Raw genomic sequence first — 71,063 nt, forward strand, 5'->3', positions numbered from 1 at the left:
GAGGCCAATTCCAAGGAGCTTTTCTCAGTCTTCATTTTGATTCCTTCAGGAAGCAGATTATATTATTGTTCATGAATGTTCACTGCTCCTCCTATCGGGGCCCTCCCAGTGAGAGAAATATATCCCAGTCTCCTTGGCTGCTGTATGGCCGGGAGACTTGCTTTTGCAAATAAAATGTGAGTGCATGTGACCTGTGGCATTTCCATAGCCTGTGCCATTTCTGGGCAGAAGCTTTAAGAACCAACATCACTGTCCTTTTTTATTGCTGTGCTTCAGTTCAGTTCAGTCGCTCAGTTGTGTCCGACTTTTTGCGATCCCATGGACTGCAGCATGCCAGGCTCCCCTGTCCATCACCAACTCCGGGAGCTTACTCAGACTCATGTCCATTCAGTCGGTGATGCCATACAACCATCTCATCCTCTGTCGTCCCCTTCTCCTCCTGCCTTCAATCTTTCCCACCATCAGGGTCTTTTCAAATGAGTCATTTCTTCACGTTAGGTGGCCAAAGTATTGGGGTTTCAGCTTCAATATCTGTCCTTCCAATGAATATTCAGGACTGATTTCCTTTAGGATGGACTGGTTTGATCTCCTAGCAGTCCAAAGGACTCTCAAGAGTCTTCTCCAACACCACAGTTCAAAAGCATCAATTCTTCAGCACTTCTTTATAGTCCAACTCTCACATCCATACATGACCACTGGAAAAACCATAGCCTTGACTAGACGGACCTTTGTTGGCAAAATAATGTCTCTGCTTTTTAATATGCTGTCTAGGTTGCTCATAACTTTTCTCCCAAGGAGTAAGCATCTCTTAATTTCATGGCTGCAGTCACCATCTGCAGTGATTTTGGAGCCAAAAAAAAATAAATAAATAAAGTCTCTCACTGTTTCCACTGTTTCCCCATCTATTTGCCATGAAGTGATGGGACCAGATGCCATGATTTTCGTTTTCTGAATGTTGAGCTTTAAGCCAACTTTTTCACTCTCCTCTTTCACTTGCATCAAGAGGCTTTTTAGTTCCTCTTCACTTTCTGCCATAAGGGTGGTGTCATCTGCATATCTGAGATTATTGATATTTCTCCCAGCAATCTTGATTCCAGCTTGTGCTTCTTCCAGCCCAGCATTTCTCATGATGTACTCTGCATGTAAGTTAAATAAGCAGGGTGACAGTATACAGCCTTGACGTACTCCTTTTCCTATTTGGAACCAGTCTATTGTCCCATGTCCAGTTCTAACTGTTGCTTCCTGACCTGCATACAGATTTCTCAGGAGGAAGGTCAGGTGGTCTGGTGTTCCCATCTCTTGAAGAATTTTCCAGTTTGTTGTGATCCACACAGTCAAAGGCTTTAGTGTAGTCAATAAAGCAGAAGTAGATGTTATTCTGGAACTCTCTCACTTTTTCAATGATCCAACGGATGTTGGCAATTTGATATCTGGTTCCTCTGCCTTTTCTAAATCCAGCCTGAATATCTGGAAGTTCATGGTTCACATACTGTTGAGGCCTGGCTTGGATAATTTTGAGCATTACTTCACTAGCATGTGAGATGAGTACAATTGTGCGGTAGTTTGAGCACTCTTTGGCATTGCCTTTCTTAGGGATTGGAATGAAAACTGACATTTTCCAGTCCTGTGGCCACTGCTGAGTTTTCCAAATTTGCTGGCATATTGAGTGCAGCACTTTCACAGCATCATCTTTTAGTATTTGAAATAGCTCAGCTGGAATTCCATCACCTCCCCTAGCTTTGTCTGTAGTGATGCTTTCTAAGGCCCACTTGATTTTGCATTCCAGGATGTCTGGCTCTAGGTAAGTGGTCACACCATTGTGGCTATCTGGGTCATGAAGATCTTTTTTGTATAGTCCTTCTGTGTATTCTTGCTGCCTCTTTGTATCTTCTCCTTCTGTTGGGTCCATACCATTTCGGCTGTCAGTAGTACAAGCCATCTCTAACAAACACATGTACCACTTCCCCCTCACCTGAGATCAGCTTTGTCTGGATAGGGGCTGCCCTGATATACAACAGAACCAAAGCTGACCTGCAGCTGCCATGCACCCTTTTCTGTAAGTTAATATTTTGGGGTTATTTGTCATTGCAGCATGACTGAGCTGAAGCTGACTAATGCACTCACTGAACTCTTTCTTTGGCTTCAGTAATACTCTTCATCATTTCAATTAACAAACATTTATCACTGTCCATATGAGAGACACTGTAGCATATGGTTAACAGCACAGGCTAGAGAGCCAGGCCACCAAAATTCACAGTTCAGCTTAGCTGTGCCATTGACTAGCTATGACCTTCGGTAAACTACTTAACCTCTCAGTTCTTCCTTTTCTTCATCTGCAAAATGGAACTAATAATAGCATCTACCTTATAAAAGTTGTCATAAGCATTAAATGATTTAATAAATACAAAGCACTTAGCATGCCTGGCACAGGGTAATCAATCATCAAGTATTAGCTTGTATTACATATTATTTCCCCTAGCCACCAGGCCCCACACTAGGGGCAAAAGATGCAGCCAGGGCAGTCTTGCTGTCAGGGAATTCATTCACAGTCTGAGGCAGCAATCACAATAAAAGCAGAAAATCACAATAAATCATGACAGGTGCAAGAAAAGAGGAATACCAGCTGTTGCATTGGTAAAGAATATGACTGCCAATGAAGGAGGTGCAGGAGATGAGGTTTCAATCCCTGGGTCAGGAAGATCCCCTGGAGAAGGAAATGGCAACCCACTCCAGTATTCCTGCCTGAAAAATCCCACGGACAGAGGAGCCTGGCTGGCTACAGTCCATGGGGTTGCAAAGAGTCAGACACAACAGAGCACATACAAATTCAGCACACATGGACATGCAGCACGCTGTGGGAGCCAGAGCATCAGGACAACTAACTCAGAGTGTGAGGCTGTGGTCAAGTGCCCAGGAAGACTTCACAGAAAGGGAATAAGTAAACTGGGCTTTAAAGGATAAGTAGGAGTTTTCCGGATAAAAAAGGGTAAGTTTTCCTCTCTTTTTTTTAAATTTTGATTGCGCTGGGTCTTCATTGCAGGGCATGGACACGGGCTTCTCTCTAGTTGTGGCACACTGACCTGGTTGTCCCATGAAGTGTGGGATCTTAGTTCCCCGACTGGGGATGGAAGGTGATTCTTAACCACTGGACCACCAGGTAAGTCCCTCAAGTTTTCCTCTTAACTCTCTAATCATTCCCTTAATCGTTTGCAGGCTACCTTTTTCTCCTTAAAGTTTGGTTTCCCCGATTTAGTTTTCATTCCCCTTCTCTTCTCTCTACCCTCTCCCAAGACAAACTCATCTGCTCCCTGGTTTTGATGCAGGTAGTAATAGTTAAGGCACCGTGATAAATACATAACATCCATTATCTAATTCCACTTTCATGGATCACAGCTTCGTTGTGGTGAATAATTTGCAGGCTTGCATAACTCAATGAAGCTATGAGCCATGCTATGCCGGACCACCCAAGTTGGATGGGTCTCAGTGAAGAGTTCTGACAAGACATGGCCCACTGGAGAAGGAAATGGCAACCAACTCCAGTATTCTTACCTGGAGAACCCCATGGACAGTATGAAAAGGCAAAAAAGATATGACACCAGAAGATAAGCCCCCCAGGTCAGAAGGTGTCCAATATGCCCCTGGGGAAGAGTGAAGGGCAATTACTAATAGCTCCAGTAAGAATGAAGCAACTGGGCTGAAGCAGAAATGATGCTCAGTCATGTATGGGTGTGAGAGTTGGACCATAAAGAAGGCTGAGCACTGGAGAACTGATGGTTTCAAATTGTGGTGCTGCAGAAGACTCTTGAAAGTCCTTTTGACTATAAGGAGATCAAATCAGTTAATCCTAAAGGAAATAAACCCTGAATATTCATCAGAAGGATTGCTGCTGAAGCTCAAGCTCCAATACTTTGCCCACTTGATTCGAAGAACTGACTCATTGGAAAAGACCCTGATGCTGGGAAAGACTGAAGACAAAGGAGAAGGGGGCATCAGAGGATGACAGCATCACCGACGCAACGGACATGAGTTTGAGCAAACTCTGGGAGATAGTGGAGGACAGATGAGCCTGGCATGCTGCAGTCCATGGGGTTACAAAGCGTGGACTTAGTGACTGAACAACAGCAACAAATTATCTAGTTCAATGTTTACTATGCTCCTGTGAGGCAGGTATGATCATCCTCACTCTGCAAAGAGAAACTGAGGCCCAGAGAGGTTAGGTATCTTGCCCAATAAGTCCCAAAAGTCCCATAGGGTGCCTTTAGCAGCAGACGTCAGAGCACCCAAATAAATGTGGCTTGAACATGAGTTTATCTCTCATCACAAGGGACCTAGAGGAAGGCAGTGGTAGGTATCAGGTTGTTTAACCGAGCAGCTCAGTGATGTCCAACTCTGGGTCAGCTTCTCTGAGAGTTTTGGTTCCTACCTAATGCTCCCAGGATGGCTATTAAGCTAAGCATTGCATGCTTCCCAAACATACAGAGGCAAGCAGGAAGGGGCATTTTCCTCCTGGACATCTTTCTTTTTACTGTAAAAGAAAGTCTTCCATAAAAGCTCCCAGCAAATTCTGAGTCCCTGCCTCTTCACACTCTCTCTGTTTTTTTCTCTTCCCTCTTGTGGTAGCTGCAACCAGACTGACTCTCTCTCAGCTCAGTAGGATCAGGGTTTTGGTGCCTAACCTAAACAGTGAAGGAGTTTATTGAATAATGTGGGGGATTTACAAATTCCAAATGTAGACAGGAACCAAAAGCAGTTAGGCTAAGGACACAGGCAAAGCCGTAACACAGGAAAAGCCTGGTTGGACAGCCACTACTGGCCATTGGCTACACACTGCGGCGGGACTCTCCTCTCCAAGAACAGGCAGTGACACTTCACTTCTCTCTCTCTCTCAAGGGTCGAAGTCCTGGGCAGAAATATCCCACTAGTCAGGCCTGGTCATGTGCTCATTTCCCAGTTGCCAGGAAGGCAATCAAGATGCCACCCTTTCAGCTTTGTAGGTGAGAGCTGGCTCCTTCTTCCCCAAGCCCTTTGCAGGACAGAATTTCCATGGCATAAAAGAGACATTCTTCTTCAGAGTACCAAGGTTCCCCTCAACTTTCCACAGTCTCTCTTGCCTCCAGGGCTTTACATACACTCTCCCCCTTTTCCCCTCCCTCTTCTCCAGGCAAATCCTCCTCATTCTTTTTTTTTTTTCTGGCTTCACCAGGTATTAGTTGTGTCACACAGGATCTTTCGTTGCGGCATGCAAACTCTTTGTTGCAGCCTGTGGGATCTAGTTCCCTGATCAGGGATCGAAGTTAGGCCCCCTGCGTTGGGAGCGTAAAGTCTTAGCCACTGGGCCACCAGGGATGTCCTCCTCCACATTCTTGAGAGTTCACGTCTTAGATGTCACGTCCCTTCAAATCTGGGCTAGGTGCTCCCACCCATTGTGTTTCTGCTGCAGGCTGTACTTTCCCCAGCATAACCTCCATCACCGTGCTGAAATCACCATCTTGTCTTTTTTCCCCACTAGACTGCAACTTTTATGACTGATCTCTTCGTCCCAAGATGCAGGAACCGATCCCTAGCACCCAGCACAATACTGGGCACATAACATATGCTCAATAAATGTATATTGAATGAGTCAATTAAGGAATGAATGAGATGAGTTAATGGCACCACCATCCCCCTAATCACCTGGGACGCTGTCATCCCCATCTGGTCTGGTGCCAAGTCCCATTAATTCTACCTTCACACTCCAGTCCCGTGTTCTCTCTCTCCTGGGCCTTTACCATAGCTACTTCTGACTTGACATCTGTCACTTCTGCATGCCGAACAGCTTTTCCCTCTTGTTTTGGAAACTGTCATCATTTGTTTTTGAAAAACTACTTCTCCCTCCTTTCAGTCTTGAGGGAACTGTCAGTCAAGGTACTCTCCACCTTTGGCAAGGGGTGAACATGAGATCCAAACCAAGCCAGGACTTTAAATATTGAGTGGAATGACACAGGTATAGAAGACAGTTGAACTGAGTCATTCCAATCATAGCATCCATGAGAAACTGTTGAGTTTGGGGATAGTACTTGAGGGGTAGAACTTGGTTCTCATCCAAGTTTAGAAACAAAAGAGAGATAGCTACAGAAGCTGGGAGAGCTTCAGCAGAGGGAGATCAGAATATCAGCTTTGCTACTGACAAAGTTGCTGGGAACCTACCTTTAGGTCCGATTGACATGTGGGTTTACTAATACTGAACCCCCAAAATAATCTCCTCTACCCAATCTCAGGCAGTGCTGGAATATCATAGCCCTTTCTATAAGGATCAGACCCTGAGAAATTTAGAACTTTGAGGAAGGGCATAAAAAACCAAGGTTCCTGTGGGCAGGTAGGTCCGAAAGAAGGAAGAAAAGCTGAGTTGAGCTCCATTCATTCTCCCTAAACTCACCAATCAGATAATTCACTCCTCCTCCTCCCTCTCTGGGGAAGATAGATGGATGAAGTAGGGAGGCAATAGACAAGAGTGTTATCTGAAAGAGGTCTCTCCACATGGAAAAAGCTGGAGAAGGAAATAAACATTCCCCTCTGCACTGTCCCCTTGTTCCTGACACGTAGATTACCCAAAGCACCTCCGGCTCCTCTCATCCCTAAGGCTCAAAGTTGTACAACTGTATCCTCTGAATTAATTCCTTTTTTTTTTTTTTTTTTTTGCTTAGTGTAGTCAAAGCCTGTTTCTGTTGCTTGCACCCAAAGAACATGTTTTAGTTTCCTATTGCTGCTGTTAACAAATTTGGTGGCTCAGAAGAACACAAATGAAAAAAAAAAAGAAGAAGAACACAAATGTATTATCTTCCGATGCTGGAGGTCAGAAGTCTGAAACGGGTCTTCTGGGGCTAACATCAAGGTGTGACCAGAAACTGTGTTCCTTCTGGAGGCTCTAGGGGAGAATCTGTCTCCCTGCCTTTCTAGCTTCAGAAGCTGCCATCATTCCCTGACTTGTGGTCTGCAGCCAACAATCACACTACTCTGACCTCTGCTAATGTCATCACATCTTCTCTGGCTCTCTTCCTCCCTTTTACCCTTAGAAGGACCTTTGTGACTATATTGGGCCCATCCAGATAATCCAGGATAATCTTTCCATCTCAAAATCCTTAACTTAATCACATCTACAAAGTCTGCTTCGCCAAGCATGGTAACATGATCACAAATTCCCAGGATTAGGACCTGGATATCTTTGGGGGGTATTATTTTGTCTACCACAGAACACTAACAGAAAGATTTCTTAGCTTCTCTTGCATTCATCTCTTTCATCTCCAGTCTTCCAGATCTTTATAAAATGTGAATCTGATCATGACTATCCTACCTAAGAAAATTCCTGATTCCCCAAAACCCATTGAATGAACCCCACGGCACCCCTGACTCTCTCTCACTTCTGGTGGTTTGCTCCAAATGTTCTCTCAGCCTGAAAAGTACCCCCACCCCAAAGCCAAGTCCTCAGTAATCTTCAGACCTCTCACAGAAACCTCCATGATTCCTCTGACTGGAACCCAGCTGCGCTGTGTGTCTCACATCTACAGAAACTGTCTTTTCACCTGGCAGTGCTGGGTACTAGCCAGTCAGATCTAACCTCTCTGTGCCTTTGTTTCCTCTATTTAAATAATGCAGATAATAAAGCAGTGACCCCATATATAGTCTGTTGTGAGAATTAAATGAGACAATGGATATAAAGTTTTGAGCACAGTTGCTGCTGCTGCTGCTAAGTCGCTTCAGTTGTGTCTAACCCTGTGCGATCCCATAGACGGCAGCCCACCAGGCTCCCCCATCCCTGGGATTCTCTAGGCAAGAATACTGGAGTGGGTCGCCATTTCCTTCTCCAATGCATGAAAGTGAAAAGTGAAAGTGAAGTCGCTCAGTCGTGCCGACTCTTAGCGACCCCATGGACTTCAGCCTACCAGGCTCCTCTGTCCATGGGATTTTCCAGGCAAGAGTACTGGAGTGGGGTGCCATTGCCTTCTCCTTTGAGCATAGTGCTGGCATGCAATTTGGCACACAGTACTCAATAATAGGTAGATGACAGCAGTTATTATTAAAATTTAATAGTTGAGTGAAAAAAGAATGAAGTACTCTCTCCTTCCCCTGAGCTGTCAATATTCCCTTTATGATCCTTAGTATGCCTAAAGACTAGGACATTTTAAAAACTTGAATGAATACCTCTGATATTTTGTGTGTTTCTGTGTAATCTTAGCTGTTTTCCCTTTTGGGAGCTCCATCTCTGGCTAGAATCATTGTAGGGATTGATGGTAGAAGGGAAAGGAATAAGAATTCCTTCTTGTTCTAGTGTCCTGAACACATCAGACTTCAATCAATTCTGACCTTCTTGAAGTGAATTTCAGGCACACAGAGGTTTCCACTCTCACCTGCGTGAATCTTGTGCTCCCTGGGGCACCAGCTTGCCGTTCTCAGTGTCAACTGTGACTCCTCTACTGTATGGCTTTGGGCTGGTCACTGCATATCTTCCTGAAAAAATGGGCATAATGGGACTTTCCTGGTGGTCCAGTGGCTAAAACACTGTGCTCCCAAAGCAGGGGGCCCAGGGGGCCCAGGTTCAATCCCTGGTCAAGCAACTAGATCCCACATGCTGCAACCAAGAGTTTGCGCGCTGAAACAAAAGGTCCCACATGCTGAAACGCCTCAACTAATACCTGTGTGGCCAAATAAATCATTTTTTTAAATAAAATGGCATAACCGTCACTGCATTCTCTAAGGTCAGGAACCTTGTAGAAGACGAGTATGGGCATGAGGAATGAATGTCAACTTCTTTTGTGAGGTAAAATAGAAGAAACCAAGCGGAAAAGTTAGCAAATTCATTTCCAGGATGTAGAAAATGCGCTGTGGGACTTTCCTGGCAGTCCAGTGGTTAAAACTCTGTCCTTTCACTGCAGGGGCCATGGGTTCTATTACAAGTTGAGGAACTAAGATCCTGCATGCCACTTGGCACAGCTAGGGGGAAAAAAAGAAAAAAAAAAAGGAAGTGAGTTGCCATAAGTCTGTGGAGAAAGAAAACTGTTTCATAATCACACTCTGGTCTAAAGGTCCAAAGGGGCCCTTGGGGCTGATCTTGAGAGGACCTTAGGATTTAAACTGTCCAAGAAAAGGACATTTCTTTTGAGGAAAAACTCCCTTTTCCTGCTTATTACAGAATTCATTACAGAATTTTTTGAAAATATAAAAATGCACAGAAAAGGGAAGAAGCTCTGGTAATCACACTCGGTAGAGATCATCACCTGTAACTATCAAACAAAACTGTGATTTTGTTGTAACTGCAATTTTGTATCCATTTTCCCATGTGATTAAATATACAACGAGGAGAGCGGGTTTCAGTATACAAACCTGTTGCTACTTATTTAACTCAGCTTATTGTTGAAACATTTAGGATATTGCCTTTGTTGTTGTTGTTATGTGTTTTAGGTTTGGGGACCGTTTTAAGTGCTACAACTAATATTTTTGTTTAACAAGTCTTTGCTGCTGCTAAGTCGCTTCAGTTGTGTCCGACTCTGTGCGACCCCATAGACGGCAGCCCACTAGGCTCCTCTGTCCCTGGGATTCTCCAGGCAAGAATAGTGGAGTGGGTTGCCATTTCCTTCTCCAATGCACCAAAGTGAAAAGGGAAAGTGAAGTCGCTCAGTCGTGTCCGACTCCTAGCGACCCCATGGACTGCAGCCCACCAGGCTCCTCCGTCCATGGGATTTTCCAGGCAAGAGTACTGGGGTGGGTTGCCATTGCCTTCTCCAAACAAGTCTTTACATATATCCTAGATTATGTCCTTGGATTTCCTGGAAGTAGAATTGCTAGACCAAAGGATATTTGATACATATTAGCCAATTTGTCTTCTAAAACTGATTGCACTCATTTGTACTCCCACGGGCAATTTTATAGGACTTCACTCGGGTTGCCCGTGCCATTAACTGTCAAAAGCCTACCTAGAACCCGGAGGCAGGCCTCTAGGCTTGCTTCACGTTTTCCCGCCCACTCCGCACACCGGGCGCGAGCCCCGCCCCTTCGTACATAGTGGCCCGCCCCTTCCTACTCACTCACCGATTCTGTCCAATCAAAAGCAGCTTTCCCCACTCTGGCTGCGTGGTTGGTAAGCTGAAGTTTCCGTCGCGCTCAGGGGCGGGCGGAGCGGACTGACAGACATGGCAACGGACCAGTGTGAGCGGCGAGCGAGGCGTGCGTGGCGTGCGTGGCGCGCTGGCCTGGAAGCGCTGGATCTGAGAGGTGTGCGGGCGGGTTGAGCAGTGCGAGGTTTTGGCGGCCATGGCTCCCAACGTGCCTGCGGCCGAACCGGTCCCGGAGTCTCCTAAAGGCGTCCGGGCCGTGCTCTTAGGGCCGCCCGGAGCCGGCAAGGGTACCCAGGTGAGCTGCTGAGCCGGGCTTGTCGGTGGAGCTCGTGAAACTTCAAGGTCAGGGCGGCCGAAGGTCCGGTTCGCCCCAGACTCAGGCCGCGCGGGCTGAGGCCTGGACGGGGGGTTCCCTGGCTGGCGTTTGGGGTTCTGGCAGGTGTTTTGGGGAGGGTCCAAGTTGGAGGTCGAGGGAGTCTGAGTTAGAGTTCTTGAGTGCCCCAGGCCTGAGGTGCTGGGTTAGGGGATCAAAGGACTGAGTAGATTCCTTTAGGGTTTAGAAGCTGAGAAGATTTGAAGGGTAAGTGTGAGCCCTGGACTGAGACATGTAGATCGGAACCCGAGTTGGAGACAGGGACCCTAGATTCAGTGCGATTTGACAGTAGATTACGTTCTAGGGTTACGTTCCAGGCACTCGCGGTAGGGGCACGTTTCTGGTATTGACTAATGTCTGAAGGCGGAGGAGCATCTCCCGGACGTGGGGGAAAGCGCCAGCTGTAGTATGCTGCTGATAAGGAGAACTGCTCAGAGAAGTGATATGACCTGTCTGAGCCAAGTTAGGTGGATAGGAGAGGGTACCTCAATGTACAGGTAAGAAAAGCGGCCTGGAGAGGTCAGATGACTTTCCCAAGTTAGTAAAATTGACCTCAAGGAGCCTGGAACCTCAAGGTTCTGCGTGATTGGAGTGAGGTCACCTTCTGCTGACTGTGAGGCCTCTCTTGGCACCTGGGACATAATGGGCCCATAGATCAGGGATGAGATTTATGATCTCAGAATTTGGAAGCCCATGCTGCTGCTGCTAAGTCACTTAAGTCGTGTCCGACTCTGTGAGACCCCACAGACGGCAGCCCACCAGGCTCCGCGGTCCCTGGGATCCTCCAGGCAAGAACACTGGAGTGGGTTGCCATTTCCTTCTCCAATGCACGAAAGTGAAAAGGGAAAGTGAAGTCGCTCAGTCGTGTCAGACCCTTAGCGACCCCATGGACTGCAGCCTCCCAGGCTCCTCCGTCCATGGGATTTTCCAAGCAAGAGTACTGGAGTGGGGTGCCACTGCCTTCTCCTGGAAGCCCATAGATTGGGTTATTATCCTCCTGGAATTGCCCCCGCCCCTCCCAGACCTCAGGATTTTGCTGGTTGTTAGGGTCTAAAGAGAGAATTCCTGAAAATCTGAGCTCTTAAGGAAATGAGGTTCTGGATGCTGCTCTGTGCCCCCTCTTCTAGTCCTAGTCCTTGCAAAGATTACAGACAATTTGTCTTACTCTTTCTTGGAACTCTTGTGACACCCAGCACATTACTTGGCACTTGATGAGTTTACTAGATATGGATGATGCTGAGAAGGGGAGTCTGGGAGGATTCAGTTCATTCCTGTGACTTTGCTTTTTGGCTCTGGCTACTAGGTCAAGAAAAGCTTCCGAAATGGCTCAATGGTAGAGAATCTGCCTGCCAGTGATCCTTGGGTGGGAATGATCCTGCGGAGAAGGGAATGGCAACCCACTGCAGTATTCTTGCCTGAAAATCCCCATGGACAGGACCTGGTGGGCTGCAGACCATGGAATTGCAAAGAGTTGAACATAACTGAGCACGCATGCACTCAGTCAAGAAAGACCACTTTCCCTTTTCTCTCTGTAGGCAGAGCCGATTTGCCCTTGAGGCTCACAGTTAGCCTAATCCCCTTGTCCTTTCATACGGAAGGTTCCTCTCCTGTTTCTGCCACCCTCAGTTATTAGGTAACCTGTGGCTAGGTATATTTAATCCCAAACTCTATGGACTTCTGCTGTGAGTGACCAAGATAAACAAGGTAACTCAAATGCATTGATTTTTTTTTCCCCTTGGTCCATATTGAGGTTAATAATTTCAGTGGTTGTGAAATGGGCAGCCAATCTCAGTGCTGAGGCAAGGGCTTGACAGTTTAACAGACTTGTAACTTCTAGGCCTCACTGCTGTCAGCTGAAAAATGGGGATAATGCTTATGCGGTCAGCATTTCTTGAGCACCAGACATTGGAGATAGAACAGTAAACAAGACGGAGAAGGTCCTTGTCCCTCTAGACCAAAAGTTAACAAGGATACTGGAAAATTGTGTGTGTAAAGCACACCTAGATGACAACCAGGCGCATAGTAGGTGTTCACTAATTGTTGACTCACTCATCTTAATTGATAATACATTCCCTCAACCCCCAACTCAGTTGTAGCTCAGTGTAAAGGGTGATGTACTCAGGAAGTTTTGAGGGAAATTCTACTTGTGAGCTGACTTACAAGGGTGTATATATGATGAGAGTTGGTCAGAGAAGGCCTTATGGAAGTCAGGGAGATGTGACTTTAGCTGGGACTTGAAAGGGTAAAATTTACACAAGTTGCTTAACCTCTGTACACCTTTCTTAAGGTATTGGGAACCATAGGGATACTGGCAGTTGTAGTTTTAAGGAATTAAAACTGTTCATAAATCAGAGGTTGCAGAGTGGCAGCCTGCAGCAGCTTGTAGCCTGCAGACACACCCCAGCTTTTAATTATGAAGAGTTTGAATACACAAAAGATGACAGGATGGTGTAATGAGCCCCCAGGTACACGTCCAGGCCCAGCTACCATCAGCTGGTGGCCATTCCTTCCCCATCTGGTCTCCCTTCACAAATGATTTTAAAGAAGCTCCCAGATACTGTAACATTTCATTTGTAAATATTTCAGTGTGTATCTAAAAGACATTCTTTTTTGTAGAAAAACATAATATTCCATAAAAAATAAATAGTAGGAGTAAATGTTTATGTTTCTATTCATTTGCATTTCAAGTCTCATTTTTTATTAGTTTTTTTTTTAAGTGTTTATGTATTTATTTGACTGCACTGGATCTTAGTGGCCACTCGCAGCATCTTCGATCTTTAGTTGCAGCATGTGGGATCTCATTCCCTGACTGAGGGTTGAACACCGAGCCCCCTGCATAGGGAGCTTGGAGTCAGCTGCTGGACCACTGGGGAAGTCCCTCAAGTCTCTTTCAATTTACAGGTTGTCCTGTACCTTGGGTTAGTGCCTAGTACCTACTCAGTAATTTTTTTCTTCCCACTGGTGCTTCCTTTTACACCTGTATAAACTCAGTATCTTAGGTATTTAATGTTGGCATGGCTGAAATAATTGTTTCCTTTTAAAAGTTAGTTTTAACTGAAATAGGTAAACATTTTTAAGCTGCCTGCTTTTGCATCAGCATGCTGCTGCTGCTGCTAAGTCACTTCAGTCGTGTCCGACTCTGTGAGACCCCACAGACGGCAGCCCACCAGGCTCCGAGGTCCCTGGGATCCTCCAGGCAAGAACACTGGAGTGGGTTGCCATTTCCTTCTCCAATGCACGAAAGTGAAAAGGGAAAGTGAAGTCGCTCAGTCGTGTCAGACCCTTAGCGACCCCATGGACTGCAGCCTCCCAGGCTCCTCCGTCCATGGGATTTTCCAAGCAAGAGTACTGGAGTGGGGTGCCACTGCCTTCTCCTGGAAGCCCATAGATTGGGTTATTATCCTCCTGGAATTGCCCCCGCCCCTCCCAGACCTCAGGATTTTGCTGGTTGTTAGGGTCTAAAGAGAGAATTCCTGAAAATCTGAGCTCCTAAGGAAATGAGGTTCTGGATGCTGCTCTGTGCCCCCTCTTCTATTCCTAGTCCTTGCAAAGATTACAAAGTCTGGGCAGACAATTTGTCTTACTCTTTCTTGGAACTCTTGTGACACCCAGCACATTACTTGGCACTTGATGAGGTTACTAGATATGGATGATGCCGAGAAGGGGAGTCTGGGAGGATTCAGTTCATTCCTGTGACTTTGCTTTTTGGCTCTGGCTACTAGGTCAAGAAAAGCTTCCGAAATGGCTCAATGGTAGAGAATCTGCCTGCCAGTGATCCTTGGGTGGGAATGATCCTGCGGAGAAGGGAATGGCAACCCACTGCAGTATTCTTGCCTGAAAATCCCCATGGACAGAGGACCTGGTGGGCTGCAGACCATGGAATTGCAAAGAGTTGAACATAACTGAGCACGCATGCACTCAGTCAAGAAAGACCACTTTCCCTTTTCTCTCTGTAGGCAGAGCCGATTTGCCCTTGAGGCTCACAGTTAGCCTAATCCCCTTGTCCTTTCATACAGAAGGTTCCTCTTTCCTGTTTCTGCCACCCTCAGTTATTAGGTAACCTGTGGCTAGGTATATTTAATCCCAAACTCTATGGACTTCTGCTGTGAGTGACCAAGATAAACAAGGTAACTCAAATGCATTGATTTTTTTTTCCCCTTGGTTCATATTGAAGTTAATAATTTCAGTGGTTGTGAAATGGGCAGCCAATCTCAGTGCTGAGGCAAGGGCTTGACAGTTTAACAGACTTGTAACTTCTAGGCCTCACTGCTGTCAGCTGAAAAATGGGGATAATGCTTATGCGGTCAGCATTTCTTGAGCACCAGACATTGGAGATAGAACAGTAAACAAGACGGAGAAGGTCCTTGTCCCTCTAGACCAAAAGTTAACAAGGATACTGGAAAATTATGTGTGTGTAAAGCACACCTAGATGACAACCAGGCGCATAGTAGGTGTTCACTAATTGTTGACTCACTCATCTTAATTGATAATACATTCCCTCAACCCCCAACTCAGTTGTAGCTCAGTGTAAAGGGTGATGTACTCAGGAAGTTTTGAGGGAAATTCTACTTGTGAGCTGACTTACAGGGGTGTATATATGATGAGAGTTGGTCAGAGAAGGCCTTATGGAAGTCAGGGAGATGTGACTTTAGCTGGGACTTGAAAGGGTAAAATTTACACAAGTTGCTTAACCTCTGTACACCTTTCTTAAGGTATTGGGAACCATAGGGATACTGGCAGTTGTAGTTTTAAGGAATTAAAACTTCATAAATCAGAGGTTGCAGAGTGGCAGCCTGCAGCAGCTTGTAGCCTGCAGACACACCCCAGCTTTTAATTATGAAGAGTTTGAATGCGCAAAAGATGACAGGATGGTGTAATGAGCCCCCAGGTACACGTCCAGGCCCAGCTACCATCAGCTGGTGGCCATTCCTTCCCCATCTGGTCTCCCTTCACAAATGATTTTAAAGAAGCTCCCAGATACTGTAACATTTCATTTGTAAATATTTCAGTGTGTATCTAAAAGACATTCTTTTTTGTAGAAAAACATAATATTCCATAAAAAATAAATAGTAGGAGTAAATGTTTATGTTTCTATTCATTTGCATTTCAAGTCTCATTTTTTATTAGTTTTTTTTTTAAGTGTTTATGTATTTATTTGACTGCACTGGATCTTAGTGGCCACTCGCAGCATCTTCGATCTTTAGTTGCAGCATGTGGGATCTCATTCCCTGACTGAGGGTTGAACACCGAGCCCCCTGCATAGGGAGCTTGGAGTCAGCTGCTGGACCACTGGGGAAGTCCCTCAAGTCTCTTTCAATTTACAGGTTGTCCTGTACCTTGGGTTAGTGCCTAGTACCTACTCAGTAATTTTTTTCTTCCCACTGGTGCTTCCTTTTACACCTGTATAAACTCAGTATCTTAGGTATTTAATGTTGGCATGGCTGAAATAATTGTTTCCTTTTAAAAGTTAGTTTTAACTGAAATAGGTAAACATTTTTAAGCTGCCTGCTTTTGCATCAGCATGCTGCTGCTGCTGCTAAGTCACTTCAGTCGTGTCCGACTCTGTGAGACCCCACAGACGGCAGCCCACCAGGCTCCGAGGTCCCTGGGATCCTCCAGGCAAGAACACTGGAGTGGGTTGCCATTTCCTTCTCCAATGCATGAAAGTGAAAGTGAAGTCACTCAGTCGTGTCTGACTCTTCGTGATCCCATGGACTGCAGCCTCCCAGGCTCCTCCGTCCATGGGATTTTCCAGGCAAGAGTACTGGAGTGGGTTGCCATTGCTTTCTCCATAATAATGTCTAAAATATCTGGACCTCGTGGGTTTGTTGTTTTGTTTAAATAACCTTATTTCCCTGTCTCCCTTTTGGGGTTGGATGTTCTTAGGGTGCGGCCAAAACCACAGTGTGTTTCCTGTTTTCCTCTGCTAACCCCTCTCATAGTTTCTTCCATGTGTCCAGCTGACACCGGCTCTTCACGGCCAGCACGTGTAGGCTGTCAGCTGCTGTCTTGCAGATCAGGCTTGGTCAGTTATGTCTGTGCACTAACCCAGTGCAGAAGCAAACTCAGTGAGACCCACGTTCCTATTCCCCCTTTTACAGATAGAGAAACTAAAGCCCAAATAGCTTGTTCTCTAGGTTACGGGGCAAGTAACTGGCTGCTCTTGCATCTGAATGACTCTGGAGCTCCTGCTCTTTCTGCTGCCCTGGGTTAGATTTGTCTCCTACCCTGTGCATGTTTTCTTAGGTAAGTTCCTTGCTAGAGCTGCAGGGTAGCCCTCAAGAGGGTGTAGTATCGCAAAATAGTCACCCTTTCCTGGGTTCTGTGACAGACTCCCCGTATTCCCCCCCATCTCCACCACCCCCCCCCCCCAGCCAGAGATTTAATCCTTTTAATCCAGATTTAATGTCATCTGATTTAATCTTTCAGCCCTTGGAGGAAGGTCCTGTTGTTATCTTTGCCTTTTTACTGATAAACTGAGGCCCAGTCTGTATCTTGCCCTAGGACATAGGTAAAGTAGCGAAGATAGGATTTGAACGTGTGACTGATTTCTTGAACAGCATTAGCATCCTGTTGCTTGCAGTCTTAAATGTAGGAGCAGAAACCAACATACATGTAGGCAGTACTTACTAGTGCAGAGTACCACAGGGGAAGTACTGATGAGTGACTGACAACTGCTCAGATAGTTCAGGGTTAGAACAAGGACTGTGATTTGTTGAGGGCTTCCCTGATAGCTCAGTTGGTAAAGAATCTGCCTGTAATGCAGGAGACCCCAGTTCAATTCCTGGTTTCGGGAAGATCTGCTGGAGAAGGGATAGGTGACCCACTCCAGTATTCTTGGGCTTCCCTTGTGGCTCAGCTGGTAAAGAATCTGCTTGTAATGTGAGAGACCTGGGTTCAATCCCTGGGTTGGGAAGATACCCTGGAGAAGGGAAAGGCTACCCACTCCAGTATTCTGGCCTGGACAATTCCATGGACTGTATAGTCCATGGGGTCGCAAAGAGTCGGACATGACTGAGCCACTTTCACTTATGATTTGTTGAGAATCTTCTATTCTTCCTCCTAACCTCCCAGTGAAGAATGTTCCATTCTTTCTCCTACTTACCCACTGATACACCCAATTTATAGATGAAGAAATAGTCTCAAAGAATCACTAACCTGAGGTTACATGGTCAGTTAAAAGGTACAGCTGAAATTCAAACGCAGGTTTCTGTGCTCTTAAATGACTTTAAGTATAATACACACAGAGAAAGGTGCAGACATCTTAAGAGGGCGGCTTGATGAATTTTCACATGTGAACACACTTGTGTAGCTTGTACCCATATCAAGAAACAGAACATTGCCAGCACTGTGAAGGCTTCTTGCACTCCCTTCCACACACACACACATACACACCTTCCCCAAGGACAGCCACTAAGGCTTTGGGGGTGGTGGTGGCATGTTTTGTTAGGTAAGTTCCTTGCTAGAGCTGCAGGGTAAAGAAGCCTATTTAGTGTCATGGATAAGAGCTAGGGCTTGACAGTCTTGAGACCAGTTACCAGATCTGCTGTTACTAACTTTGCAATTTGGGTCAACTTAGCCTCTGAATTTCATTTGTAAAACACAGATAAAACTAGTTACTACCTCCTGTATTTGTTATGTATTAATGTGGTTTAGTTGCTAAGTCATGTCTAAGTCTTTGCAACCCCATGGACGGTAGCCCGCCAGGCTCCTCTGTCCATGGGATTTCCCAGGCAAGAATACTGGAGTGGGGTGCCATTTCCTTCTCCAGTTACGTATTATACATACTGTAAAACAGTGCATGGGAAAATTGCTTGGCATCTTGCAAACACCGAGTTAGCTGATGATTCCTTCTCAGAGGAAGAAAGGACAGTTGGGGAGGTTTTTGGTGGGGGAGAGATGCTCAGAAGTTGACTCTAGAAGGGAGAGGGTAGAACTTGGACCAGTAAGGGGAAGGGAGAGGGTATTCCTGCATAGAGAGGAGCTTGAGTTGAGGTCCTTGGAGAGGCTTATGTATTTGGAAATCAAACATAGAGCAGCTGTCAGCAGTGGTGCAGGGCATCCAGGTAGGGGGCTTGTGGGGACAAATTTGAGTAGCTTGGGAGGTAAAGGAAGTTGGTTGGGGAGGGCATGGAGCACACTACTAAGCTATTAGAACTTCTCCCTCGTTGCTTAGGGGAACGTTGAGGCTTCTGAATGTGTGTGTGGTTTGCGGGGTGGGTGGCGCGTCCAACAGTATTTTAGATGATTGCAACTGTATGTGCAGAGGCACTGGAGGTGAAAGTGGGAAAGACTGCACGGATGACGATTGTGAGGTGAGAAAACAAGTGTGTGTGCTCAGTCACTCAGGCCGACTCTTTGCAACACTGTGGAGTGTAGCCCACCAGACTCCTCTGTCCATGGAATTTTCCAGGCAGGAGTACTGGAGGAGTTGCCATTTCCTCCTCCATGGGATCTTCCCAACGCAGGGATCAAACCCGTGTCTCTTACGTCTCCTGCATTAGCAGGTGGATTCTTTACCACTGAGCCACCTGGGAAGCCCCCTAGAAGACAAGTGATCTTGATTAAATCAAATCTTGACTATCTTGACTATCAGTTTCCCTTTATTTCCCTAGTTGTCGGGCACTGTGCTGAATTATTTTGTGGATATATAATCTTATCAAGTCCCCATAACAGGTCTGAAAGTCGCTCAATCATACACTTTAAAGAGGGGCCAGACTTTGTATTTTTAGCACGTGCCCTAGATGATTGTGGTAACACACTGAAGTTGAAGAGTGGGGACGGGGGAGCCTGGTGGGCTGCCGTCTATGGGGTCGAACAGAGTCGGACACAACTGAAGCGACTTAGCAGCAGCAGCAGCCCCACCGTGCAGCCTCCCATCCTAACAGTTTGAGCCTTTCTGACCTACACCTTCCCCAACCACAGGTTTCTCACACAGGTGGGGTGCCTATTTCTTGGGCTCAAAAGTGGCCCTTGGCTAGTGAGACATGTGGCTCAGGGCCTCAGCCACAGCAGAATATGGCCCAGGGGTCAGCAGCATAGCCAGTCCTGTGGCGTGTTTAAAATCGGATGCTCAGGCCCCACCCTACTAAATTAGAATCTGTATTTTAGCAGCACCCTTAGGTGGTTTGGAGTAGGAAAAGCGTTGCTTTAAAGTATAAGCGTGAAGTCAGGGGAATATAATACAGCCATTTCATTAGGGTTCTTCTATAGTTTGCAATTAAAGAATAGTGTAAGAAATGAAGACCATGAAGGAGGCCTTCTAATTACTGAATGCCTACAGTGTCTGGGGCTTCCCAGGTGGCGCACTGGTAAAGAATCCGCCTGGGGGTCGCATAGAGTCAGACACAACTGAGTGAGTGCACACACACGCACAGAGTGTGTCTGATGTTTTGGGTACTTTATTTCATTTTATCCTCACAACAGCCCTGTGAAGTAGACATCATCCCCCATTTAACTGGTGAGGAAACAGATTCTGAGACGTTAAGTAACTAGCCAAAGGTCATCCAGCTTTTGGGGGCCGCCAGGTTCATATGCAGATCTGTCTGACTCCTCGGTTCATGCTCTTTGCAGCCCACCACAATGATTCCTGTGCAGCCAGCAAAAAATGAAGGAGTTAGTCTTCCTCCGTGTCACCCCTTCCCTCTGAGAGTGTTGTTCCACAGAGCTGCAGAGTCCAGTCGCCTGGAACAGGACAAAAGTGTCCTGTGGTTTGGGGTGATAAAAATAGGATGGTTAGGTTCTGTGCTGACAGCGCTTCGCTGGTGTTTTGGTTAGTCTCTCCCTTGGAAGAGGCGTGACCTCCAAATTTTCCACCCAAGTTAATTTCAACAACCAAGAAGAAAGATCGCCAGAAAAGCACAGCTTTCTGGTTTTGTGGCCGCTGTGCCAGCCCAAAAGACCAGAGACTTTCCATTGCCAGAGGGGCCTGACTTTCATTGCTTTTCTAAAGTGCTGTTTTTAACACCTCACCTGGATTCTGTTTTGCTCGGAAATCAGTTCTTTGCTTGAGCTGAATCAGTCCGTGACTCACAAATCAGCACTTGTTACACTGAACCCTATTTGGCTTTTATCATGTGCATCTGAGAAAACTCCCAACCAACTAGTTTGAACAAGGTCCCCACCCTACTTATTTTCTATAACAGTTGAACCAGAAAGGTAAGTGTTAGGCTTTTGAACTGATTCTATTCCTTTTGAATTCTACATTCTTTTTTGCCTCTGCGAAACCAACGTAGAACTGTCCAGGGTCTCTTCCTCTTTTGGTATTCATTCAGTTGTGTAGTCTACTGAACTGTGAGCTCATACAGGACAGAGTCTGTGTCTCCTATTCATCTGTTTCGCTGGCTCCCAGCGAGGTTCTAGGAAGAGGCGTATGAGTGAACATGGAATTAAGGCAAGGGTCACAGTAACAGTTGATGCTTCCTGAACGCTTACAGTGATCCTTCATAATCTCTCATCAATCCAGTGATACAGGAGATGATAGTACCATCTCCATTTTACCTAGAGGAAATTTAAAATTTACAGAAGTGATACAGTTTTTCTCAAGTCACATATCCAGGCTTGGTGGACCTGGTGTCTGAAACCCAGGCAGTTTGACTCTGCAGCCCATGCTGTTAACCAAAAGGCTGTCCTGCCTACTAGAACTACCAAGAGCTTACTTTGCCAGGTGCTGTGCTGTTCTAAGTCGCTTCAGTCGTGTCTGACTCCACAATCCTATGGAATGTAGTCTGCCAGGGTCCTCTGCCCATGGGATTCTCCAGGCAAAAATACTGGAGTGGGTTGCCGTTTCCTCTTCAGGGGATCTTCCCGACCCAGGGATCAAACTCACATCTCTTATGTCTCCTGCACTGGCAGGCGGGTTCTTTACCACAGCACCACTTGGGAAGCCCCACTGCTTGTCAGGTGGTCTTCATACATAGCTCATCTGATGCTCACTGCTACCTTTTGAGATGGAGCCTTTGTACTTTCATTTTATTTTATTTTTTATTTTTTTTGTACTTTCATTTTAAACAGATTAGAAAACTGTGCCTCTTGAGAGGTTAAGTGATTTGGCGCAGGTAATGCAGCTACCTGGTGACAGGGAAGGGGAAGGCCAAGTCTGCCCGGGGAAGACTTCTGCATCTGGCCCCAGCCGCCTCCCACACTAGTGACCACAGTACTTGACATCCACACATCCATTCCTTTGGCAAATATTCATTCAGCATGTTACATGCCAGGCATTGTGCCAAGTGCTTTATATACGTGAACTCATTTAAACTTCAGAGCAACTGTCTGTTTCTATTCCCATTCATAATGGGGAAGCTGAGGCTTAAGTGTCACTAGTGTGTCTAGTGAAAGCAGCGATAATAGCTGATATTTATGACAGTTTCCTGTGTTAGGTGCACTGTTGCAAGTGCTTCCATGTATTATCTCATGTAATTCTTCCTGCAACCCTATAATCATGGGTTAGAATATAACATAAGGTAGTTTTATCCCTGTTACAGGTGAGGAAATTGGCATTTCTGCACACACCCAGAAAGTGGCAGAGTCAGCTTCACACCCCGGCAGTCAAACTCCAAGGCCTGCACTGTTAACCGTATCCCGTGTTTTGTCCTGCCCTCCACAGGCACCCAAATTGGCTAAAAACTTCTGTGTCTGCCATTTGGCTACCGGAGACATGCTGAGGGCCATGGTGGCTTCCGGCTCAGAGCTGGGAAAGAAGCTGAAGGCGACTATGGATGCCGGGAAGCTGGTAGGTTCGGTGGGACCAATGAATGTTGATCTTCCTCAGTCCAGGTCTGCCCCGCCAGGGTGACCACCAGCCACGTGCAGCTATTGAAATTCATTTTAATTTAAAATTAACTTTCTCAGCTTCACTTGCCACATTTCAGGGTTTTGCTATCCAATACAGATATAGAACTTTTTAATATTTATAATTGTATTTCTGTATTTTCGGGTGTGCTGCATCGTCATTGCTGCACAGGCTTTCCTCTAGTTGTGGCGAGTGGGAGCTACTCTCGTTGCGGTGTGCAGGCTCCTTGTTTCGGTGGCTTCTCTTGTGGTTGAGCATGAGCGCCACAGTATTTGCGGCACGTGGGCTCAGTAGTTGTGGCTCCTGGGCTCTAGAGCACAGGCTCAGTAGTTGTGGCACATGGGCTTAGTTGACCTGCAGCATGTGGGATCCTCCCGGATCAGGGATCGAACCTGTCTTCTACATTGTCAGGCAGATTCGTTCAGGCAGATCACTGAGCCACCAGGGAAGCCCCGAGATAGAACATTTTAATCATTGTAGAAAGTTCTGTCAGACAGCCCTGTGCTGTGGGGTGTTTTAACAAACTGGAAGATTATATGAACTTTTACATTAGCAAGTCTGCTTGGTTCATTCTGAATTTATGGCACTGATTTTATTCACAGTATTCTTGAAGTTCCTTTGTGCTGGCGTATTTTGTAATACAACCCTAGTTTTTAGAGCCAGAAACAAAATTGACATCCCTAGACCAGAACTCAAGGGTCCTTCAAGAGAGGACTCAAGAAGGCACAGGGTGCTTTTACTTACTTTTGTGACTCTCTTCTGTGTCTCTTAACAGAGGGGTTGCTTGGCAGTTAACAAAAGTATCCTTCTTATTTGGAGAATATAATAGCATTTTCTCTTGTTTTTAGCCCAGTTGATCTGATAGGAGAAGTACAGTTTGTTATCCACTAGATCGTTTTGGTTGGTGTGTGTGCTAAGTTGCTTCAGCAGTATCTGACTCTGTGCGACCATATGGACTGTAGCCTGCCAGACTCCTCTGTCCATGGAGTTCTCCAGGCAAGAATACTGGAATCAATTGCCATCCCCTCCTCCAGGGAATCTTCGCATCCCCGGGATCGAACCCCCATCTCTTATGTCTCCTGCATTGGCAGGCGGATTCTTTACCACCAGCACCACCTAGGTGCCAGAGCTTAATTGTAACTGAGTTTTTCTGGGATTTGGTCTTGGGAAGAATCGTTTTGTGCTTGGGCCTCTGGTCTTCATATCTCAGTATGTTGGTTAGGGCAGGTGCTGGGCTGAGTTAACCTCCTGTCAGGCTTTGAGATTGTGGATCTGGGCTAGCTCTGCTGACGCGCCCACTGCCCCTTTACTTCTGGCCTGCCCTTCATGTGAGTGAGGCCGTCAGTCACTCCTGAGAGCTGGGTATTTTGGACTTTGGACCTTGATAGAAGATCCTGTACTGAGAACAAAATGGGATGTGGCAATGAGATTACTTACCTCCAGCCTTCACTTAGTCGTAGAGCTTATACTTTGTCCCCAAGTTCACAGCTGGTCCCAGGAGATAAGAGCGTTAGCTACCAAAATGGGCAGCCTTCACTTTAACACTGGCAGGGAGCTTTTCTTCCAGCTTTTGAAAGCCAAAGAGGGTCCTCACTAGAGTTTTCAGAGAGGCTCAGAGGCCGTTGGGCTGGCTCCTTGGTTCTGACCCAGTCTTGTCAGGTCAGTAAACTTCTCTGTTGCTTCCTGTCCAAGGTGGCCTGGGTCCCTTTACTGTTAGCCTAATCAAAATTGTGAAACAGGTTAAGTTGGTGCCTTTTGACATTTTGGTCAACGCTCATTCTCTCCTGGAGCCTCCCTCAAGTGGTCTCTCAGCTGTGTACCCTCACTTTCTTGTGTCTGGAGGACAGCTAATTGCCGAGAAGCTGTTATTTGATGGTTAGGACTCTGACTAATAGCCAGAGAGGCCTTCGGGACCTAAGACTTGGAGGTCTCTAGATGGAATCCTGGAATCCTCTTTCCTCTCCCTGATTACTGGGACACAGGAGAGTCTCAAGGGAAGAGAATGTGTGTGTGGCAAGCACAGAAATAATCATGAAACTGAATCTTCCAAAGGGAGCCACTCCATAGTTGCTCTGATTTTTGCTTCTTTGGGGTCAAGAACCTGTTTAGTAATCAGGCTATACAGACACAGACTTAAATAACCCTGGAGTTGGGCTATTGCCACCTAGTTAATGGATATAACCCCAACAACTGTTTTGTTCTTGACTTCCAGGTGAGTGATGAAATGGTCTTGGAGCTCATTGAAAAGAATTTGGAGACCCCTCCATGCAAAAATGGTTTTCTTCTGGATGGCTTCCCTCGGACCGTGAGGCAGGCAGAAATGGTGAGTGACTTGGTTTTGTAACACCAAGCCAGGAAAGCAAATCCTGGTCCTTTATCTCTTTATTCCTTTGAGGGAAATGGGTCTTATCAAGCTCTGGTAGCTTAGGTGGGCCACATGCTCTTTTTACAGCTTGATGACCTCATGGAGAAGAGGAAAGAGAAGCTTGATTCTGTGATTGAATTCAGCATCCCAGACTCTCTGCTCATCCGGAGAATCACAGGAAGGTATTTGTCTCCTGAAGGTCCCTTCTTTTCATGCTTCATCAGAGCTTTGGCAGACCACAGGAACTGCTCTGGCCTAATCCCAGCCATGAAGCTTAGTGCCGTTTCCAGGGGGATTGATCTTATTTGGTGACATGGGATGGGGATGTGGAAAGAAGAGCAAGGGATCCAAAGTCCAGCAGCAGCTCAGTCCTGTCACCTTTTAACTCTGACCCTAGGCAAGTTTCTTAACCTCTCTAAGGCTGTATCCTTATGTTGCATGGGGGTAATAGTACCTGCTTCAAGGAACGGTTGTGCATGATAGATAGCTTGTTGTGCATAGTTCAGAACCTTGCTGACATGGGTGCTTAAGAAATACTAAATTCCTTACATGTGTATCTCCATTTCAGTGCTTTTTAAGTTTGATTTCAGTTGGAGTTGCCATACCTTGCTGTAGGCTTTTTATTTCTTATAAAAATAGTAGGACCATCTTCACAGAGTTTAGAAAATTGAAGAAATTTTGTTCACGGTACAGCCAGCTTAGCAAAAAACACTAATTTATTTGTGTGTTTTGTTTTAAAGTGCTGACTTCTCTATAGGGGTTAACATTGAACACAGAAACGCTTCAGCTTCTGACGAGTGGCTCTTAAAGAGTGCCTCTTAAAGAGTGCGAGTGGCTCTTAAAGAGTGCCGTTGCTCCAGGCTACAGTTTACTTAACCCTTTCACCGACACTCTACATCTGCTTTGTGCTGCCTTCCAGAGATACTCGGGAAGCTTCCAACTACTAATAGACCCTCCCATTCTTATCTTTATTATAGACCATATCTTATTTTTATCCCTTAGTCATTTTATTTTTTTTTTAAAAATTCATCTGTCTATTACTGTACCAATAGTACACTTTATTTTTAAACCTGGGTTTTTTTTTTTTTTAATGTGGACCATTTTTAAAGTCTTTTATTGAATTTGTTACAATATTGTTTCTGTTTTATATTTTGGTTTTTGGCCACAAGGCATGTGGAATCTTAGCTCCCCTGCCAGGGATGGAAACCAAGCCCCCTCTTTGGAAGGCAAAGTCTTAACCACTGGACCGCCAGGGAAGTCCCCCTTTAGTCATTTTAATGGAATCTCAGGAAGGTGGTCAGCTTTCCATCTTGAACCAGCCTCCTGTGACCATTATTCTTCATTGCTGCATGTTGTTTCACAGTAGATGAACCATCATTTACTTCATTATTCCCTAGTTGTTGTATATTTGTGTTTCTACTAGTTGTCTACTGGCAAACTGATGCTCTGACCATTGTAGTACATGTAAGTTAGTAATTAAGGGGGACATGATTTTTTTTATTATAAATGTACTACTTTGATTTCCTAATGAGGTTGAGCATTTTCCCCCGTGTGTCTGCAGTTCGTGTCTTTAAGGAGAGCCTCAGGCAGCAGAATAAGTGTTAGATGTGTTCTGGAAGGTGGTGTTGGATACAGGGGAATGCACCTTGTATTAATTTCCTTTTCAAATGTCCAGGTTTCATATTTCCAGCTATTGCATAGGCTCCTTCAGTGCAGATTTTTTGTTTCTTTGCACTGGCACAGAGTAGGCAAAGTTGATACAGTCCAAGAAGCAGTAGGGTTGTTAGGAAGGGACATCACCAGGGCTGGGGTCCCAGACATTGCAAAGTAAATGTTAACAGAACTAGATGACACAAGGGACCTTTGATCTGATTGGCCCAGCTTCCTAAGTGCCTGCTTTGTGCACAGCACAGCTCTGGGAGCAAGGGACCAAGAGAGGATATACCAGTGCCCATCTCTGACCTCAGAGTGTCCACAAACCCTACATGAAACGTGGGCTGTTTAGTGCAATAGGAGTCCAGTAAGAGAGCCTGTGGGCAGAGAGGGAAGGCTGGCTAGGAGAGAGGCATAAAGTGAGACTTGACCTTCCTGGGTAGAGAGGATTTTATTGAGGTTTTCCCAGAAGGAAGTAGAGGCAAGAATGTCCAGAGCTGGAGAAATGGCCTGGGAGGCTGGATGGTAGAATGAGAGAGGTTGGGAAGCTGCAAGGTCTGCCAAGGAGCAGAGAGGGTAGACCTGCCTGAGTCAGGAGTCATGGGATGTTCTTAAGCCACTAGGTGCTGTGGCCGATACAGCATTGTAATAATATTGGCTTGGTCCTGGGATACAGGCTCAGTTGAGGGAAAGAAGAAACAGACAAGGACCCCACCAAGGAGCCTCGTGTGATCCACCTGTGGAGTGACGAGGCTGAAGTTGGCTGGTGGGGAACCGAGAGATTCTGAAAACAAACTACACAATTGTAGAGGGCGAAAGAGGGAAGGCTCAGTCTCTCGGTTTGGAAGTGAGTGCTCTCCTCACAGAGGAGGAAACAGAACAGGTCAGACTGTGTGAAAGTGCTTTTCCAAGTCCATTTGTACGTATGTCAGTGGCAGAACAGGCACCAAAAGCCTGCTTTCTGCCTCATCGTCCACTGTGCTGATGGTTGCCAGAAAAAGAGTCAGGAACTAACCAGTTTAATATGGATCTTATCTGACATGATAAGATTGAATTGGCTCAGGCCTCACTTCTAATAATTTTATGGGTGATTATTTTATTCCTTGCCATAAGTATGGCTGGTGGGTTTTGTTTAACCTGTTCAGTGTTGGCTCTCTGGTTTCATTGGTTTCTTATGTCTTGTGCCGTTGCCATTCTGTGGATGAGAACGCAGGTGTCTGAAGTATCTCAGCCAAGGCAGCAGTGGCTGTAGCATCCCAGCCTGGTCCCCCCACATCTTCACCTCCAGGCCAGGCTCAGTGGGTCTAAGAGCTGTTTTGGTACTTTGGTCCTTGAGACCAGTCCCATTTTAAGAACTTGGAGATTGATTTCTTTTCCCTTCTAAAAAATGAGTCTTGCATTCTTCTTAAAATGATATTTGAGGGTGGAGAAGGAGCAGTGTATTTATATGTAACTGGAGGGCTGAGGGAATCTGAGAGTGAGCGAGAGCTGATGTAGAGACATGGAGAGGAGAGAGTTGTGTTTGTTGCTGCCTGGCTGCTGTATGCCCTGTGCTATTCAGAAGGTGATGAAACATGGTCCAGGGACTTCCCTGGTGGTCCAGTGGTTAAGACTTCATGCTTGGGGGCATGGGTTCAGATCCCGGTTGAGGAACTAAGATCCCACATCCTTCGAGGTTCAGCCAGAAAAAAAAAAAAAAACATGGTCCCCATCTCATGCCCCCAGCCCTTCCCAAAGAGAAAGCTGTAGTCGAGCCCCAGCTCCTGCTCTTCCTCTCTCTGGGTCTCCCAGTGGGCATCATTTCCAGTGAATGCACCAGAGGAACCCCTCCAGCAACTCAAAGAAAGGCTCAACCTTGGGCTGTGTGATTGCAGTCACTTGTCCCCTGACCACCTTATTCTATAAATGGACCCCTTGGCCCCCCAAAATTATGCTGTCATGGAAACACAGTGCCACATTTTGCAAATTTGTGTGGCTTCAGAAGTCTGACTCAGACTTTCCCAACTGATGTGTTGAAATACTGACCCCCTCTGCCACCAGACCAAGCACGCTGAGTACTTTCTGTGCCTGCCAAGAGGTAGAAAATGTTGGGAAGCTCTGGTCTAACAGACTTCATGAAGAGAGCAGCATCGGTTAAATAAGCAGATCTTGGTTGGCATAGAATTGGGAGACCACGGGAATTTGAGAGGGCCCCAGCCGCGGAGCAGCATTTGGCCTGCCTCCTTCCCTTCTTAGGTTTCGGGGCTCCTGTGGTGTGGCCACTGCCAGTCAGGGGCGTGGGCTTATTGCTTAAGGGGACATGGCAGAGATGCAGCTGCCAGCTACATATCCCGTGCCAGATAAAAGCTGCTTCTTGAGCTCTTTGTTCTGTGACTTAATGTGTCAGTTTTCTTGACACCTTGAGCATTGCCCTCTGATGGCTGGGCTGTCTGTGTCTCTGTGGTCAGAGGTGTGCGGCGTTGTCTGGTGACATCTGCGTCCATAGCACGTGTTTTTTCCTATAGCGCCTTTCTTGTTTTTTACCCAAAGTAGGTTAGAAAATAAGGGTAGTCTCTCTGTCCTCTGTCCCCCATGCCCCATGGCACGTTGTCCAAGTCTCTGTTAAAGGATTACCACATCTACTGTAGTTACTTATTTCCACATTTGTCTCCCTCTCTACATTAAGCACTCTTTGTGACCAGGGATCTTGACTCACTTCTCTGTAGCCCCTGGATTCAGCTCAAGACCTGAACTGGACTAGGCAGTTAGTCAGCACTTGTTGAATGAACAGGTGAATACATGGGTGGCTGTGTGAGACCTATGGGACACACAGCCCACAGGCTGTCATGCCAGCCTCCAGCCAGACAGACACTTATTTTAATGTTGGGTCAAAAGAGAAAAGATACTCGCTCTGGTATATGCCCAGTTACTTTCCTAAGCAAGGGATGCCTGTAACTGGTTTCTCTGCTGGATTAAAGTCGTTGCATCCAGCTTCTCTGTGCCTGTGGTCTTGGAGACCCCTGGAGTTCCAGCGGCCTGATTGACGTTCATTTGCTGTCTTGCAGACTGATTCACCCCCAGAGTGGCCGCTCCTACCACGAGGAGTTCAATCCCCCAAAGGAACCCATGAAAGATGATGTATGTAAATTGAGGACGGGAAACGTCCTTTTCTTTCTTTACTCTTTCTTTCTTCACTTTTTCTTCCTTTTGTTCTTCTCATCTTCCCTCTGTTCCTCCCACCATCATTAAACTATGAGAAGTATCACTGTCACGTAAATCACATGGACTGTGGCTCGTCTTTAGAGTGTCCCTCCAGGTGACTTACTGTTTGACCTTGAGGTAGCCACCAGTGCCAGCTACTTGATGGTGCCCAGTTTGTACCTGTTTTGTCCAGAGCAGCCCCTTCCTGGCATCATGGGAACCTCAGTGGTGACCTAATCAGGAGGAGAAGGCTGCTTGGAAGCCTGAATTAAAGCCAGGGTTGGGAGGACAGGACTGAAGAGAGGTTTGTTGACCAGCCCCACTTCAGAAGAATATCCTCTCTCTAATGACTCTACTGTGCCCTGCAGATTCCAGAAGGGCTTGGCCAGGTTAACACTGCCAAGTTCCTATGACAGTCTTCAGTTGTTTGCAGATGTAAAAGGGAGGGTCTCATACATAGTCACTGAAATATTTGCATAAATAGTTCATTTAGTCTGTTTTAGAACATGCAGGCCACAACAGAATGAATTTCCTGGACTTAACCTTATCAAATGAGACAAGTTCATCAGGTCACACAGGTTGCAAAGCCATCTGTCAGCTCTGTCGCATTTCAGATCTGCAGTGCTATCACTCAGCACCCCCCACCCCACTTGCCACGTTTAGAACGTTGATGGCCTGGTAAAAAACTGAAGCAGTTAAGATCGTAATTTCTACTGCAGCTCTGATTTTGATGTATTCTCCTGGTCTCAGGGGCCTCTCTTTCTTGTTTCTCACCCTCCAAGTGTTTGTCGTGGAAGCTGAACAGCCTGAGCACCAGCTATGAGATAAAGACATTGCCCATCGCCTCCCTCAGCCCTGTTCTTGCAGTTGCTATTTCAGGCTCCCCGATTTCTCTGGACCAGGTGGTCTGCTCCTGGGACCAGCTTGCTGGGAATAGTGAAGGTCTTCATAGTTCTCTATTGAAGGAGGTCTAGATTGTCTGTCTCTCCCTGTGATGGACTTTGGGATCAGACAGCATCTCAGATCTGCATCTGGCCTTGGATTAGGAGACCTTGCTGAGTCCCAGCCTTTCATTGCCCTCTTCTTCTTCTCAGATCACTGGGGAACCGTTGATCCGCCGATCAGATGATAATAAGAAGGCCTTGAAAATCCGCCTGGAAGCCTACCACACTCAAACCACCCCGCTGGTGGAGTACTACAGTAAACGGGGGATCCACTCCGCCATCGATGCGTCCCAGACCCCTGACGTCGTGTTTGCAAGCATCCTAGCAGCATTCTCCAAAGCCACATGTAAAGACTTGGTTATGTTTATTTAATGTTGGGTCCAAAAAGGAACTTCTTTCTTCTTCCTTTCCCTGTTGAACGAGTGGGTGGGAATGGCAGAGTAGGCAGAGGGAAGCTTCCTCAGGCCAGCAAGAATATCATTTGATGTATTGATTAAAAAAGCACTTGCTTCATGTACCTTTGGTGTGTGCGCAAGTCTCATCTCATCTGTGTGTGTGTGTGGTGTGTATGTGCGTGCACGTGCACACACGTGTGTAAGTATAAGTATGTGTACACTCTTATACTTCTTAAATTGTAGGCGAGACTGTTTACTTCTTTAGCCGTACTCTTTATTTTCGACTTCCCTGGTGGCTCAGACGGTAAAGCATCTGTCTACAATGCAGGAGACCCGGGTTCGATCCCTGGGTTGGGAATATCCCCTGGAGAAGGAAATGGCAATCCACTCTAGGACTGTTGCCTGGAAAATCCCATGGACAGAGGAGCCTGGTAGGCTACAGTCCATGGGGTTGCAAAGAGTCAGACACAACTGAGCGACTTCACTTCACTTCACTTTATTTTCAACCAAAATAAACTAACTCAAGTATCCGCCAGGCAGACAAGTTCCTGGGTATTTTTCCATCTCCAGCAGCTAATTAGAAGTCCTGGGTCACATGCAGTCAGGCAGGGCTACAGTTCCTGATGGCAGCCTGTTGGCCAGAAATTCCACTTGTTTTCTCACCCATAATGAAAAGTCAATGAGTCATTGTGGAAAGGGATCATTAATTTTTTCCCCCTAAACAGGAATGAAAAGGCACTTACTTTATAGATTCCAGAAATTACTGGGAGAGGGTATCACCATAGAAAGAGCCTGGCCAAGTTGAATTATTTTTGTGATCTGCCCCATGGTTCTATAAAGTAGGAATCATTCGGCACCTGTGTTGAATACTAAATTGATGCCAAAGAATTAAACCAGGTGAAAGGTCCTCTTGAATTCAGACTGTCTTCTGAACATCCAGGCTAGGCATCTGAGAGCAGCCAGTCCACTTCCCCAAAGACAGCAGGATAGATTTGTCTTTATTTTCAATGTTTGCTCTGTTTGCAAGTGTGAACAAACGGTGATTTGAGGATCATTTGGGGATCATGTTGATTAGCATTTATTCAAGCCCAGTCTCTACAGGATATGAAGTCACATATATCCCTTTTGAACTCAGCCCTCTCCCTTCCATATCTAGTCCTTCACCCCTTATGTCATGACGGTGGTGGCCACAGTCTCCCCAAGAAAGGACCACCCCCAAAATAAGATCACCTATGGCCGTAACCAGCTTTTCTTCCTAACCTCGGCTCCCGGCTCTTAGGCATCTCTTGAGATCCACACTGTGCCTTTTGGTCTCTGGTTTGATCTGTGGCAAACGGAGGAATTAATAGACTGCTATGAGGGACCACAAAAACAGCAGGCTCTGGAAAAACCATTAAAAAGTCAGTGACAGGTCCAGTAAATAATGCCACCTGCCCAGGGTACTCTGCTGACTCAGTGCAGTGGCCTCGGAAGTGCCCAGCCCCCACCTGACCTGAGCTCTCCTGCTGTCTGTGAGACCACCAGAGGGCTTGTCCTCTGTCCGCCTGGAAACTGGCTGCGGTACGTGGCCACCTGTGTCCCTCTCTGTCTGCTTCAAGTGAGTGTCTGCTGGCTCTGCTCTGCCTTGTTTCCCTGGTTGGAGACTAACTCCACCCATTCTTAACGGAAACCCAGCCTGGCATGGGATGTTTCTGGGAAGCACATGATTTCTGAGAATGGACAAGGAAAGGGAGTGAAACCAAAACTGTCTGCTGTGTCTGCAGGGATCTGGGCTGCTTCTCTGGGTGAGGTGGCCTCATGAATCTTAGAGTTGACTCCCCTTTGACGGGGGACAGTTGCAGGCACTTGGCCTCAAAGTTGAGGTCCTTGAATGATTGCTGATAGCGTGTGCATGATCTGTGCTCAAATATTTGTCTGTGTGCATTCACACGTGCACACATATACATGTGATATTTGGGCTGCCAATGGGAAAGGGAAGGTCGTCGGGGGTGCATATGTCCTCTTGGGGGTGGGTAGAATTCAATTTTTGCTTTGCTTAATTCCAGAGCCTTAACCTCAGCAGGCATGAGAGCTTTCACCTGGCAGAGAAATGTCCAGTGTTTAATGCATTTGGTTACTGGGGTGTGCATGCCAACCTTCTCTGATGGTTACTTGGTTTTTAAAAATGCATTTTGTTTTCTCTTGTCTCCTCTTTATTTCAGCCTAGTAACAGAAGGCCAGGCGGGACTGCACCACTACTCATCACCCCACGGCATGATCCCTGCTCTTAGGTGCTGGGCAGAGGGAGGGGCGGTCAGGGTAAGGATGGGGACAGAGGAGCGGTGAGGGCCCAAGCGGGGGAGAGGAGCTGTGTTGCCATGAAGCAGTTTCATTTACGTGGAGTAGAACTCTTAAAAGCATAAGCAAAGGGGAAAATTAATTTTTTAAAACACTTGATTGGAGGGTATAAATAGAAACAAGGAGATGCAATATTATTTCTAAGGAATCATGCTTTCATTTACTTTGGACTGGTGACAACTGGACAGGTCTCAGTGCCCTGAGACCTCAGCTTTGATCAGAACCTCATGCCAGCCCAGGAATGCGGGAAATCACACTGTTGTCCTGTCTGACCCATAGCTTGGAACAGGGCAGGAGTTGATTACTAATCCTGGTTACCCATACCATGAAATCAGAACGTCATCTCCCCACGTGCAATAGACATGGAATGTGTTCCTGGGGGCGGCGTCTCAACAAATCCGGCTTACTGGAGTCATGGGGCAGGCTGGTGTCCCTCCCTTCCATACTCACCACTGATTTACCAGCCCACCTGCCCTCACGGGTGAGCCCTCGGCAGCCACCCAGCATACGCCACAGTCCTGTGCTCTTGCCTTCCTCCATCCACATCATGTGAAAGGACTCTTTTTAATCAATGAGCAAGTGTCCTAAGCAACATTATCCAAAGACTGTCCTTTCCATCCTCAAATCCTATGACTGGGATCAGTCTACAACACTGTGATGTATTATTTTCAATGAGGTGCCTTTCTTAACTGTCCAAATGCTGCCTTGTTTGGCCCTTAAATAAAGTGTGTTAAAAGTTTGTATCCCCTGTTGTGGCATTTTTTAAGGAGCTGTGGGCTAGTAAAATGACGCTGAATTCTGGATCTGACTTAGAAGCCCTTTTCTGGGTCATTAGAAGTCATAAGAAGGCAGAAAGGTCCAAGAGTGTGTTCATAAGAAGAGTCTGCTCCCTCTTGGCCTTCAGCTCATCTGCAGGATTTTCTTGAGCCCAAGGACAAGGCAGCTTGGGCCAATGGAGACAGTGCTGTGCTTTGGGTTCAGGGATGTACAACAAATCCCAGCCAATCATTTGCTCCTGCTTCCTTGTGTGAGAAAGAGACTAGTGGTGGTCCAGTGGTTAAGACTCTTACCTGCCACTGCAGAGGACACTGGTTCGATCCCGGGTCTGGGAAGATCCCACATGCCGTGGGGCACCTGGACCCATGTACCACAGCTACTGAGCCTGTGCTCTGAAGCCTGCAAGGTGCAACTGTTGAGCCCACATGCAGCAACTGCTGAAGGCCACGTGCCCTAGAACCTGTGCTCCTTGACAAGAGAAGCCACCACAGTGAGAAGCTAGCGCAACACAACTAGAGAGTGGCCTGTGCTCTCCGCAACTGAAGAAAGCCTACGGGCAGCAACCAAGACCCAGCGCAGCCAAAAGTTGATAAATAATTTTTAATAAGAGGCTGGTGATGCTACCTTCTCAGACTCATTTGGCAGTTAATGAAGTTTATAAGGAGAAGGTTTCTACTTGGTACCTGGCACACAACAGACTGGATAAATGCTAGCTGAATCCGAGGATACATAGAAAAATAACCTGTTTCCTGCCAGGGTGGATGATTGTTAAGCAAACAGTTGTCCACAGCCTAGAAAGCCAGTGCTTCTAATCCCTAAGCCAGATTTTTGGCTGCCTTTTCAGCTGCCTCTTTAATACCCTTGGTTGCTTCTTTGTAAATCCATCTCTTCCCCTGCAAAAACGAGCTTAAATCATTTGTCCAAACTGAAGCTCTCGTGCTCTTTGAATGGGCTGCCTTTGCACTGGGGTTTCTGAGAGTGACTGCTATTGCTGAAAGCAGATGGAGCTGAGCTGGAAGCACCTTCCTGCTCCAGGCAGGTGTTCTTACTCTGGAGAGAGGCAGGCCTGTTTCTGGTGTCTGAATTCCTGCTCCCTCTTCCAACTCCTCCCTCTCCTGCTCTACCACGTCCCGCACCTCTGCAGGGTCATTCTCACGTGATTTATCTGCCTTGATCTTTTCATCCCCCAAAGTATTTAAATACCCCATGAAAATTTTTCTTCTGTTCCTTGATCGTCATGCAACAAACTGAGGGAAATCTTTGTCAGAGCAGCCTGGGAGGATACGTGGTATGAGTGGAAAGAATAAACTGGAAGAAGACCAGGTGAGCTCTTGCTCGCTCCTTTGGGCTTGGCCTCCTCTCTGGAAACCGAGATTGGATGAGGAAGACTGACACGTCAGGTGCTGTGCAGCAGCCCCACACCCACGACCTTGCTTGACCTCTCCCCGGCCCCTGCAAAGCCCCGGAGGTGGTCAGTGCTGTCTTCTGTCTCAGGGAAGGAGACCAGGCCTCAGCAGTGGTCACATTCCTGAGGGCACCGTAAGCAGAGTCAGGACTCACACAGTCTCTGACACCTTGCTGCTGAAGTGATCCAGTGATGCAGTGCCACTGTAGCAGAAAGGGCCCTTCCAGATGGATTCTTCTTCGTGGACGCCCCACACCGCCAGAGCCAGTTTGGGGTAAATCATTGACAGTCTGAGGACCCAAGGTATGTGTTTAGGATCTCATGTGCACGAAATGTCACAGACAGGACGGAGCGGGGTGAAGAGCAGGCTCGGTCCTCTGGAAGCCTAACCAGCCTTTTCTCAGGAAGAAGCTACATGAGTCAGAAATGACAGGTTTCAGCAGCAGCTCCTCCACCATCAGCCTTCCAGCAAATCATTGCACCTTAGCCGTTGAATGGGAATGATCTCCACCCCTCAGATGTGCTGACGACACTGGTGAGCAAGACTTTGTGTGGGCATGCAGCAGGCGCTCAGTGTGTGCTGATGGAGCTCAGTGAAAATGTGGGTGTGGGCAAGAGCTGTTTTCCTGAGTCAGTAGCCAGGCTAGGCTAAAGATTCTTCTGTTTTTTTCTTTTTTAAAACAAGTGTAGTTGACTTACAATGTGCCAATCTCTGCTATACAACAAAATGGCTGTTTATATATATATTTATATATATATATATATACACACACACACACATATATACACATTCTCTTTTTAATATTCTTTTCTGTTATGGTTTATCCCAGGAGATTGGATAATTCCCTGTACTATCGAGTAACACCTTGTTGTTTATCCATCCTATATATGATAGTTTACATCTGCTAATCCCAAACTCCCCGGCCTTCCTTCCCCACCCTCTCCCCATCTTGGCAACCACAAGTCTGATCTCTGTGTTTGTGTGTCTGTTTCTGTTCTGTAGATAGCTTCGTTTGTGCCATGTTTTAGATTCCACACATAAATGATTTCATAAGGTATTTGTCTTTCTCTTTCCTGCTTTACTTATTATGATAATCTAGTGGCATCCATGTTGCTGCAAATGGCGTTATTTCATTCTTTTTATGTCTGAGTCGTATTCCATTATGTATGTGTACCACATCCTTTTTATCTAGTCATCCATTGATGGACATTTAATTTGCAAGAATTCTTAACCTGAAGATCTCCTAGAAGTCTATGGATGCCTGAAATTGTATGCAGAATTCTGTATTTTTGTATATTCATAATTAATAGTAGATTAACATTTCATGCTTATTGTTTGGTAGGTTCTGCATATATTATCTCATTTATTCTCAATGACCATGTGGAAGTAAGTACTATCATTATCTCATATGTATGCATTTTGAGGCTCATATACCTATGAATGGCTAAGCCTGGTCTGTGACTCCATGCAACACCATTGTGCCAATTGCTTTGACATTTTTCTGGAAGACAGATTCTGAAGGCACCTGTGATACAGAGAAGCCTGGATGAACAGAGAAGAAAGCTAAGTAGGTTTGCTCTGTCCCAGCGAAGGGCCTGGGTCAGGAGTGCCACCTCAGGGTAAAGTTGTTTTCTGTGTTGTTTTTCTTGCTTGCTTCCTTGTTATGGGCATGAAGGTGCTAATGTGTTGGATTTGCAAAGCTCTTGGAATAACCCCTGCTTCTGGGAAGGGTGGCAACAGGAGGTTCTGCCTCGCAGTCTTTCCTCTCTGGCTGCAGCTTCGCACGTCTCATGGCTCTCACACCCCAGAGGGAGCATTGCCCTGCTGATGTCTTGGGAATGTGGTGGCTCTGTGTTTGGAATCATCCAGGGCACTGCGATGGTGAGCTGCCTTACAGAAGGCCCCTTCCAAGTACCCAGTCTGGATGAGGTGCCCCCAAGCAAAGAGCAGAAGGGAGGAGAAAGACAGGTGTCAGAGAGCAAAGGCAAGACAAGACTTAGGCCCCCCACCCTATGCTGGTAACTTAGGCTAAATAGAGCTGCACTTTGAGGGTAACATTGCTGCATAGCAAATGACTACTCTGTATGGGGTCCCTTAGATAAAGACTTTGGGGGCAAACCTCTCTGAGCTTGGAGCTAGGAGATCCTTTTGCTTCCTACTTAGCTGGTCTGCACTCTTCAGTTAGATAAAGGAATGCTTCATTTTCTACTGTTTCCTTTTTGCCCGATGTAAGAAAGCTCCCCTAATGTTCACTTGCTATGCTTTCCTCTGCCACTGTTTCTTAATGAGATTCTTACTCCACCTCACCCAAACTCTGCTTTTGTAATTTTAGTGTTCTGTGCCCCCATGTGTGTTGTAAACTGCCTTGAGTCTGTTTTGGAAAAGAAATGGGATGTGGAAGAAGTGCTAATTATGTGGTGCAGGAAGTCAGACTGCAGAGAAGCGGGTAGCTTCATGGAGGAGGTGGGTCGGGGTGGGTCTGTGGAGGGAGGATGGGCACTGCAGACAGGGGTCATGGCCCAAGGGGAGGTACAGAGGCCGCTGGCACTTACTGGCAGCTTTTACCTAGTGAGCCTCTAGAATTCTTGGGAAATCTGCAACTGGTTAGAAATATGCTTGAAACCACGCACAGGGAAGAGAAGGTTTTCAGCTCAAGAGTAATGTCGAGGGATTTCCCTGGTGGTCCAGTGGCTAAGACACTGCACTCCCAGTGCAGGGGACCCAGGTTCCATCCCTGGTCAGGGAGCTAGATCCCACATGCTGCAACTAAGAGTTTGTATGCCACAGCTCAAGATCCCACATGCCGAGATGTATATCAAAGATTCTGCATGCTGCAACTAAGACCCAGCACAGCCAAATAAATAATAAATATTGTTTTTTGTAAAAGTAATGTCAGGAACACAGAAGAGCACAGGGGCATGTACATGTAGGCTTGAGGGCCCACTGAAGCTCAACCACAGGCCACCCTTCTTTCTGCTTCCCCCAAACTCTCCGCATGGGTGCTTTGACCGTGAATTGTGTGATTCTTTGCTGTGGGACACAGCAGTCCCTCAGAAGAGGGAGAAACCCCTGTCTTACTGTAGCTCAGTGTTCATTCATGTGCCTAGTGGTTGTGGGCCTGGGTTGGGGGTGACGAAGATGACCTGTTGTTAGATCTTGGCACTGACTGTAGCTCCCCTGTGTGCCTTGGGGAGACACTTCGTTGTGAAGCCTCAACAAACTTACTGTAAAATGAGGATCATAGCACTTGTCTATGGGTGGGCAGAGTCAATGTGAAATATAGCAGCTGCCCAATAAATGACCCTTTTTTTCTCCTTTCCCGTGGCCACTTGCTGAGGATAAAAGGACGTTACCATAGCCACCAGGTATATTTCAGAATGTCTGTCTTAACCCTTTCCTACTCCCCAGTGCTACCTCCACCCCCCATGGCTACCACACCAAACCAGGAAAGGCTGCTTGACACTGGAGTGTTTGCCGAAACCACCTCTGGTACCTGCCTTTATTCCACGGACCACCTGTTGGCTGCCTGCAGGAACTGCCCTCCTGGAAGCCAGAATGAGAAGGAGTGCAAAAGAGCAAGAGAGGTCTGTGTGCGTCCACGGCAGGGGCACCAGGGAGGTGCTGGACTGGGCTGAAAGAGTGCTGAGAATTTGTTGGCTCATCCTTTGAAAACCTTTGAAAATTGCCCTAAAGGAATGAGAGCGGTGCCTCCCCCTTGTGGTTGGCCGATCAAGTTTATGTATATCAGACCCTTGTGAATAGTGTTAGAGCCCGTGGTGCTCGGCATGTGTTCCCTAGCTGGCAGCTCCACCTCAGCAATTCCACTTTGTTAAATATCCGAAGGAAATGACTAAGTGTTCACAGCATTTGTATGACAGGGTAAGAATTGGAAACAACCTAAATTTCCAACAATAGGGGGGATAGGCTATGATTCATTCAAGGGATGAAATAGAATGCTATCATATCATTCCAAGACAAAAAAATTTCATGATAAACTATTGAGTGAATAAACAAAATCTATTAAACAATAGAGAATGGGTCCATTTTTTAAAGTAAACGTTTGATTTGTAATAATTTTAAGTTTACAGGAAGATTCCAAAGATAGTACAGAGAGTTTCTGCATACACTTCACCTAGCTTCTCCAAATGTTAACATCTTACATAACCGTGTAACAAACGTGGGTACATTATTAGACTCTGACTTTATTTGGTTTTCACCAGTTTTTCCACTAATGTCCTTTCTTTCTGTTCCAGGATCCAACCCAATATATTACATTGCATTTAGGGTTGTTTTTTGTTTTGTTTTGTTTTGTTTTTAAGTTTATACACACAGAAAAAGCATGGGAGGTTACAGATGAAAGTATTTTAACTGTGATCATAGCTGAGTGTTGAAACTATGGAGTTTTTAAAAAGCTTTCTTGGGTCTTCTAATTTTTCTGTGTATAATTATCGCATACTTAAAAACAGAAAACTAATACCTTCAGGCTGAGGTGGTGTCTCTCTGGTGACTCCTAGTATGGCTAGGCTGTGTTGTGATTATTTATTCATTTGTCCTCTTTAGACTGACCTCAAAAGGAGGGGCCGTGTCTTCTTCATCTCCTTTTCCCCAGTCTTGCAGCTTGGGTGGGGGCACTGAATTCTGGTTGAATGAATGAGTAAAATCAAAGAATTTTATTGCTACCAACTTTCACAACTAGTCTTAGCATTCTCTCAACTCAAGGAAACCCCAGGCTTATGTTTCTCTAGTTGGGTGACCCCTGCAGAAGTACTGGAACTGTTTTTAAAGTCTGCAGCCCCAGAGTTGACCCTAATGCCCATTACTGATTGAGTCACTGTGGGCAGAGTCATGGACTATGCCAGATAGCCAGACCTAGGTCAGCTGACCAGGCGTTTATATGGTGTCCAAAGAAAAGACAGAGTTCTATTGTCCAAGGGAGTGGGGTTGGATGTTAAGCAGGTTAAAAATAAATACAACATCAGAGTCAGGTCCCAAAGCAGTTGCTTAAATTCCTGATTCTTTCCACTAAACTATAAACTTGAGGAGGATAGGTCCACATCAGTACTGTTTATTGTTAAATCCCCAACACCTAGCACAGAACTTGATATGTGCTGCTGAGTCACTTCAGTCGTGTCCAACTCTGTGCGAACCCACAGACGGCAGCCCACCAGGCTCCCCCGTCCCTGGGATTCTCCAGGCAAGAACACTGGAGTGGGTTGCCATTTCCTTCTCCAATGCATGAAAGTGAAAAGTGAAAGTGAAGTCACTCAGTCATGTCCAACCCTCAGCGACCCCATGGACTGCAGCCTTCCAGGCTCCTCTGTCCATGGGATTTTCCAGGCAAGAGTACTGCAGTGGGGTGCCATTGCCTTCTCCAAACTTGATATGTAGCAGGGGCCTAATCAATATGTAGTGAAGAAAATACATCTCTTTGTAAAAGTAGTTTATTAATAGATAGTGTTTGAATCAGAATGATTTTAGTTGCAAATAACAGCAAACTGGCTTTGAAAAGGAAATTTGTTGGCTCATGCAGCTGAAAAGTCTTGTGGAGGCTGGGAGGCATGATTTGATCTATTTCTCTGCTAATCCCCTAGCTCTGTACTCTCAGGATCATCCTCAGGTTGGCTACTCTCATGACAGCAAAAGGACTGCAGCAGTTCCAGACCTCACATCTACACTCTGTACCATCTGGAGCCAGAGAGAGACTCTGTATCCAAGAGTTCCCAGCAGGATTCACTGTGGACTAAGATCATCTGTTGTTCAGTTGCTAAGTCATGTCCGACTCTGTGACCCCATGGGCTGCAGCACACCAGGCTTCCCTGTCCTTCACTGTCTCCTGGAGTTTGCTCAAATTCATGTCCATTGAGTCAGTGATGCTATCTAACCATCTCATCCTCTGCCACCCTCTTCTTTTGCCTTTAATCTTTGCCAGCATCAGGGTCTTTTCCAATGAGTCAGCTCTTCGCGTTTGATTAGCTTCTTCACAAAGATCATCTGATCACTTGTGACCTGGCCATTAGTGGGAGGGGTTATTTATTGGCTTAGCTTAGATCATGTGCCCTACCATTAGAACAAGTGCAGGAGGGAGTAGAATCAGCTTTCCTGAAATCATGTGGAACCCCAATGGAAACTGAGATTTTTGAGAAGGCAAAAGCAGTCTAGGTCCTGGAGAGGTAACAAGCAGTCATCTGACTCAGTTGCTGAGTTGTGTGGAATAGACATAGGCTGCAAGAGTTAAGGGAAGGCAGTGAGTGAGGGCTGCAGCAGCCGGAGAAGGGAAGCTTCACGGAGGAGGAGAAGAGCCTGAACTAAGACCTGAGATGAACGATTTAGGCAATGGAGAGTTGTGGGCTGGGGGGCAGTGAAGAGGAGGGAAGGACCTCTTGTGAAGATGTCATGAGCGTTTCCATGTGCCAGACGGCATGCTAACCCCTCTTTAGGCATTTTCTCCATTAATCACCACAACAACCTGCAAATTTAGTATCTTCATCGTCTCCATTTTACAGGTGACAATCTGAAACCCAGGGGACACACGGTAACTGTTGACGTTGGGCCTTGGACCCAGCCTGTCTGGCTCTGGAGCCATGATGCTAGTGAGTGAAGAGGGCTGAGGCCATCTGAGGTGTGTGTGCGCTAGTGGAGTGGCCTGACCTCAGAGATCATCACAGATGTAGTTAAGAGTGTGAAGCGAGGCTCCAGAGTTTCATCTCCCAGCCTGTGTTCATGCTGTTTTCTCCACCTGGAGTTCCTTCTCCCCATCCCTCTCTAAACCCTACTCCTTCATGGCCTGAGCCCCCTAATACATTGTAACACCTAGCCCATGTGAACTGCATGAGACTGTTCTCACTAGACTTCCGTGAGCTCCTCACAAAAACTGCACTTCACCTTTGTATTTGGGGGCTTGACACAGTGAACAGCCCTTTATGGTTGCCATGGTGACCTCCTCTTCTGAGGACTGGAGGGATATCAAAGACACAGATTGTTAGAGCCCTCAGCTTTACCTTATCTAATCCTCTTGCTTTATAGGAAAAGAAATAGGCCAGAGAGGTTGGGACTTTCCCAAGGAACCAGTTAAGTCTAGAACTCAGGATCCTGGGATTTGAAAAGAATATGGCTTGAAGAGCATTATTAGCTCTGGAACCAGATTGAACTCAGATCCCAGTTTCTCTGTGCCAGTCTGTGTGACTTGGGCAAGTCACTTACCCTCTCTGAGCTTCATTTCCCTCAGCTGTATAGTGGGGTTATAATGGAGCCTCCTCCCAGGGCTGTTGTGAGAAATAGTTCTTTTGAGTTTCCAGCACAGAACCTGGCACATGATGATTCTGCAGGAAATGCAGGCTTTCGTCATCCAAGTTATGGACACCAGCCCCACCCAGCAGGGCCTTCAGAATCCTCCTGTCCTCTTCCACATCCCAGTCCACACATCTTCCCTTCAGAACAGCTGAGAGACCAAAAGGAAGTCGCTGTGATGACTTTGGGGTGGAGGTGGGCCAGAGTCCCCTCCTTTGAGATACTGGCTTGGGCTCATATGACTCCCTTGTAGGTCAGAGCCCCACCTGTTGCTGCCCCACTGGCTTGAGGCCACCAAGGCCGGGCCCTGAGACTCCCTGCTTCCGCCTCAGGCTGGCACAGGTGTGGAGCTGCAGTGTGGTCCCTCACATGCTCTGTGCCAGACCAAGAAGGCAGCAGGAATAACAGACAGCCCTGGGCAGACACCCAGAATGCAAGGTCCTTTGTCTCTGGGGTGGAGGTGCTCCCAGGGCTGGATGGCACAATCACATGACTGGGCCCCGCCCATCCGAAAGATATACTAAGTCATCCCCTTTTGAGAGCCGCCACCCAACCCCTGCTCCTGCTCATATAAGCCCCTGACTCCCCATCTTCTGTGTCTCCCTGGCTGGGGGATGGTGGACAAGTCACTTTAGTCCTGTGTGTTTCGGCTTCCTCCTCTGTACTATGGGGACAGTGATGCCTTCTTCAGAATTAAACAGAATCCCATATATGAGAGTGTCCCATGCTAGGTCTTCACACAGTAGGTGCTCAATATATGTTTCTCCCCTCCTCACTCAGCTGTGCCATTGTCTGGGCAGCGGGGATCAGAACCGAGGCATGATGCCTTTGAAAGTTCACCAAGCTCTGAGCACAGCTGTCTGAAATCATACCTTCTGTTCCCACTGGATGGACTCCCAACACCTGGGCTTGGTCCTGGTTCTGCCCCTTACCAGGCAGCTTTTATTAATATGTATCATTCACATTCTGTGAGCCTCGGTTTCCTCATCTGCAAAATAAACACATTTATTGATTCAATATATTTACTCTTTTGTACTGGGCTCTGGGCACCAAGAAACAAATGAGATTGCTTGCCTTCAAGGACCTCCCGGTCTAGTAGAGGAGACAGATGTAAAATCAGAGACACGTGGAGGGAGCAGTAAGAGCATAGCAGGGGGTGAAGAGCTTAGCCTAGGTGGATCTGGGAAGACCTCAGAGGAAGGGACATCTGAGCCACACCTTGAAATATGAGTGCAAATTTGCCAGGCAGCCGTGGGGGACAGATTTTGTGTCAAATGTGTTTTATTAATTGGGCTGCCTGGCCCTGCTAGCTCCTACCTCAGCCCACCTTGCTTACAGAGGAAACAAAGAAATGCGCTAGAAACTCATCTCCAGGCCAAGAGCTCCTAGGACAAGGGGCAAGGGAGGTGTAGCCACCTGCAGGGCAAAATCTAGACTCACCAGCCCACCACACGGAGGCCCATTCACCTTCATATCCCCCTTGTATTTTACACTCTGGCACAACAGAACCTCTTAAAGGTTCCTGAGATCAACATCAACCTGTCTCTCCTCCTTGAGTCCCCTCCCTCTCCACATCCACCTGGCAACCTCCAGTTCATCTCCTGGAAACGTGATTGGGCCCACAAGCCACCTGGACACCTCTTTATTTATAAATACACAGACTCAACCTATGTTGAGGAGTGACTGAGGATCCTTCAAAGACAAAAAGTAGGTTTACGCAGTGTCCAGCATAGGATTGACCCAGGGCTGCATTTCTGGATGAATGGTTCAAAGTCCACTTCTTCAGCCAACATTGGGCTTCTGCCTCTGGCCTGCTGGTGGTCAGCAAGGCATAGAGGATGCAAGAAGCACAGGGTACCGTCCAGGGAGAAACACACATTAACAGGTAATTATAGCATTGGGTGATACGGTGGGAAAACAAGTGAGAGCAATTATAGGTTTCCCCTGATATCTGAAATCGGGGCTTTCCACTGCAACCTTTCATAAGCCAAAATGGCATAAGGCAAAGAAGCAGTTATCTCAGGACACAAGGACGCACAAGATAGAGCACAGATGCTCACAGACACAGGTGAAAGCTATGGCAGCTTGATGCTGAGACGCTGAGTGGGGTGCCCGGAGAAGGAGCTTCGTCGTGCCACTCTCTGCTCTGCTCTGGATGCCCACTGCCTCTACAGCTGGCTGCAGAGCAAACACTGAATGCTGTTTTTGCTTTTTGCCTTGTTTTGTAAAAGTGAAAATCCCCTTCAGATTCCTCTTGGTTAGCAAAAACAGGTACTAATGTGGGTCTTCTATAAACAAAGTGGTGGAAAGCAAACTTTTGAAAAACAAGGGATACCTGTAACTTTGGGTGCACTGGAGAAGACTTGGAGTAGCCAACATGAAGCTGGGCCTTGAAAGCAAAGCAGGAGTTTGCTGGATGGTGAGAGAAGAAAAACGTATACAAGGCACAGAGACATGAAAAAGGATAGCATGCTCCAGGGACAGCAAAGTATTCCTCATGGCTGGAGCCTGAGAGGAATGGCTAGTGGCGGGGGGATGGGTGGGAGGGCTGAATATGGGAGATGAGGCTAGGGAGGCAGGCCGGGGCCAAGGAGCAGCAGACCTCACCCTCATGTCAAGGAGTTTAGACACATACACATCCTAGAGCCAGTTATTGAAGATCTTCAAACGAACAGAGTGACATGGTCAGTTTGAGGGATTCTGTTTTTTAGGCCCCAGAGCAAGGCATTCAAGATCTTAGTTCCCTGACTAGGGATCAAACCTGGGCCCCCTGCACTGGGCCCCAGCCAGGGAAGTCCCAGTTTGCATTTCAATGTAGAGGGGAGAGGGGATATAGAAGCCCTAGAGGAAGCTGTTAGTCCAGGGATTTGGGCCACTCAATACTGTTAACACTCAGTCATCACTCTGTTCGGCTGCATGCTCATTACCTTATACAGATCCCATTCTCCCAGGACCCTCTTTCAAAGGCTGAAAAACTGAGGTGTAAAGAAGTTAAGTACCTTGCTTTACTTGGTAAGTGGTGAAGCCTGGATTTGCACCATGGTGGCACACTTCAGGGCCTGTGCTTTCAGTTTCTGTGCTATATGGGTTCTCACTAGCATCACAGCAATAATAATAATGCTATGCTAATGAGGTTTGCCGAGTGCATATTCAACTTTGGACTCTTACCTCAGGTTTAATCAAGTTCTAATCAGGCTGGCAAGGAGGATACTGTCCAGCTGGAAGGCCATCCCCAGAGCCCAGAGTCCAGTGGAGACAGTGCTCCAGGCCTTGCTGTATCCAAGCCACTCAGAGGGAAGTGACCTGGCCACCTCCCCAAACTGCTGACAGTGACCTTTGGCAGAGGCATCCAGAGCCTCGTGCTGCAGTTGGCCGACAGCCCAGCCAGAACGGCTGAGCCAGTATGGCCTGGGCAGCTGCGGGGCCTGGGCCCCAGGGGCCTCCAGACACCCTGGCTTAAAGCCAGGACACTGTACAAGGCTGCTAGAGCCCATAGCGTTGGACCCAGCATTAGGAGCCCAGCTTGGTCACTGATGTGCTATGGAATCTTGGGCAAATCCCTACCCCTCCGTGGGCCTCAGTTTTCTAGAAGGTGAATGAGTAAAACTTGCCCCTTCCTTACATGGCCTGTGATGGGCAGGGCACTGGGAGTACCACAGAGTCATCTCTTCTGCCAGGAAAGCTGACCCGCACGTTACTTAGGATCTCTCCTTAGTGCCAGGCCCTGTGCTCTATACTGAGGCCACAGAGCAGGGCTGAGCTGACTCCTGCCTCCAAGCAGTTCCCAGTTAGTTGTGGGACTGGGGGACAGACAGTAAAATCAATTGCAGCCCAGTGTAGTAGGTACTGTATTGCATAGAGAGAAGGATACCTGTGGGGCTCCAAGGAGGGAGCAGCTGGCTCTGTCTGCAGAGACCGGGAGGGCCTCCAAATAGGAAGAACAGGGAACTGCACCCTGCATCTTCCAGGTCGAGAAGGGGGTGGGGTGCGTTCCTATTGAGGCAACAACCTGTGCAAAGGCCTGGAGGCAGAAAAGACTGGTCCGTTGAGGAAAAGGTGAGCATATGGCAGGTGGTGGGGAGGGGAGTGTGTATGTGTTCAAGGAAATGGGGCTGAAGGGGCAGGTGGGAGGCAGCATGGGGCTGCACTGAGTCCCAGGCTGCCAAGGCACAGCTGAAGACTCCTCGGCCAGGAGCAGAGCCCACACACAGGCCTCGTGGGCAGCTGGGAAGGAGCCTCTGGAGCCCCAGGTGGCCGGTTCCTCCTCCCTTCCAAGGCCAAAAGTCACCCTGCCCTCCTGTTCAGGGCACTCCATCCCCTCCAATCTCAGACAAAGCCCTTCACAGAGCAGCCCAATTATCTCAAGCACCTCATCCTTGGGAGCTTCATCCTCTATCTTCTAGGTTTCCTTGGCAGTCCAGTGAGGCAGCTGAGGCTCAAAGCCACCAGGTGGTGCAGAGACAGTTTTAAGCACCTGTGGGTCAGTCCCCATGTTAATCTCTGGAGAAGGAGCCAGACAGGATGCCTGCAAGGAGCTCACAGTCTGGCTGGGAGAACAAATGCTAAACGGGGGAGCATGCTGATAATTAATTATTTACTGTTGTTTTGGTTGTTTAGAAAAACACATCAGCCATAAAAAAAGAATGAAAATAATGCCATTTGTAGCAACATGCATGGACCTAGAAATTGCCATAGTAAGTGAAGTAAGTCAGAGAAAGACAACCATCGTATAATATCCACCTATACATAGAATCTTTAAAAATGATGCAAATGAATTTATTTACAAAACAGAAGTTGAGTCACAGATGTAGAAAACAAATCTGTGGTTACCAGAGGGGAAAGGGAGGGATAAACTGGGACATCGGGACTGACATACACACACTCCTATATATAGAACAGGTAACTAATAAAAACCTACTGAATAGCACAGGGAACTCTCTCCAATATTCTGTAGTGACGTATACGGGAACAGAACCTTAAAAAAAAAGTGGATATACCTGTATGTATAACTGACTCATTTTGCTATACAGCAGAAACTAACGCAATAGTGTAAAGCAACCATAATCCAATTTTAAAAATTAATTCAAGGGTGGGATGGGAAGGGGGAGGAAGGCTCGAGAGGAAGGGGATATATATAATTATGACTGATTTGAGTTGTCGTATGGCAGAAATCAACACAACACTGTAAAGCAATTATCCTCTGATTAAAAAAACATAGTGAAAAAATTTTTGCAACAAAAAATAATAAAATTAATTCAAAAATTAAAAATAAATTAATAAATAAATGAAAAATACATGTAGCTGGAGAACTTTATAAGAGGGAGCTGACCTCTCCGGGCAGACAGAAAAGGCATTCCTGAGAAGTAATGTTGCAGTCTGAGCCTGAGGAAGCAGTGTTGCTGGCTTACTCATTGAAGCAGGAGTGGGGAGAATGTTACCAAGTCCCAAATGACTTGTCCCAGGTCCTCTGTTCACAAAGGGGATTTGACTCCAGGTCCACTGTCTCACAGTCCTCCTCCCATCAGGATTTTTCTCTAATTATTCAGATGTCACCAGTAAAGAATTTCCATATCTTTGATCTTGCTGGATCCTCCCTGAGGTAGGGCCCACCTGCCCATTTAGAGGCAAGCTGAAACATAGGGAGTCCAAGTGACTCACCCAAGTCCACACAGCGAGTCAGATCTAGGGCAAGAACCCACATGTCTGGGCTCTGAGATACCCGATGAGATCACAGAGGAAATTCGATGCTGTCTTTCCCAGCTTTGCCTTGGACCAGACCATCCCTGGAATGACAGACACCCAAGGGGCTTTCCTGGAAAACAACTTCCTTGAGGGACATGAGAGCTGCTAAGAAATATTTTCAGCTCTGGGGCAGCCCCATGCTAAGTCCATGTTCCTGGGCTTAGCGTGCCCAGGAACCTCCCTTACTGATAGCCCTGAGCTCAGAGCAAACACTTGGACCATGATTCTTTCTGCCCTTGATGTTTCAAACAGAACTGCTGCTGAATGAAATGGAGTGTAAGCAAGGGCTGGACAGGCCTCTAGGGCACACAGGCACCACCTTCAGAAAGACCTGTAAACTGTAGTAAGCTCTAAGCCCTGGAGCACAGGGCCCTCAAGCCCTGAAGAGGGATGAGTATCTTTGGATCCCAAGGGGATATCATCCCCATTCAGGGGCCTCTGGGTCCCAGTGGGAAGACCTCTAGACCATTACAGATGGATCTTTTGGGGTTTTAATGAGGAGTCTTTGAATACTGTGGACCCTGGTGACGGGGTTCAAACAATAACAGATCACTTGTCAGAATCATGGTAACAGTTGAAGTGTTTGCATGTATTTGCTGTGTATCTATGGAGTTGCTTCAGTTCTTTTCATCCCCAGAGCACGCACTCCTTGATGGTCTTATGCTCCACACTGGCCCTCAGAGCTTCATCTTACGGCGCCAAAGAGACTGAAGATGGAAAAATTAAATCCAAATCCCCTTAGAGAAGCACACATCTGGAATCAGACCTTATCCTGTCCTGGGGCCTCCATCTGCCCTTGCACCCTCCCCCCCGCCCCCCACCACCCAGCTGGCCCTGCCTTTCCAACTCCTGCTGAGCAGCGGGCCTTAGAAGCCAAATAACCAGCCCCTACTCCCTACTCCTTTCTGAAAAAGCCTTGTCTGGGGAGGTGGGATGAACTGGAGACCTTCATCCTGACTCTGCCTCCTTCCCTGCTTTGCTAGGAGTTTAAGTGAAATCCTGGGTCTGGGACCTCCCTGGTAGTCCAGTGGCTAAGAAGCTGCATTCCCGATGCAGGGGGCCTGGGTCCAATCCCTGGTCAGGGAACTAGATCCCACATGCCACAACTAAAGATCCTGCATGCTGCAACGAAGACCCAACACAGCCAAAAAAAATAAGTAAAATCATGGATCTGAAAGTACTTGGTAAACTGAAAAACATTGAACTGACACAAACCAGGGAAAACACCACCTGTTTGGTACAGAGATGAGTGGTTTAACATCATGCCTCTGAGGGGCTCACAGTCTGGGTAGACAGACACACAGACCAACATGGCATGGTTAGTGTGACGGCCACAGGGTGTGCCAGGCGCTGTGAGGGTACAGACAACTCCTGAGGGAGAAAGAGAAGGTCTTGAGAGGAGGACACCTTGGAGATGGGCCCTGAGGGAGGTGTGAGAGTTTACCAAGTAGACAAAAGAGAATATGTGCATTTCAAAGGCAGGAACAGCTGGTGCAAAGGCAGGGGGCCTGGAGAGGGAATGACATCCAGCTAGAGCCAGAGAGTCCAGTCAGGGATGGGCAAATGAGTCTTGGCAAGGCAGTCAGTTCCGTTCAGTTCAGTTCAGTCGCTCAGTCGTGTCTGACTCTTTGCAACCCCATGAACTGCAGCACGCCAGGCCTCCCTGTCCATCACCAATTCCCAGAGTTTACTCAAACTCATGTCCATCGAGTCGGTGATGCCATCCAGCCATCTCATCCTCTGTTGTCCCCTTCTCCTCCTGCCCCCAATCCCTCCCAGCGTCAGGGTCTTTTCCAGTGAGTCAACTCTTCGCATGAGGTGGCCAAAGTACCAAAGTATTGGAGTTTCAGCTTCAGCATCAGTCCTTCCAATGAACACCCAGGACTGATCTCCTTTAGGATGGACTGGTTGGATCTCCTTGCAGTCCAAGGGAGTCACGGCAGGGCAAACAGTGCTGAAAAGCTTACTAAGAAGATTTGGAGTTCTTTTCAGTAAATAACAAAACTTCTAAAGTAGGGAAGTGGTACTTAAGCAAGAAATGCTTATTTCAATTCTTCACAAGTTTCAAAATAGAGACTTAGAGTAAGGAAGCAAATTGCTCAAAGCCTCAGTATTAGTCAGGAAAACAGAACTAATAGGAGATATGTATATTGCCACACTTATATTTTTATATGTAAATATTTATACTTATATCTATATAAGATTTATTATAAGTGTGTATACACACACACACACACACACACATATATGGGGCTCTCCAGGTGATACTAGATGTAAAGAACCCACCTGCCAATGCAGGATATATAAAGAGACACAAATTTAATCCCTGGGTCGGGAAGATCCCCTGGAGGAGGGCATAGCAACCCACTCCAGAATTCTTGCCTGGAGAATCTCATGGACAGAGGAGCCTGGTGGGCTACAGTCCATGGGGTCGCAAAGAATCAGACACTACTGAAGTGACTTAGCACACACACGCATATATAGGAGATTTTTTTTGTAAAGAATCGGCTTGTGCGGTTATGAAGGCCAGCAAGTCCCAGGATCTGCAGGGTGAATCAGCAAACTGGAGGCCCAGGGGAGCTAATGGTTTAATTCTAGTTCAAGTCTGGAGCTATCTGGACACCCTGTGATCCAGTCAAATTGGCACATAAAATTATCACATCCTCACAGCTAAACAGCGGTAGGGCTCAGGTTCGATCCCAGGACTATCTGACTCGAGAACACATTGCCACAGCAGCCTCTGGGCAGAGATCCAGGGCTCTCCTTTCCCAGCCTGATCTCCAGCCTCATGCCAGCTGGAAAGAAGCAGCCAGTTACCAGCCAGGTCAGGCCATGGGCCAGCCAGAGATAACCAAGCGGGGCTTGGGGAAGGACTAAACAACAGCTTCTCTGTTTTAGGCAAGGCTTTACAAAGGGTTCCACGCCCTCTTGGGTGACCAGGTGAGGACAAGGGGGTTGGGGCTCCAAAGGAACTGGCCAGCAGGAGCAGGACCTCCTTTGCTCACATCAGATGTCTAAACAGCTGTGCCTCTGTCTCCCTCCCCACCTCCTGCTCCCTGACCTAGAGAGTCATTGCTTTCAAGATTGCTGGAACTGGAAAAGCCCCCAATCTTCCCTTCTTCAAATCAGTTCCACACCATTATGCAGGTGGCAAAACAGAGATCCAACGGGCTTCCCCACTGAGCCAATTCAGTTCTTGTCAACCCATGTTTATAGGTCTCACTGCGTTCTACCGTGTAGAGGCTCAGATGGTAAAGGAACAGAAGAGGCAAGTCCAAGAGAGCGGTTACGTGACTCTCTCCCCACCAGCCTGGAACCCCTAAGGAATAAAGATGCACCCACCTCTGTACCTCCAAAGTGAGCACAGGGCCTAGCATAGAAAAGGTGTGTGTGCCGGCTATTCAGTAAAGTCCCCACATGTCCCACAAGGTCCTGGGGTACCTACGAGAGACACAGAGAACAGAATCTTCATAGGCTGGGGCTAGTATAAAGGTGGGTGGTGAGAGAAAAGAAGTGGAGGATAAAACATGACAGGTTCCAGGCTTCAGCTCCTGGGTACATGGGGGTATCCTTCCCTAATTTGAAGGACAGCTGGAAGAAGTGCAAATCTAAAGGGAAGATGACAAGCACAGCGGGGACCCTGAAATTATGAGTAAAGGTCTGGAGAAGGAAAAGTAAAAGGTTTGTTTGGGGAAGGCTGTTGGTATGTCTTGGAGAGCAGGAAGAATTAGGTATGAGTGGTAGGAGGTTTGGAATGGAGGCTGAGATTGGTCCTTGATTCCTTTCTGGCAGTGGAGAGCCACTGCAGGTCTGTAACAGATCCTCAGAGAGATGATTCCAGAAGTCACTTCCAGGACCTTCCCTGGTGGTCCAGTGGCTAAGAGTCCAAGTTCCCAATGCAGGGCGCTTGGGTTCAATCCCTGGTCAGGAAACTAGATCCCACATGCTGCAACCAAGAAAGCATTTGCATGCCACAACAAAGATAAAAGATTATGCGTGCTGCAACTAAGAACTGGTACAGCCAAATATATAATTTTTTTAATTCTTAAAAAAAAAAAGGTCACTCCCAGTAAGCACCATGGAAACAGCACCGCCAGATTCCTCAGGGAGTAGGGGAGATGAAGCCAGACTCTGCCCACATCAGTGCCCACTTTCTTCCCTGTTCACCATATTTCTTCCCTGTTCACAATATTTACCCCTCCCCATTGGGCTGACGAAGAAACTAACACAGGGAAGTGAAGTGTGTGCCTGGGGTCACAGCTGGGAAGAAGAGAATCACTTGGAGCCCATCCCCCTCCTACCTTACAGAGAAAGAATAAGAGGCCCAGAGGGGAAGGTCCCCATTTTGCCCATGAGGAAGTAGAAACACAGGAAGGTTGGGTCTTTTCCAAGCTATTCAGTAAATAGTGATCAAGCCCTACAAACATCCTGAGTGTTTTTTCATCTCTCCACAGAACCAGGCCTTTCTACAGTCCTCAAGCCCAGAGTTTCCAAAATACTTGTCTTGGCCGCTGTATCTTTGGTTCAAGATGATGCCACTGCGGAACCAGATGCAACCTGACTGCATACTGAGACCCAGGGAGGGGAAACAACCTCCCATCACCCAGAAAATCAGGGTCTAAGGTCAACGGCTATTTCCCTGGGCTGTCCCATAGAGTGGCAGGATAGAGGCTCGAGGGGTGGTGGGAGCAGCCTCTGGGTGACCCTGGGAAACGTCTCTGGGGAAACGAAGATTCTGAGGCCCAGAGACGGCAAGGGGCTGGCCCCAAGCTCCATCAGCTGAGACCTGCTGTTGCCCTACCTCAGCACTTGGCGAACACCAGGTACTTTCTGGCGGTGAGGAGGATGGGCCCAGCCCCCGCACTCACCCCACATCCCACCATGAGAGGGCACCAGGACAGAGGGGCTTTCCACTCAGATCCCCGAGAGAAGTTGCTCCATCATCCTGTCTCACCACAACCATTTCCTTCTCTAAAAACTCCCTTCCCCACAGGCCCGGAGGCCAGCCAGGCTCTTCTCAACACAGAGGGACTAGCTTCTCGGGCTGAAGCCAGGCTGGGCTCAGGAATGTCCCAGGAGACCCTCTTACCTCTGCCACGGCCACAGAGGGTGTGTGCCGGGTTGGCCCCAGGCTGGGCGGGGCCTGAAGCTAGCCCCTCTCTGAGAGGAAGAGTCACACACTCCCACGGTTGCAAAGGCTTCACACACACAGGAGCTCACTTAATCCTCCCAGCCAACCCGCAGCGGCGGAACAGTTATTACCAATGGCCCTTTTCCAGGTAAGGAAAGTGAAAGCAGGAAGGAGCTCTGAGTAATAACGACTTTTCCGTCTGACTGAGCAATTTGTTCCTCCTAAGGGTCTGCTCAGTAGTGTATCAGCAGAGTATCAGGTTCTGAGTTTTGTTTAGCTTTCGCAGACTTTTTTGGAAGTTGCCCGGGAAAGAGCCAAGCCTCACCCGTCGTTTCCAAAGTGGAAGCCCCCTGGATTGGGAAAACCGGAGCAGGAAAGGAGACTTGACTTAGCGAAGTTCACACAGGGCAAGTGAACTAACTGGCTGGGGTCAGACTTGGCGGCGGGAAGTACCTGCCAGGCTTGTACCCTGACACCCAGGCTGCCGCCTGCCGCCTCCCATCCCTAAGGCCTCAGCTTCTCGGCCCTTCCAGAGCTCACGCCTCCGGTGGGGCCGCAGACTGTGGGAGCCTGGTGTGCTGAAACCCGTCGATCTCTGTGGGTGGAAAGAGTCCGACCCCACCCGCTTTGGGCGCCGGCAGCTCCTCCAGCCCCCGCTGGCCTCCCTGACCCTTCCAGCCCTGCCCCCGGCCCACCACCTATACACCAAGCACCTGAGACTTGAAAGGCTCCACCCCCAGCGGTGCGACAGGTGTAAGGGGCGGGGCCAGGCCGAAGCTCTGCCCCTTTACCTGCGGAGGCCCACCTTGGGAGACGAAAGGTTCGCTCCCCCTAGAAGAAAGAAGGTATGGCTGGTAGGTGTCGCCAGCAGTTACTGACTCACACTCATCCATTCTTTCATTCAACCTCCCTGATGTTTATTCATGGACTTCCTAGGCAAATTCTTAAACCCCAGAACCTGCTAATTCTCTCACTAGACTCTTCCGGACAGCCAAACTGGGTCATGCCTTTTTCTGAACCCTGGGGACACAGCAATGCATAAGGTGAACACAATCTCTGACCTGGAGGAGTTTAGTAGTGCAAGGGGCACAGCAGCATGTGTCTGGTACTGTAAAGGATGGGCACAAGGCAGCAAGGAAACAGTGAAGAAGCGTCATGTGTAACAGCATTCCAGGCAAGGCTACAGAGAGGAGTGGTGTCCCACCTGGATCAGGAAGGGAGCAACAACTGGCCAATGGTGGAGTTAGCAATAGTCAGATCAGATCAGATCAGATCAGTTGCTCAGTCGTGTCCAACTCTTTGCGACCCCATGAATCGCAGCACACCAGGCTTCCCTGTCCAGCACCAACTCCCGGAGTTCACTCAGACTCACGTCCATCGAGTCAGTGATGCTATCCAGCCATCTCATCCTCTGTCATCCCCTTCTCCTCCTGCCCCCAATCCCTCCCAGCATCAGAGTCTTTTCCAATGAGTCAACCCTTCGCATGAGGTGGCCAAAGTACTGGAGTTTCAGCTTTAGCGTCATTCCTTCCAAAGAAATCCCAGGGCTGATCTCCTTCAGAATGGACTGATTGGATCTCCTTGCAGTCCAAGGGACTCTCAAGAGTCTTCTCCAACACCACAGTTCAAAAGCATCAATTCTTTGGCGCTCAGCCTTCTTCACAGTCCAACTCTCACATCCATACATGACCACAGGAAAAACCATAGCCTTGACTAGAAGAACCTTTGTTGGCAAAGTAATGTCTCTACTTTTGAATATGCTATCTAGGTTGGCAGCAATAGTAACAACCCAAATGTAAGCTCTTTTCAGTCTCTTACTGTGTACTTTGGCTTTCCCAGTGGCTCAGAGGTAAAGGATCTGCCTGCCAATGCAGAAGACGCGAGTTTGATCCCTGGGTGGGGAAGATCCCCTGAAGAAGGAAATGGCCACCCACTCTAATATTTTTGTCTGGGAGATCCAATAGACAGAGGATCCTGGAGGGATGCAGTCCATGGGGTCACAAAAGAGTGGGACACAACTTAGCGACTAAAACAACTATGTGCTTTATTTCCATTAATTTTCATCTTTATCACAATCTTGGGAAGTAGAGATTATCACCTTCATTTTACAGATGAGAAAATTGAGGCTTCAAGAGTTTAAATCAATTGTCCAAAGTGATATAACCAATAAATACAAAACCCAGAATCTGAGCCAGGTCCATATCTGAGTTTAGACCTAGATTTAAGTTTAAAAATACAGAATGTTACACATAAAGGCCTGGAGGCTATATCAAAAATATTAACAATGGTAGTCTCTGGGAGATGAATTTATATTATTATACATTTGAATTATGTATGAGATGAGATATCTATGTATGTTAGAATTCACAATTTCCCTATGGCAGATTAGTTTTGCTTTCTCCAATTCTTTTTTCTTTCTCTAGAAATGGAAATTGCTTGACAGTGGTGTTTTCCCCTTGATTACAAAAATATAGGGTCATTTTTGAAAATCAGTCCATTTAAAAATAATCATTTCCAGTGATTATTTTCCCTCTGTGTTTTCCTAACTTACTGCATCAAGCATATATTACCTTTGTAATTCGAAAGCAAATGCTATTTTTAAGAAATGAATTGCACACATCCAGGACTGAGTGATCCGAACAACTAGAGCTCAGACAGTTCCTGAGAAAAAGGCTTGGGGGTTTTGGTTGACCTCATACCAGAGTGAGTCATCCCAGTAAAGTAGCTGCCAAACACTGGGCAGACAAGTAGAAATGCAGGTCCCAGACTGGAGAAGGAAACCTCCCTTGCACCTCAGGGCTGTCAGACTTTAGGTGGGCTGGAGAGCTGCCCTGCAGCTGAGGAGAACCTGAGTGCAGTTGAAGGACCTTGGAAAAGAGGCACCTGGGGAGAGGTCTTCACAATACACCTACAGTTGGCATGCAGGTATGGGCAGGGTGACCAAGGGGGCTTAACTTGTCTGGAGAAATAGTGAGCAAGGAGAGGCTAGAAGCCCATCTCACTAGTTGATCACATTAGGAGACCTCCCTAATGTTTGTAGAATAGGAGTAGGAAGAGATACATCCCCAACTCAATATCTCAGAGGGAATGTGCTGAAACTATTAACAGTAAGCAATAGTGATAACAATAATGAGAATTGGTGTGTGCCAGACTCTTTGTGCCTAGCACATTATATATAATACATTATAATATATGTAATTATATACAATATATAATACTAATTATGTTGATTATTATATATAATACATGGTATGTTATGTAATTGGAACTTCTCAAGTGGCTCAGTGGTAAAAGAATCCTCCTGCAATATAGGAGATGCAGGTTTGATCCCTAGGTGGGAAATATCCCCTGGAGAAGGAAATGGCAATCCACTCCAGTATTCTTGCCTGGGAAATCCCATGGACAGAGGAGCCTGGCAGGCTACAGTCCAGAAGGTCACACAGAGTCAAACACCACTGAAGCAACTTAGCACGAACACAAGTGTGTGTCTGTGTGTGTGTGTGTGTAGTTAGGCATAAAGGGCCTGGTTGGTATATATAATCAGTGGCTTTCAAATTCAATCTATACTAGACTCCTCTGGAAGGCCTCTTGCAACACAGACTGCTGGGTCCCACTCCAAGAGTTGCAGATTCAGTATGTCAGGAGCGGGGCTAATTCACAGGTGATTAAATGTGGCTGGTCTGGGAACCACACTTTGAGAACCACAATATACTTTATCTTATTATTTGTCACAACCACCTTGCAGTAGAGATTCTGTTGTTATCCCCATTTTACAGATCAAAAAACAAACAAAACAAAACACATCATCTGAGGTTCCTTACAGAGGCAAAATTACTGTTTACAGCTAGTAAGTGCCAGAACCTAGATTTGAATCTAGGCTTTCCTGACTCCAAAGTTCATGCTTAACAAAAACAATCAGTTCTTTTTTTTCAATTAATTGATAAGTAGAAATCAAGATTGCATTGTTTGAAATTAACACAACATTGTAAATCAACTATACTTCAATAAAATTTTTAAAAAGATTCTATGGTTTGGTAACAAACTTATAAATTGTTCCTTGGAGTTATCAAAAAAAAAAAGTCAAAATTTTGATCCCCAGAAGAAGCTTGACAGGAGTTGCCAGTGTTTCAGAGGTACAGAAAGAGCAATGCCTTGAGGGAGGAAGAGGGACTTTGGATATACCTTGTCCAAGTTTTCTCAGTTCTTACAGCTTCAGGATCTTGTGCTGTGGGTTCTCTGCTAGAGCAGTTGTTCTTCCCTTTCTTAGGATGCAATATACCAAATGTGCATTGACCATCTTGTTCGATTGAGCAGGGTAGGCTGAATGACGGCCACCAATGATATCAGGTCCTAATCCCCAGAAGCTATGAATGTTACCTTATATGGCAAAAGGAACTTAACAGATGTGTTTATATCAAGAATCTTAGACCTAAACAGACATTTCTCCAAAGAAGACATACAGATGGCCAATAAACACATTGAAAAAATGTTCAACATCACTCATTATTAGAGAAATGCAAATCAAAACTACAATGAGGTATCACCTCACACTCTTCAGAATGGCCATCACCAAAAAAAAAAAAAAAAAATCTACAAACAATAAATGCTGGAGAGGATGGGGAAAAAAGGGAACCCTTTTGCCCTGTTGGTGGGAATGTAAACTGATACAGCCACTATGGAGAACAATATGGTGATTCTTTAAAAAACTAGGAATAAAACTACCATATGATTCAGCAATCCCACTACTGGGCATATGACCTAAGAAAATTGTAATTCAAAAAGACATATTTAATACTTAGGAATAAATCTACCTAAAGAAACAAAAAACCTATATATAGAAAACTATAAAACACTGATGAAAGAAATCAAATATGACACAAATAGATGGAGAAATATACCATGTTCATGGATTGGAAGAATCAATATAGTGAAAATGGGTATACTACCCAAAGCAATCTACAGATTCAATGCAATGCCTATCAAGTTACCAATGGTATTTTTCACAGAACTAGAACAAATAATTTCACAATTTGTATGGAAATATAAAAAACCTCAAATAGCCAAAGCAATCTTGAGAAAGAAGAATAGAACTGGAGGAATCAACCTGCCTGACTTCAGACTATACTACAAAGCTACAGTCATCAAGACAGTATGGTACTGGCACAAAGACAGAAATATAGATCAATGGAACAAAATAGAAAGCCTAGAGATAAATCCACTCACCTACAGACAACTTATCTTTGACAAAGGAGGCAAAAATATACAATGGAGAAAAGACAATCTCTTTAACAAGTGGTGCTGGGAAAACTGGTCAACCACCTGTAAAAGAATAAAACTAGAACACTTTCTAACACCACACACAAAAATAAACTCAAAATGGATTAGAGATCTAAATGTAAGACCAGAAACTATAAAACTCCTATAGGAAAACATAGGCAAAACACTCTGACATAAATCACAGCAAGATCCTCTATGACCCACCTCCCAGAGTAATGGAAATAAAAGCAAAAATAAACAAATGGCACCTAATTAAATTTAAAAGTTTTTGCACAACAAAGGAAACTATAAGCAAGGTGAAAAGACAGCTTTCAGAATGAGAGAAAATAGTAGCAAATGAAGCAACTGACAAAGAATTAATTTCAAAAATATACAAGCAGCTCATGCAGCTCAATACCAGAAAAATAAATGACCCAATCAAAAAATGGGCCAAAGAACTAAACAGACATTTCTCCAAAGAAAACACATAGATGGCTAACAAACACATGAAAAGATGCTCAACATCACTCATTATCAGAGAAATGCAAATCAAAACCACAATGAGGTACCATCTCATGCCAGTCAGAATGGCTGCTATCAAAAAGTCTACAAACAATAAATGCTGGAGAGGGTGTGGAGAAAAGGGAACCCCCTTACACTGTTGGTGGTACAGTGTACAGCCACTATGGATAACAGTGTGGAGATTCCTTAAAAAAATGGAAATAGAACTGCCATATGACCCAGCAATCCCACTGCTGGGCATACACACCAAGGAAACCAGAATTGAAAGAGACACGTGTACCCCAATGTTCATCGCAGCACTGTTTATAATAGCCAGGACATGGAAGCAACCTAGAAGTCCATCAGCAGAAGAATGGGTAAGAAAGTTGTGGTACATATACACAATGGAATATTACTCAGCTATTAAAAAGAATGCATTTGAATCGGTTCTAATGAGGTGGATGAAACTGGAGCCTATTATACAGAGTGAAGTAAGTCAGAAAGAAAAACACCAAAATAGTATATTAACACATATATATGGAATTTAGAAAGATGGGAATGACAACCCTATACATGAGACAGCAAAAGAGACACAGATATAAAGAACAGACTTTTAGACTCTGCGGGATGATCTGAGAGAATAGCATTGAAACATGTGTATTACCATACGTGAAATAGATGACCAGTCCAAGTTCGATGCATGAAACAGGGCACTCAAAGCCAGTGCACTGGGACAACTCAGAGGGATGGGGTGGGAAGGGAGGTGGGAGCAGGGTTTGGGATGGGGGACACATATCCACCCGTAGCTGATTCATGTCAGTGTACGGCAAAAAACCACCACGGTATTGTAAAGTAATTAGCCTCCAATTAAAATAAACAAATAAATGTTTTTTAAAAAGACACTTGTACCCCAATGTTCATTGCCACAGCATTTACCACAGTCAGGACATGGAAACAACCTAGCTGTCCATCAATAGATGAATGGGTAAAGAAGGTGTGATACATGTATACAACAGAATATTAATCTGCCATAAAAAGGAATGAATTTGAGTCAGTGGATGAGTAGTGAGGTGGATGGACCTAGAGCCTGTTGTATACAGAGTGAGGAAAATCAGAAAGAAAAAAACAAATATCATGTATTAACACATATGTATGGAATCAAGGAAGATGGTACCCATGAACCTATTTGCAGGGCAGGAACACAGACACAGACGTAGAGAACAGACTTGTGGACACAGCGGGAGGAGGAGAGGGTAGGATGAATTGAGAGAGCAGCATTGAAATATACGCATTACCCTGTGCAAGACAGCCAATGGGAAGCTGTTGTATAACACAGAGAGCTCAGCCTGGTGCTCTGTGACAACCTAGAGGGCTGGGAGGTGGGAGGGAGGTTCAAGAGGGAAGGGACATATGCATAGTGATGGCTAATTCACGTTGTTGTATGGCAGAAACCAACACAACACTGTAAAGCAATTATCCTCAAATTAAAAATAAATTCTTGTAAAAGAAAATTAAAATGGGGAGATCATCCTGGGTTATCGCAGTGGACCTATACCAGTCGCAAGGATCCTCCAGGAGAGAAGGCAAGCACAGAGAAAGAGACTGGAAGATGTGATGCTGCTAGTTTTGAAGATGGAGGAAAGGCCACAAGCCAAGGAATGCAGCTCTAGCTTGATTGAAAAAGCAAGGAAGCAGATTCTTCCCCAAAGCCTCCAGAAGAAACGCAAGCCCTGTCAATACCTTGATTTTAACCCCTGCGAGACCCTTTTTGGATCTCTGACCTCCAACTCTAAGATAAAAATATTGTCTTAAACCATTAAATTTATGGTAATGTGTTACAGAAGCTACAGGAAACTGTTATGAAATTAAGTGCTGCAAATAGAAAACTGCCTCTGGTTGTCACAGAAATGTGTGAGCCAATAAACATGCACACATCCAAACTCACACTCACATGGCTTCTGCCCTGTGCATGTAGAGGAGCAGGTGCAGACAGGTGCCTCAGTGGCTTCTGGCCTCAAACAGTGAGAGAACCCATAGCCATCTGGACCCACACAGACCTCTTCTGGTCTGTCTTTCAGTAAGTAAGAAAGCAAAGGTGATTCATTCCCTCAATAAACATTTACTGAGTACCTGCTCTGTGCCCAGTTTCATGCTGGATATGGGTATGAGAGATGAGGCAATCAAATCCTCGTGGGCTTCCGGTCCAGAGGTGCAATACTCTTTCACGTTCGTAATTATAGTGTGGGTGTCTCAGAAGCAGGCTCGATTCAAAAGTCAGCACCCATGTGGAAAGCATATATCATTCACAATTACATTTGAAAACCCTTAAATTACCTATAATGCACAATAATTTTTTTAAACTGATGATGTTGATTGCCTGATTGTTCTTTTTTCCCCCAGGAATGGCAGCTTTATTTATTTATTTATTTATTTTTGACCGTGCCATGTGGCATCCAGGATGGTTCCCTAAGAATCTCACTCAGGCCTCCACCATGAAAGTGCCATAAACTAACCACTAGGCCACCAAAGAACTCCCCACAGTAATTCTTTTGTATGCCTAGATCTTAGAACTCAGCCAAAGGGAGTGACTAAAGCAAAGGCTGTCTTAAGATATCTGCACATTGAAGCCACTCTGCCTTTAAGAAAAAGACCCTATCTCTACGGGTGAATTGAGATTGGGCAGAGAATTTGGGAGTGCTCCTGGCAGCTGCAGGGTGATTCCAATCTGTCTTTATATTAAGCATCTATCATCTTAGTGAATGTTCAAAGATTAGTTTGTTTTTATGAGGATAATACAAACTCTGGAGTTGCATCTTTAGGGGTCACTTGGAGGATGAAACTGAAGTGAAAGTGTTAGTTGCTCAGTGTGTCCAACTCTTTGCAACCCCATGGATTGTAGCCTGCCAGGCTCCTCTGTCCACGGGATTCTCCAGGCAAGAATACTGGAGTGGGTTGCCATTCCCTTCTCCAGGGGATCTTCCTGACCCAGGGATCAAATCCTGGTCTTCTGCACTGCACTGCAGGCAGATTCTTTATCGTCTGAGCCACGAGGGAAGCCTGATGGAGGGAGGGTAAGTTGATGTTTTAAATGTGCTTTGGATATGAATCTACAGGGCAAACTGTGGTCAGCATTATTACAGAAAAGAGCTGAACCCATGAAAATCTATGGTAGGGGAAGCATGGGGTCCCACAGAGGTCTTCCCAGAGGAAGTGACATTGAACTGATACCTACAGGTCAGGTGGACAGGTGAACATTAACCAGGCAATACCACTAACTGGGAGAATATTCCAGACACACCAAAGTACCTCAGATGTGGCTAGAGTTGAGACCTCCTCTGTAGACTCAAGACAGTGACACCCACAGTCTTTTGCTGCCCAAAGAAACTCTGGGACACGCTGTCCTAACACTGAGACTTTTAGAGATCCTTGTCAGTGAACCCTAGGCAATGTTCCACTTTGTAGGAACTGCTGGGGACTTCTTAAGACTAGGGATTTTTTGCTCACACATGAGGAACTGTTTGTTTTCTACTGTGTGGTGAGGCTCTGCAGGGACTGGTCCTAGAATCTGTCCTAACATTAACTCGCCGAGTGATCTTGGGCCAGTCACTTCTCTCTGGACCTTGATTTGTCCATCTGTAAAGCGGGTTGAGCCCTCCTCTGGGATTGTGGAGAAATAGCACCCTACAGTGGCTTGAAACCCCAGGCTGTGGCACTAGCTCTGAATGGGAGTCCTGACTCCACTATTTACTGGGACCTGGGGCAAGTCATTTTACCTCTCTGAGGTTCCATTTCCTCATCTGTAAAACAGGGGCCTTTGTTCCCATCCCTCTGGATTGTACGAGGATTAAGTGAGATCAGGGACATAAAGCATTTGTTGCCCTTGCAGCTGCAGTCATTTTTTGTTATGGTTGTGAAATGGAATGAGTTAACTCTGCTGATTTCTGCAGAATGCACCACCCTCAGGGTTTACCACCAGTGCAATCTCGGCAAACAGCGTCAGAAGGTCCTCTGATGGATATTCAGGGAAACACCCAGAACTGGGTAGCTGCATTTGGCAGGAACAGAGGAAACTCCCCACGGGGAAAGTTATGATGGGTGGGCGGTGGCTGCACTAACTTGTGAGTACAAAGATGATTCCCAGACGGAGCTGTAGGAGTGGGCCTGGGATGGAGTCTGGGTGGCCTGAAATAGCTCAGGGTGGGAAAGGAAATGTCTATGCCCTCAGCTGGTAACCAGGGCCAGGACAGCTAGGACAGAATGGGCAGGAGGAGGACTGAGTCTTCACTCACCGATGACCAGCTCCTGAGCCTCTGGTCCCACCCCACTTTGATTCTGACCATCTGGTGTCTATTCATATTGCAGCTTAGACAGTCTGACTGTGCTTTATACAAGAGATAGGAAACTGAGTCCCCAAAAAGGACAGGGACTTGCCCAAGATCACACAGCAAATGAGAACTAGAATTGACATCTTTCGGTTTCAGATCCAAGAATCTCTGACTGCATCAGGCAGCCTTCTTGACTCGGTCAAGAGAGTGTGTAGCTGGTGGTTGCCTGGCAACTGCAGCAGTCCCACATGTTTTCTATCTCCACACGTCCATGGGAATCAGGCCACCCAGTGACTGGGCTCAGACCTCAGAGAGAAGTCTCTAGCTTACGGGACAGTTGGCAAGAAGGTTTCTCTTTCTGAAGCACTGACCAGGGCAAGGCACAGGCAGTTCCCTTCCAGGTTCTAGCGGTCCTCCCAGGCATCGCAGACTTGTCTGTCTTTCCAGCTCAGGGTCAGACTCCCACGATGCCTTCCCTCTAGGCAGAGCTGAGCTGTGGGCTGTCAGCACACACAGCAGCAAGTGATGGAGAGGAAAAGCCAGCCGGGGCCTTTCCATCACCACTGTGAGGCACCTTACGAAGAGTGCCTCATTGGCTAAGTGACCCTAGTCAGGTCACTCCACCTCTCTGAGTTGGTTCCTTCATCTGTAAAGTGGGGTTCATCATATCTATCTCTCACATCTGGATAAAGAGCAAATGAAATAATGAATGTAAAGTACCAGGCCTGGAAGTGGGTACTCAGAATGATACCTGGATCAGTTAGTTTTATTAATTGTAAACAAGTCCGCTCTAGGTCATCTAGCAGAAAAGGGCCAGAAAATCAGGCTGGGAGGCTACATGGCAAAGAAACAACACCCTCAGAATGCAAGCACATGGTGCAGGGTGGGCAGCGTGCACCGGGGGGATGCTCCTCAGGCTCACTTCCCTGACACCCCTGTTTAACACTGCACCCTCCTTCCTCCTCAGCATTCCCCGACCCCCTCACCCTGCTTAGCCCTTATCATTTTCTGACATAATTTACTGACTGTGGTTACAAGTTGTCTGCTTTCCCTTGTAAGCACCGTGAGAGCACAGATCTTTGTTTTGTTCACTAAACAAAGTATGGCACATAGTAGGTGTTCAAAAACATTTATTGAATGAATGTCAGTAAGGTCTCTGAGGTCACACAGCTGGGGAGCAGCATGACTGTGGTTAGAACCCGATTTTATTTGACCCCAAAGCTATAGAATCTTCTTCCTAGGGCAGTTATGAGACTCAAATGAGTTCACTTGTGTTAGCCACTTAGTGCCTGGTATAAAGGTTTTTGTACCATAAACATGGGCCATCATTATCATCGCCATCATCACCATCATTATTAGCATCATTATTATTGAGGGGGGCCCCGTCTTCTTTCCTCGTGGGCTCATTTTTCTAAACTCCATAATAGTTCATCCAGCGATCTGGGGTATGACTTCAAGCCTGGGCAGACACACTAACATGACCCTCAGGAAGGAAAAATACAGGTCCCTCTGAACAGCCCTGGTGGCAGGAAGCCCTGCCTCCCCCTTCAGACCCCCACTCCCCCAACCCCCACTCCCCCACCCCCACAAGACACAGTCTTCTACGTGGCCCCGCCTATACTGTAACTGACCTGAAATTGTTCTCTCACTGCTGCAAACAACACAGACTTCCTGTGTTTTGAGAAAGGGGAAGTCCAGCAATTTACCTTAAGTCACTTGTTTCAAGAAGGAAGCCCCTGCAGTTGGCAGAAGGTGGCGGAAGGAGGAAGGCTGCCCAAAGAGAGAAAGGAGGATTCTCGGAGCGCCGCCACGTTGTGACTCTATGCTGAGCAAGTCTCCTCTCTGGCCTTTTCTCATTTGGGAAACAGGACAGTGATCTTTATCTCACCCACCCCTCTGCCTTGTACTAGTATCAGTTAGTGTGTGTGAAGAACTGGGAATATGCAAATGTTGTGCAACTGGAAGGTCTTGAAATGGCCCCCGAGTCCAGAAGTTAAAAATACCCTGATCTGGATTCAAATCCTGCCTCCATCACTTTCTAGCTGTGTGTTCCTGGACAAGTAATGGAACCTCTCTGAGTCTTGGTTTCTTTTTCTGTGAAATTGGCTTTTGGTTTCCTCAGCTGTGAAATAATAGCTTATCTCCTAAGCTGGTTTTGAGGGTTAACTGAGAATCGCACGTCAAGGAACGGTGGCCCTTGTTTTTAATCCTCGATGACCTCTCACTTCCTCACCTCTCCCATGTGTCACCTTGTCCAGTCCCTTCTGTACTCAGGGCAAATCCCCTTCTGAGACTGCTTCTTATAGACCTTCCCCCACACCTATGAGGCCACAGATAATTGTGAAAATAGTTTTACTGATTACAAAAGTAGTAAATCCATGGTAGAAAAAAATGTAAGCAAGTAAGTAAGAAGAAGAAAATAGAGATTACACATAATCACTATTGATTGGGTGACTTTCCTTCCTGATTTCTTTTTAATGAATGTGTAACAGGATGTTAAATGCCAGTTTCCTGTCATTCTGGCAGAGGTAACAAATGCCATGAACCATGGACCACCCAGGCAGGGCATGCCTGAAGGGTGGAGAAACCGGTTCTACCAGCAGTACCCCATCACCCACCTCATGAGAGGTTGTGTGTCTGTGAGAGACAGAGAGTGAGAAAGAGACAGAAACAGAGATGAAGGGAGAGGAGAGGCTGGTTAGTAGGGATTTCTTTTGGAGAGGATTATTGGTTATTCTCTGGTCCCCACTGCAAAACCCCCTCCACCCGAGAGAGGTGGTAGACTTGAAGGGAACAACCTAGTGAGTTTGAGATGTACCTGGGGTCCGCAGACCAAAGAGAATGGCAGGTAGCACTCTCTTCTATTGTTAGAGGAACTACTGACTGAAACTGCCCACCCTGGCCAGACACCAGAGTAACCGCTTGCATGAGCAATCTTAAATAGGAGGTCCTGGTAAGGAATGTGGAACTAACAAGCTACCACCAACTGGAAGAATTCAGGAAAGGTCAAAAGGAGAGAAGACTCCAGTTCATATCGCCTACCAACTTCCCAGAACCCTTCTCACTGGGATCCATCTTGGCTGAGTGATGCATATGCCACCAGGAAGGACCCTGAATCAGAGTGATTGGCCAGAGACAACCCAGGCACTAGCCTAATTACCATGAAACTCAAGACTTCAAGCCGTGTGGCAGAGTAGTCCTCCTGGGTTCCCTTGCCCTACTGCTCTCTGCCTGGGCACCCCTTTCCAATAAAGTCTCTTGCATTGTCAGCACATGTGTCTCTTTGGACAATTCATTTCTGAATATTAGACAAGGGCCCACTTTTGGACCCTGGAAGGGGTTCCCCTTGCAACTCTATCACTCACACTTGACCCAACACAGAGCTTATCAGGCTGAATTTTTAAATATCCACTGAGTTGTCTGCCTCCCAGCTTGTCCTGGAAAAGACTTTCAGATAGTCTAGGCCTTGTATCCCCTAGTACTTAGCTGATGTTTGATAAATGTGCTGGTGAATCAGGAGAAGACTGAAGAAGCTGTGGCATCGAAAGCAGAATGAACAAGGGGTTTAGACCCACACAGATCTAACTTCAAATCCCGCTTCTGCCACTCCGTAGCTGTGTTCTCTTTGTGGAAGTCACATCATATTTCTTACCTCATCTTTTTTTCACTTGTAGAGTGAGAATAACTTGAGTATCTGTTCTGCAGAGTTTCAGATGAAATGTAATCAAGCAGTGGCACATAGTATGTGTTCCAGCAATGATGAACGAATGAAGACACTGTAGTCTTGGAAACTGCACAGTGGCTGGGCCTCCTAAGAATTCCTCTTTGAACTGATACAGTTCTGGAATTTCTGGATTTTTTTTTTTTCTGAATAGTTTCTTTATCTATCAAAATCATTTCTGGATAGCTTCTTTCCCTGCTCCTTTTTCCAGCATCATCCTCATGTTATCATTATCATCAGCTGCTAGTTGTATGGAAATTCCATGACCTGGTCTCATTTAAATCTCACAATAAACCTGTGAGATCTATAATCCCCATTCCACAGGCAAGAAAACTGAGACCTAGAAAGGGTGAATCACTTCCTTAAGAGCACGAACACCTTAGACTTGAGGGCGCTGCTTTTGGTCTTCCTTAAACGAATTGATTTAACGTGTACTCAACACCCCCTCTGTGTGTCAGGCACTTGAAATTACTGGCTTGGCTCCTGTCCCCTTATAGATGAATGAGAAGGACAGACACACAAATTAAAACAATAATTATAACTCTGCATACTAAGTGCCGTCCAGAAAAACCCCAAAGAAGATGATTATTTCTTCTGCTCAGGGCAATCGGCTGGAGAGCAAGTCCAGCCTACCATTTCCTGTCTCTGTGACTTTGGGCAACTCACTTCATCTTTCTGAGCTTTAATTTCTTCATCAGTAAAATGAAGATTATGATAATATCTCATACAGTCACTGTGAGGATTGTAGAGATAATGTATGTACGTGCACAATGTCCGGTGCAAGTAACCACTTAGTAAATTATAGCTGGTTCGTTATTACTGTAACCTAGATGTCAGCCAGGGATCTCCTGACCCCTTGAGATCATGGGACGAATCCAAGTACCTATTCCAAAACCCTCTCCAAGATTACTGCAAATTCCTGGGAGGCTTTATGTCTTGTGGTCCAGCTATTGATTCAGCCTGTACTGTGTTTGGTCAGCACGATACCAAAACAGATGGAAAACTTGGCCCCTTCAGCCCTTTTCACAAACACTCCAGTTGAGGCAGGCTCTGAATACAGGAGATTTTTTGAAGATTTCCAGGAATGGGAGACAGAGGAAGAGACCACATCATAGTTATATCAACAAAAGACCTCAGGGTGGACTTCCCTGGTGGTCCAGTAGCTAATACTCCACAATCACAATGCAGGGGGCCTGGGTTCAGTCCTTGGTCAGGAAACTAAATCCTCCATGCCGAAACTAAGACCCAGCACAGCCAAGGCTGTGGTGGGTCCTCATTGCATCACTTGGGCTTTCTCTAGTTGCAGTGAGGGAGGCTACTCTTCATTGCAGTGTGTGGGCTTCTCATAGCAGTGGCTTCTCCTGTTGCAGAACACAGGCTCTAGGTGCACAGGCTTCAACAGTTGCAGCACGGGGGCTCAGTAGTTTCAGCTCACAGGCTCTAGAACACAGGCTCAGTAATTGTGGCACGCAGGCTTAGTTGCTCCATGGCATGTGGGATCTTCTCAGACCACGGATTGAACCAGTGTCCCTTGCATTGCAAGGTGGATTCTTTTTTTTTTTTTTCTCGCAAGTTGGATTCTTAATCACTGGACCATCACTTAGTGCCCAAATAAATGGTTTTTAAGAAATGATTAAAAAAAAAAAAAGATCTTGGGGTGAACTAGTAATACACTGGTTCCCAAGACAGCCTTAACAGCTCTTCTGCTTCCCTCCACACTATTCCTCAGCCGTGGCCAACTCCTATCTCCTGGTCATGGGTATCTGCCGTATGGAGCTCCGAAGAAAGCTCCAATTTCCCTTCCAGGCATTACCCCACTGTGTGAAGCCTTAGGAGTTGGGGAGTTGGCTTCCCCTCCTGTCTTCAGGTCACCCCCTTCACCCCACCCTTTGCAAGTCCAAGCCCCTCCCTGGCAGGGCCCCTCCCTGGCCCTCATGCGGGCCCCCATGAGGATGGGAGGAAATGTTTGCTATCATTCACAGCGGTTGATGCTGGCGGGTGGGTCCCCCAGGGTGGCTTCCTGCTGTCTCACTTCTACCTCCCACAATCCTGACCCCTACTCTTGGTTCCTGCCCATTTCCCAAACTCAGTCCTCCAGTTTCTGATAGATTCTCTGAGTCCTCAGTAGCTTAAAACATCTAGAATCATTTTAGGAACAAATTCAAATCCAAATCCTCTTCCTCATTGCCTCCACAACAGCTGCCTCTGAAAGTTTCAAGAATCACACCTTCTTAAAGAGTTTTTCAAAGTATTTTCCCAGCGAAAGGCATCCTCTTTCCTAAAGAGAAGAGGTCACACACTGAGGTCTATGAGCTGCATCTGGTCCACGGGATGTTTAAAAAATTTTAAATCAATATTTTAAAAGTGAGTGATTACACATAAAAATCTGGGTTTGTGGTTTTTCCTGCAAACTCATAATATCTGGCATCATAGGGTCCACAGTCCCCCAAGGAACGTGTTGGCCTCAGTGGAGGGCTGGGTCCCTGCCCTTTAGGCATAAGATTTTCTTATGCCTCTGCCCACTGGCCCTGTTTATTTCTCCTACTTAACCCTGTAGTCTTTCAACTTTGTGATCTTTGTTGAGACATTTCAGCACCAGTTCCCACCCTCCATAGAATTATAATAAAGTTCAGTTCAGTTCAGTCGCTCAGTCGTATCCGATTCTTTGCGACCCCGTGGACTGCATCATGCCAGGCCTCCCTGTCCATCACCAGCTCCCGGAGTCTACTCAAACTCATGTCCATAGCGTCAGGGATGCCATCCAACCATCTCATCCTCTGTCGTCCCCTTCACCTCCCGCCTTCAATCTTTCCCAGCATCAGCGTCTTTTCTAATGAGTCGGTTCTTTGCATCAGGTGGTCTAAGTATTGGGAGTTTCAGCTTCAGCATCAGTGCTTCCAATGAATATTCAGGACTGATTTCCTTTAGGATGGACTGGTTGGATTTCCTGGCAGTCCAAGGGCCTCTCAAGAGTCTTCTCCAACATAATAAAGCTGGGTCTTGTAAATGTGCTGTGTTCGCAAAGGGCACCCTAGGCACAAGGTACAGTAAGAGTAGTCACTTGAGTATGTAAGTGATGGCTGGACCTGAAAGGGCAGGAGATCCAGAGGGACTGGGTCTCTAATGCAAGGGGGCCGTGGGACTGGAAAGGGTTAACCCGGGCTTGGCTATGAGGGGCCTTAATGCTCCCCTATAGGGTTATCGGGAGCCAGTTTAGGGTTTAAAGCTGGGTGACACAACATGAGGTGTGTGACTGGGAAGCTAGTGGGGCAGGATAGATTGAGACCCTCTTGTTCCCCGCTGTTCCTGCAGGAAGCCCAGTGAGAGCCTGCGGCAGTGGTCCAGATGGTCCAGGGATGCTGCGGCCCGCCTGCGTGGCTGCAGTGGCGGTAATGGCTGGGAGGGATTCCCGAGGCAGCCTTGCCGGGAAGTGGGTACGCTTGACCTTGATGGAAAAAAATTGCGTGCGCTGCGGCTGCAGCTTTCTCTCCTCCCCGCCCCTCCCCCGCGCCGCAGCGGACTGCGGCGGAATCCCTGAGGCTCGCGGGAGCTCACGCCCGCGCGGCTGCGGCACGCGAGGGGTGGGGGCGGGATGGCCGGGGTGGCACCATGACGGGGATGCCCGTCTTCCCTGGAAAGCGAGGAGGGGAGGAGATAGGGAGGCGAGTCACGTGGTGCCGCCACCAGGCACAGCCCGATTGGCGGGTCCTGCCGCGGAGCCAGCCGCACGGCTCGGGTTTCCAGGCACGGAGCAGTCCCCTCCCCTCGTTAGAGCGCCCGGGGGTGCGCTG

General features: G+C 46.7%; 1 protein-coding gene and 2 long non-coding RNA genes across 5 annotated transcripts; 2 read left to right on the plus strand and 1 right to left on the minus strand.

The window, feature by feature from the left end:
* The first annotated feature begins 10,220 nt into the window (after positions 1 to 10,220).
* Positions 10,221 to 33,869, plus strand: AK2 (adenylate kinase 2). Of its 3 annotated transcripts, XM_027516694.1 has the most exons (7): positions 10,221 to 10,383; positions 22,067 to 22,192; positions 24,465 to 24,575; positions 24,705 to 24,799; positions 29,315 to 29,387; positions 30,545 to 30,740; positions 32,991 to 33,869. In XM_027516694.1, exons 1-7 carry the CDS (start codon positions 10,285 to 10,287, stop codon positions 32,993 to 32,995), a joined length of 705 nt encoding a protein of 234 aa, XP_027372495.1. In that variant the 5' UTR covers positions 10,221 to 10,284; the 3' UTR covers positions 32,996 to 33,869. The 3 variants fall into 3 exon arrangements, with proteins under 3 accessions (XP_027372495.1, XP_027372485.1, XP_027372503.1); XM_027516684.1 differs by having other exon boundaries at positions 30,545 to 33,869; XM_027516702.1 differs by lacking the exons at positions 24,705 to 24,799; positions 30,545 to 30,740; positions 32,991 to 33,869 and having other exon boundaries at positions 10,222 to 10,383; positions 29,315 to 29,386.
* A 2,578-nt stretch (positions 33,870 to 36,447) lies between these two features.
* Positions 36,448 to 39,341, plus strand: LOC113877027. The gene is made up of 2 exons (XR_003506668.1): positions 36,448 to 37,772; positions 38,718 to 39,341. It is a non-coding gene; the product is annotated as an uncharacterized LOC113877027 (long non-coding RNA).
* Positions 39,342 to 43,308: 3,967 nt separating this feature from the next.
* LOC113877032 lies at positions 43,309 to 53,954 on the minus strand. Its single transcript, XR_003506671.1, has 3 exons — positions 53,428 to 53,954; positions 51,681 to 51,779; positions 43,309 to 43,584 (listed from the first exon to the last, which is right to left on the minus strand). It is a non-coding gene; the product is annotated as an uncharacterized LOC113877032 (long non-coding RNA).
* Between the last annotated feature and the right edge of the window lie 17,109 nt (positions 53,955 to 71,063).

The sequence above is a fragment of the Bos indicus x Bos taurus genome, chromosome 2 (genome assembly GCF_003369695.1).
Source record: "Bos indicus x Bos taurus breed Angus x Brahman F1 hybrid chromosome 2, Bos_hybrid_MaternalHap_v2.0, whole genome shotgun sequence".
Classification (NCBI taxonomy): domain Eukaryota; kingdom Metazoa; phylum Chordata; class Mammalia; order Artiodactyla; family Bovidae; genus Bos; species Bos indicus x Bos taurus.

Bases quoted from the DNA above. Each gene is read 5' to 3' on its own strand.
- AK2 (XM_027516684.1), top strand. From the start codon at position 10,285: ATGGCTCCCAACGTGCCTGCGGCCGAACCGGTCCCGGAGTCTCCTAAA. The intron at 24,576-24,704 runs GTGAGTGACTTG...CTCTTTTTACAG, and splicing joins CCGTGAGGCAGGCAGAAATG to CTTGATGACCTCATGGAGAA. The intron at 24,800-29,314 runs GTATTTGTCTCC...GCTGTCTTGCAG, and splicing joins ATCCGGAGAATCACAGGAAG to ACTGATTCACCCCCAGAGTG.